The following is a 72,089-nucleotide window of genomic DNA, read 5'->3' as shown; positions in this document are numbered from 1 at the left end:
GAGAGGATGTAAAATGTAGACTGGCAATGGCAAGGAAAGCGTTTCTGAAGAAGAGAAATTTGTTAACATCGAGTATTGATTTAAGTGTTAGGGTGTCGTTTCTGAAAGTATTTGTATGGAGTGTCGCCATGTATGGAATTGAAACGTGGACGATAAATAGTTTAGACAAGAAGAGAGTAGAAGCTTTCGAAATGTGGTGCTACAGAAGTATGCTGAAGATTAGATGGGTAGATCACATAACTAACGAGGAGGTATTGAATGGAATTGGGGAGAAGAGGGGTTTGCGGCACAACTTGACTAGAAGAAGGGATCGGTTTGTAGGACATGTTCTGAGGCATCAAGGGATCACCAATTTAGTACTGTAGGGTAGCATGGAGGGTAAAAATCGTAGAGGGAGACCAAGAGATGAGTACACTAAGCAGATTCAGAAGGATGTAGGCTGCAGTAAGTACTGGGAGATGAAGCAGCTTGCACAGGATAGAGTAGCATGGAGAGCTGCATCAAACCAGTCTCAGGAATGATGACCACAACAACAATAATTCATTACTAAAAGTAAAGCTGGTCCCGGCGGAGGTTAGAGTCCTCCGTCGGGCATGGGTGTGTGTGTTGGTCCTTAGGATAATATAGGTTACGTAGTGTGTAAGCTTAGGGACTGATGACCTTAGCAGTTAAGTCCCATAAAATTAACAAAAAATACTAAAAGTAAACAAGACATTTAGACTTAGATGACGCTGTAATGCGCTTTCTCAAAAAATTGTTACTTCCATGCGTCATTTTTAACAGACCGCAAAGTTTACACTTGAGCGATGCATTTCAAGTCTGTACGATAACAGACTAAGTGAGATACGAAAGCGAACCCCAACACCGTCTGAACCAAAATTAATGCAGCATAGAAAAATCGGATGGTCGTGGTATTAATGGGTTTTGGTGCGCGATTTGTACGGAAGTGCTTCCCATTGTGTTAGCGAACCGGAAGAGAATTATATATTCTGGTGCATAAAATGGAGTCGACATAAATGCATATTTTTTGCCAAAAAGGCTATTAATATCAAGCTGTAAATAGAGGCCATATTAATCGAGATAACTCTGAGCTGTTTTGTACTGCAGGCTGTTGACCGCAACCACAGTGAAGCTGACGTAAACGGTATTTATCAGCATCTGTCAAGTGGAAATTCTGAGGTGCCCGGGTATATTACAGGAAGACACTGGTATGACGAGTGAAGGTGACAGTGGTGCTCTGTCTCTCCACGCCTTTCCTCAGCATTCATAAAACTATTTTGCTCTTTATATCGCTCCTTGCGCTTCCTTCGACGAAACTCCCAGGAAAACTTCTACAAGCTACACACTTAATGTCTACTGCATTATGATCACTAGTGCTGCCGACCTCAGTGATGTAGCAGCTGTTGCACTACAGCAGAGTGATGGCCCTATTGTTTTGTACTGAGTGTCAGCTCAACTGAGGAAAAGAAAATTATGAGCGATGAAGCCACACCTTGTCTCTTCAATGCGCTTTCACTAAACCTTGTTATTCCCGTGTGCAGTTTATACCCTTTCTGCTGCACTTCATGAGCACGCATGCACACCTAAGGTAGCAGCATTGTATGGCAGACCAATAAACATTTCCCCTCTCGCATACCTATTCCTCGTGGTGACATTTCTTTTTCCTCCTCTTCCTGTTTTCCTGTGTTTCTAAGACGGTGAAGCTCAACTTCGCTTCAACAAGTTATATATTGGCACGAGTTTTGATAACAAGTCATAGGAAAAAAGAAATTTTTTAATGATATTCTGCAAAATTTCGGACGTATTGCCAGTTGATCTTAACATTCCTTTTTTTTAAGGTCATCACTCAAATATTATTGGGTTGTAATATTCCTGTTAAGGCAACAGTAGTGATGACAGCCAACACTACAGTTATGAAAAAGAAATGCCGAAGTCTTAAAGATTCGACATTCACCCTGTTTTGCCCGCTTTGCATCAACAGCACAAGACTGTTTCAAAGTGGGATCATTTTCCAAAATTTTATTGAAAACAAAGGCTATTGTGAGTTTCTTTCACAACTCTACACTAGCCAGTGAGAAACTGCGCAGTGCTCAAAAAAGAGCAAACAACAAAGAACTGAAACTGATACAAGAGGTGCCGACTCATGGACAGTTCTAAAGAATTTTGGGAAATAGGAAGTGAACAATGAAAGTTCAAAAGCACCGCCTTCCCTAACAAAAGAAATTTTTTTAGCTATACAAGAGGTAATAGGTGATCATGAACCTTCTGAAGTAGCAAGGGGAGTCATACGTCACTTCTTACTCAATCATACCTCTTATACAATGTATTTCTACAATGTTATCAGACTTGGAAAGCACCTTAACAACTAATGAAACAAGAAGAGTTCTGGATTCCGTTATTAAATCAGTCAAGGGGAGGCTTCAAATCATTTGATACATGGACTGTTAATCTGCTTGCGACATTATTATATCCCACACTTAAAAAATTGCTTTCAGGATGTAGTGGTTCTTTATTTACGTGACCATTACGGCACTCCAACCCCAGTTCTCGATACCAGTAATATCTAAATACTTTTCTCTGAAGTATCAGATATATTCTTGTGATAATATTCACATTTGGTTTTATTAATGTATAGTTACTCCGATGTATCGACATATTACAGTGATATGGTTGTTGTGTGTATTCATTTCTGTGAGACTGTCATAATCTTTGACTTACTTGTAACCGTTTTGGCGTTAATGCGCGCAGAGCAGTCTTTGTTTCACTTCGCAGAAGTTATGTTGTTATTTAGCTTTGTAAAACAACAGTCAAGTCTTGTGTTTGGTTAAAGTTGAAATTAAATATGTGAAGATTGATACAAAACTGTTGATGCTGTGACAATTAAGAAGAAGTATATGTGAATTTACAAGAAGTTTATCAAAAATGTGGATCGTGAACACCAAGTCAAAAATTATTTCTACCATGCCATTGTTCTGATCTGGGATTGTTTGATCATTAAGAATTTCCTGAAAAACACACTTGTTAGGTCTTCAAATATTCCAGAATGAGATTTCCACTCTGCAGCGGAGTGTGCGCTGATATGAAACTTCCTGGCAGATTAAAACTGTGTGCCCGACCGAGACTCGAACTCGGGACCTTTGCCTTTCGCGGGCAAGTGCTCTACCAGGAAGTTTCATATCAGCGCACACTCCGCTGCAGAGTGAAAATCTCATTCTGGAAACATCCCCCAGGCTGTGGCTAAGCCATGTCACCGCAGTATCCTTTCTTTCAGAAGTGCTAGTTCTGCATGGTTTGCAGGAGAGCTTCTGTAAAGTTTGGAAGGTAGAAGACGAGATACTGGCAGAAGTAAAGCTGTGAGACCGGGCGTGAGTCGTGCTTCGGTAGCTCAATTGGTAGATCACTTGCCCGCGAAAGGCAAAGGTCCCGAGTTCGAGTCTCGGTCGGGCACACAGTTTTGACTGCCAGGAAGTCTTCAAGTATTGCTAAAATACAGATCCGGACCTTCTAGCAACCAAAGTGGAATCACCCTAGAATCATCAAGATGACCCATAACGACTTCGACGAAATCTACGTGGGAATCCATTCAAGATAAGTGCCAAATTAATGACTTTTTAACAGTTACCTCATTATTTCTATTCTGACGATACCATTCACAGTCAACAGTTGTTGCCCGATAAAGCGAACATGTACTGCGTGAGCAACATTATTTATCTGATTTCTAATCTACTTTGCAAGTGATGGTATTGTTAGAAGGATATTTTAAGAAGGAGACAACGCTGTTCAATTCCTACGAAAGAGTATGCCTCTGTTATCGCATCAACACCAAGAATAGTACCTGAAACAGAAACAGAAGCATATCTGAGCAGTGCTAATACATCTACTGATATTTGTACCAGTTTCAAATCGGACGATCTACTTTCTTTCCTCAATCAGCAACAACGTACTGTCAACGTCGCTACATCAGTCAGCTAATCCATAACTGACCTACCTCAATATTCTGATAAAAACCCTAACGGACAAGCACGCTTGTGTATTACAATATCCGAAAAATCTAACAGCATGTTGCGTGTCATGGCCACTACATGTTTGTGCTGTCCATCTACTTCAATTCCTGCAGAGAGGGGTTTCTCCAAGGCAAGAGAAATAATTTATGAATAAATCAACACACTAAAAGGAAAACATGTTTACTTTTTATAAAATAAGTTTTGCATATCTTGTAACGTTATATTTTAAACAATAAAAAATCTTAGAAATTTTTTATTTCATTTGAAACGCGTACCCAAATCAATCGATAGTTAATCGATATATCGTTAATTTTAAATAGGAGTACCGATAATATCGTATGTGTCAACTATCGATGTTTAAGTAACACAATACCACTGGTTTAGCTGAGTTCAGCATTTCGGAGTAATTGTTGCCCCAGGACAATGAGTTGTGAGGTAGTGATTGTTGTTATTTGGTGTAGCAGTTTGCCAGTTGAGTTCAGTACTGTGTGTGTGTGTGTGTGTGTGTGTGTGTGTGTGTGTGTGCTGGCGTTGGACCGCCGTCCGCTTTAGCCAGTTCTCGGGGCAATTTCACGCGCCACGTTATGAGGTCGTAACGTTTCAGTGTGAAACGGTTAATGGCATGCGGGACGTTGCTAGAGCTGAATGCGTTTAAAAGTATTTGAAATTAGTAATGATTTTGCTAATAAACTTTACAGTCTGTGATTCGCTAATAACTGTACTCTATAGCACCCGTCATCATACGCTTCCGAAAAAGTACCAGGAAAAAAGATCATTAGCACCTTTGAGTAGAGAAAGGCAGCAGCGGAATTTAATACACCTCACGAGCAGGTCAAGTTACGTGTGTCAGCACTGGATGTAGCAAAGTCATAAAATGTAAAAGCCTATATTGAGTAAAAAAAAAGAAAAGAAAAAAAGTTGGACATTGCCACTACTTTGTAGAAGATAATTGTATAGTTTCCATCACGATCTAGGCTAAAAAAAGAGAATATTTGCAATAACGTACGTAATAGCTGTAGAAGTATTCCATTCCTTTACCATCTTCTTCTTTGATCGAGCCAATCAAATCACTAGCTGATACGACGTCAGATGTAAACACATGTGTCCACCATCTTTTCCTTAGCGCAGTTCATGTTCAGCACATCGTCTCAAGTGTATAAAGTAAACCCATTTCTCAGCTGAGTAAAATGTAAATTCATTGTATATGACGCAAAAGCTTTTGTAAATAAGAAAAGTATGGGCATTCTGTTAATTATGGGAGAAAAATGTGCAATTTGTACGTGAAATTCCCACTGCTGTCTGACGCTGGGCGTGGGGCGGAAACTAGCTACCGCGAAATAAACATTCCACTCCAAAAATGTGGCTGATTGCAGATTTTTTTTCAGCGATGGTTTCAAATTTTGCCGCAGTAATATGATACCTTTCCTTCCTCTCCTGAATGCATGGTGAACCAAATGATCCACAGTGCCGCATAAAATGGAGAACATACGGAGAAAAAATGTAACTCTCGTGCTTGTAAAACGTGTCTGCTGAAAGATTCAAAGATGGCAGTTGAAAATGCTGGTAAGTACACTTTTTCTATTATTGTATGCTCAGTTCACGTAGTTTACGTTCTGCAAATTACAGTACGCATTTAACATATGGAAGAAAAAAAATTAACCACGGAAACACTGGTTTTTACAACATATACGTACAGGAGGGGAAAGTAGGCAAGTACAGCGCCCATTGGGGAGAAAGCACACTGCACAACTAAAAGTCGCATTGAATCACACTAATAGTGGAAAAGTGTTCCATCTGAGTTGACGAAAATACCACTCAGTTAAATAGGCACATATTTTACTCGACTCTTCTGTGTGAGACGTTATCAAGTTCACTATAAACTATTATCAAATTGCATGACTACCTATGCGCATATCTCAATAGTATAAAATATATGAATGATAAGAATAATAAGCAGAAAAAGGTATGCTTGCAAGGCTTAAGAACCGACATTGCTATTTCACTGTGCGCTTCAGAATTTGTATTTTTTTAAGATTCCTGCCAATACCTCGAGGTATGTACGAATAATTAAAGTATTCTGCTCCTCCAAAGCAAAAGGCTACAGTTCTTCGCTCCAATGATTAATATTTTTTCTCCTATAGGAGAGCTATACAAGGGTAATTACTTCCGAATGTTAGTTAACATTAAACAATTTATAATAATAAAGAAAAATTCAGAGTAGGTATTAAAATCCATGGAGAAGAAATATAAATTTCAGGTTCGCCGATAACATCGTAATTCTGTCAGAGACAGCAAAGGACTTGGAAGAGCAGTTAAACGGAATGGACAGTGTCTTGAAAGGAGGATATAAGATGAACATCAACAAAAGCAAAATGAGGGTAATGGGATGTAGTCGAATTAAGTCGGGTGATGCTGAGGGAATTAGATTAGGAAATGAGACAAAGTAGTAAAGGAGTTTTGCTTTTTGGGGAACAAAATAACTGATGATGGTCGACGTAGAGAGGATATAAAGTGTAGACTGACGATGGCAAGGAAAGCACTTCTGAAGAAGAGAAATTTGTTAACATCGAGTATAGATTTAAGTGTCAGGAAGTCGTTTCTGAAAGTATTTGTATGGAGTGTAGCCACGTATGGAAGTGAAACATGGACAATAAGTAGTTTGGACAAGAAGAGAATAGAAGCTTTCGAAATGTGGTGCTACAGAAGAATTCTGAAGATTAGATAGGTAGATCACGTAATTACTGAGGAGGTATTCAATAGAATTGGGGAGAAGAGAAATTTGTGGCACAACTTGACTAGAAGAAGGGATCAGTTGGTAGGACATGTCATGAGGCATCATGGAGCGCTGCATCAAACCAGTCTCAGGACTGAAGGCCAAAACAACAACAACAACAACAAATAACAAAAAAATTGAGTTTTATTAGAATTTTGTAAAAGTTTAAATTTTCAGAATAACTAAACATGCTTTTACTAACATAATTTTCTGTTGCATCATCTGCCTGTGAGTAGGTTCATGTTGCACGTTTCCATTGCGCTTTTGGTTCAATATAAATGACATCTAAAAGGTGTAGAGTTACTCCCACACGTAAACATTAATTAAAAATAAAGATTTCCAACGAAGAATTCTGATGTTTCAAATAATGAGTTTGATGTTCTTAAACATGTTCCACTGTGATATTTGTTCTTATGAGCTTACCCTCTTTTCCGTTTTGTTCTTCAGTTGCATATACAGAATTTTAAACTCTGTTTTTGCTATTTACTTGATGAAAGCTTACTACAATAGCTGTCGCCTTTATATTGGTATTTACGTACAAATTTCGCCAATTTTAGAGCTACAGGATATCGCCGAATCGCTGAAATCGATCCTTCGTTTCAGCTATAAACGAGAAAAATTGTAACAGTCGGATCCATTTTCCTGAATGCATAGTATAAGAGGCTTCACCTGACTCTACTTATCACGTGTCTTTGACCTTAATTTCACAGCTTGGTGTAGCAGAGAGAGCGATACGTGCGGTCTGTATGTATCTAAGGTCTAAAGTCATGCCAATAACACACGGTAACCATAAAACAATGATCCAGTTTCGACAGCATATTATCATAATTACCTTTATGTTATTTTCAACAAATCATACACCAAACTGAAGATAAACTAACCTTTAGTTATATGGCACACATCCAACCTAAAATCGAACTCTTCCCAAACTTTGGTTGACAAGTCAGGAGTAATGGAAGCAATAGCCTTTTCAGTTCTGTGTCTCAACTGTGGCAAATCATTAAGTAGTGGCGCAACGTAGTCACAACCTTTTGTTACAAAATACAGAGTTTACTTATATTTGTTATTTTACCGTACACCATTCGTCTTAAGATGTATCTTTGATAACTTCGCTTATGCCAACAGAATAATTAAGAACGTCTCACGAAGAACCGGACGATCTGGGTGTAGTGGGCTTCATGCTGGGGGTTGCGCTGGTGCGGGCTCAATTGAACGATAAATTTATTGAACATGAAATCACATGGCATTAGGTCAGGTGAATGAGGAAGCCAGCGGAAAAAGTGCTTATTGACCATTACGACCAATACAACAGTATTTGGATTTCGACGTTCAAACACTCCCGTACATAGAGATGCCAATGGGTACGGTCATGATCTTGTTGACAAATAAAGTTTTCAGGTTCACCTTGGGAAAAGAGCCGTTCTTGCAACATATCATTATAAGCCACCCCTTTTACGGTAGCTTCAATGAAGAAACGGGTCTCTACACATGACGTTGGAATACAGCGCAGAAAACATTTCATTTTCGGAAACGTCTTTGGTATTTTACAATTTCAGCGACTGTTTTAATCCCCAGGTACGAGATTATGGGTATTTACCTCCCACCTAGATCAAGAATTGCTTCATTACTGAACACCACACTCTCAAAAAAGGCATCTTCCCGCTAAACCACTTCACATGCAAAGTAATAATGGGTAGCATAGTCACCTGGTGTTGAAGCATATCCCATCTGCAGCCTACATGGAAAAGTTATGGTTCTCTTCTTTTTGTCTGTATCAGTTACAATACTCTTGGTTTTGTTGCTGCTGATTCTCATCCAATCCTCTTGACATTCTTCACTCATATTTTCTACCATTTTACACATTGTCAGCTGAAGGGTACATATGGAATAAGTTGTAAGTTACAAATCTGTCATTTTAGTTGCTGGCTGTTTTCTATTCAATAATTGATGTAAACAATAATAAACATAGTATAACACGAATAGCCTGCAATCCTTATACTTCTATCTGCCTATATCAAACCATTATGTGAGATTATGTGAAACTTTCGTATCTGGATTTCCAATGTGTATAGTTGTGTACACTTTATGCAATTCCTTTGATGCCTACGAATCTAACTTCTAGATATGATTTTTGTATATATTTTATATGTAATCTTCATATATGAACTGCTAACACAGAGCATTTATATAGACTTTTAATTGAACAAACTCACTTTGCATGTTAAACAACCCAATGGTTACATACGCAGCTATGCAAGATTTTTTCATAATGACTGAACTAATGACTAAATATAATGTGTTCTTAGGCACTGCTGTGAATATATAATAACACAATTCTGAATACGATAGTACGTTTGACCTAACAACTGTAGTTGACAGATATGCAGGACAAATATACACTGTAACTGAAGGTGTCCTACCTTACGTAAAACGAATGAACACTCACTGTTTCCTTATTGCAGTACACAGTGTCCGGACCCGGATCTAAAATGGTATGGCTTATCTTAACGGAAACGTGGCTCTACTCTGCAGTGCCTTCCTGAGCTGGAAGAAATCACGCCCATTTTGATATTGCATAAATAAAGGTGACTAAGCGCAAAGCGAGTAAGCCAAGCGCCATGAAACCTTTACATAATAATAATCTCTTCAAGAAACCTGCAAAGCGTGTCCAGATAATCGTACATAAAAACATTTTAATAGGCAAATGAGGTGTGAAGAACGAGGAGCAACTAGAAAATATTGTGATTTAGTTATTAAACATGAACCAATAACATGGACATAATTAGAAAATTTGAACTTGTCTATGTCGATGACCATTATTATTAACGATTACTGTAATTTTGGTGTGAAAAAGAGAGCTCACAAAGTGAACATTTTCAACACAACTTCCTATTACAATCAATACTTAAAAAGAAAGGGGTAAAGAGATCATGCATATTATGAAGTGTTTTAACTGACAATAATGTAATAGTCAAACCTAGGTCACACTACTGAAAAAGATTAAACTGGTAACAGTCCCTAAGTACGACATCAAGTTTCCTACAATAGTAGTGTTAAAAAAGAAAACTGCCAACTCTCATACTACAAAGATCGTACAAGTTGTCTGAAGATGAACCAGTCGGTTCGAAATCGGGAACGAGTCTGTTTCTGTCAATAATCAATACTGTTCGCAGCAGTTGGCTCCTATTTTCTTCTTTCCAGTAATCAGCTTGCTTTTGTACATAACTAATATCTGTAATATGTCTTTCTTTGACAAAAGACAATGAAGAAAGGTTTTGTTCCAAGGGCCATTACGGGTCGTTCTTGTCAGTCTGCCTCTAATAAAAGCGGTATTTACGATTCTCTTTTGGAAAAACTAATGAAGTAATCAACGTAAACCCTTTTTTTCACATTACTTACTGATTCTTGGAAAACATTTTCTGATTTTTTAAAATAAACTGGTTGATCATTAAGCCACCATCTGCGCAGCTACAGTTGCTCTACCTAGACTGAGTTGTCTTGTAGTCTACAAACTTTGTATGAAACGAAAAATAAATCTTTTATCTATAGGATATTATGCACGGGGTAACAGTACATTGTTTTGAAATTTGATAAAATAATAAAATGGCAGAGGTTTGAAACAAGATGCAGTTTTGTCAAGTGTTTTTGGTCGTATTTTTTTGCAATAACTAATTAGTAAATTAAACTAAAAGTAGCCTATTACTCATTACTCAAATACCCGAGGAGTAATTCAGCCTAATTTTAAAAAGACATCTTTATTAGTGTGACCACAACCCATTCCGTCAGCTTGAGACCATAAATACTGAAGCACAGGTAGATCACATAACTAATGAGGAGGTATTGAATAGAATTGGGGAGAAGAGGAGCTTGTGGCACAACTTGACTAGAAGAAGGGATCGGTTGGTAGGACATGTTCTGAGACATCGAGGGATCAATTTAGTATTGGAGGGCAGCGTGGAGGGTAAAAATCGTAGAGGGAGACCAAGAGAAGAATACACTAAGCAGATTCAGAAGGATGTAGGCTGCAGTAGGTACTGGGAGATGAAGAAGCTTGCACAGGATAGAGTAGCATGGAGAGCTGCAGCAAACCAGTCTCAGGACTGAAGACCACAATAACAACAACAAGTTTTATCAAAACAAGTATAGAAGTACAGCATTAGGTTTTTAACTAGCATAACTGTAGAACAACAAAATTACTACTTCTCATAACTTTTAATTTTGGGACTTCAGAGGGGATCCATCATCGAAACAAAGCTCATGCACCATCTAGTAATTCAAGTTTAAAACTCTTTTCTCGTGGTTTGGCAACTAGATTAAGCCTATGGGAATGTCAGATACAGAAAAACCTCAAGAAGAGGGCGATAAAGATATCTTGAGCTACCTTAACTTTTACCATAAGAAAAAATAATCAGGTCACATTCAAAGTTTAAGAAAGTTTCATTTAAACTTATTACGAGTATAAACATATACAAGACAATGCCATCTTCTTATATAGAAAAGTTACAGTTGTGGTTCTCTTCGTTAAATGATGAATTTTATGCGCCTATTCTTCTGGAAAATTGGTTAATTACATCGTCAATAGGACAATCAATGTCAGGGTGGGTGTTCAACAGAGGTAAGCCATTAAGTCGATACTCCTTCATTGTCGACCTCAGCCATGTCTTTGTACGCCGCAATTTCTTTCTACTGTAGCAACAGATGCACGTAGCCAAGCAAATATTTTGTAGGAAAGTACAACTACTCGATAACTCGATTCAGTCGAGCCGACTGACGAAAGAAACGATGGAACAGCGTGCGGGCTGACTGGCCGGGGGCGGCGCGCGGGTGGCAATGCGGACGGCCCAGCAAGGGTGCGGCAGGTGGAGCGCGCGCCCCCATATGTATCCGCCACTTGCCTAGGGAAACGCAAAAACGTGTCGAGAACACAAAAGAACAGGAAACACTTTCTTTGAAAAAAGGCACTTAGAATGTTTCCTATTTACACTTTTCAATTCATCTTCAGACAAAAGCACCATCTCTTCATCGAATTTTGTATATTATACCCGTTGCCCTCCGGCAGCTGTATCCATATTTCTTTCAAAATATTTCATTACAACCTCCTCAAAATATACAGTAGACTCTCGATAGTTCCAGGTGAACGGGACTGGACAACCTCGAACTACTGAACTACTGTGAACTTGTTCCGTCGAAATGTATGAATGAAAAAAACTAAAAAAAAAGACGTTGAAAAGAATACAGTTGTTAAGGCATAAACTTTATTAAAACGAAGTGTTTACATAGGCAATTTATACTGGAAAAACAAAAGTTTTAACTACGTTTGGTTACAATTTGCTTCGCAAAATAATGGCGAAGTGTGTCTTTTCTTTGGTGAAGTTGCAACGTTTCCGCGCGACGATGTCACCCCACCGCCCACTGTTCAGTGCTTCTAACAGAACGTTGAAAGGCACAGATTTCCTTGTCTTTGTAGTAGCACTTATTTTTAGAAGGCGTAAGGACAGAAATAGTGAACGAAGGAAGCGAAACACAACACTGAACTGTACCGACAAACCTGCTAGTCATTTGTTTGTTGTTTTTTCTCCAACCTATCCAACTTATACCTTGGCTTTCACCCCCATGTTTATGTTCTTAATTAGCCTCCTTTCTATCCAGTACGTTCCCACTCCTGTTAACAGCTCTATGGAGCACCGCTTATTGCTCCACGGAGAGGATTCTGCAAAGTGTGGTGCTTGTGTGCAAATCCCAGTGCGCCACGATTTAAATGGCGCAAATGGCTCTGTGCACTATGGGACTTAACTACTGAGGTCATCAGTCCCCTAGAACGTAGAACTACTTAAACCTAACTAACCTAAAGACATCACACACATCCATGCCCGAGGCAGGATTCGAACCTGCGACCGTAGCGGTCACGCGGTTCCAGACTGTAGCGCCTAGAACCGCTCGGCCACACCGGCCGGCGCCACGACTTAATTGACTTGGTTTTACAGTCGTACGAGAAGGCAGCAGATAGCTGAGCTGTCCTGTAATTTAACTGACAATGATACGAATACGGCATGACATTTGAAGTTTCTGTGAAATGTCCGATTCGCTCCCTTAAAAGTTAGGAAGAAGTGTTTAATATGATTGTTGGCTGGGCAGTTCATGTATCTTTTCAGTAAGAGGCAGGACTGCCACATACCTCTGTGGCGTTCTGTTATCCTTCTCCTGCTATTACTCGTGATCTAACAGAAACTCTAGAACGTTTTACTAATACAGTATCTGTGTAATAGTTTCACTGAGTGGGTGAGCTTGAGTGAGAGTGGGATGTGATTGGAAGTGTGAAAATCTAGGATGGCGTGGGAAAATCTATGGTGGGACAACGTCAATATTATGAAAAATAGAGATTGCTAATCACTATAAAGAGCAGTGATTCTGAACATGGGGGTATTGGGTCTGTGGGGAGGGGGAGGGAGCGGGTGAAACGAAATATTCTGAGGGGTAAAGACAAAACTGTTCAACTGTGTTTAGGTCACGAAGTTAAATTATTTTTGGAAGATCACTGTATAATTAGACTGTAATGCGCATTATATACATTTCCAATAATTATATTTTTAATTTAAAATACTAGCATTAACGAGTGAGACAATATGGTGAAGGTTCAAGTATTTTAAAACACATGTATGAGCATCTCCCACACATAGTCCACCAACTACATACACACTTTGTATTTGTACCGTGTACCTACAACAGAAAATCTGAGGCACATGTATCACAGATGTTGAAATATCACATGTGCTTCAGTATATCAGAGTTATAAGTAGTACCCACAACAGAACACGAACTGCTACATTATTGATTTTGCAGCTATAAACCAACTAACCGGCAGCACAACACAACAGCGGCTATATAACGACTGACAAACTGGCTGTTGGCTTCTGTCTCGGGTTCTTTGGCCGATGTTCATTAGATGAACGTCGTCCGAAGAACCCGAGACAGAAGCCAATAGACAGTTTGTCAACAAGTGGCCACGAAAACCTTAACAATGTTGTATATAACGACTACTACAATGCGGTTGTGTCTACACATTATTATTATTGTTATTAGTGGAAATGGTTACACACAAGACACTTGCAGCATGAGGTCTTCCAATCTCTACCATTTCAGGAGTAAGGAGATCAGCAACTCATTAATTCTTTAGTTTGTGGTTTAATAAATCACCTATAGAAACTAAATATGAATTATGTTTCATTGTTTTAAAAATAAAGTGTTCAAAGAAAATTCTTTTTGATTCCTAGTTTAATTAACCGCTAATGTTTATAATGGTGAAGGGAAAGGGGTGAAGGGAGGGTATTCACTGATTTCACAAGGCTGGGAACCACTCGTATTGAGGACATGGTGAGATGTACACCTTCACAAAACTCACGTACAAATGATCGTAGTCTCTGGCAGCAGAGGACACAGACAGTGGTCTTTTGTGTATGAGTAGTGTTTAGAAGAAGGCCTTTTGGTCGAAAGTCCTTTTGTTGGACCTGTCTAAGACTCACTGTGTCCTCAAGGTAAGGAGCAAACTATCATTTTCATAATACTGTCGTTATTCCAGTATATATTTTCCTTTGATTATATCTAGTTTTAATATTTTAGACATATTTACCACATTGGTTTTGACAGTATGGGACGATGAGTGGGGTGTGAGTAGAACGGAAGGTGTTGTTTGTAAAAGACAATGGAAGTTCATAAATTCCAAGAAAATATCTTCGTTTATTGCAGTTAACTTTGTAGTTTGCTTTGGGACTCTCCCCGAAGGATGTATTGGCACCATTCCAGTCTCATAGACAACAGGGGTGGCTGGCCAAAAATTAAGATATTAGAAAGAATGAGTAATAGTTCAGGGTTTACAGTCGAAACGTAGAGAGAGAGTGAGAGAGGGAGGGAGAGAGAGAGAGAGAGAGAGAGAGAGAGAGAGAGAGAGAGAGAGAGAGAGAGGCAGACGCAAGCATAAGCCATCTTCCCTGGAGTACAGCTTAAACATAAGAGGACCAGGGGCAAGAGCAATGCACAAGAGAGAGATTCATGTGTGCCTCTCTGCAGGAGGAAGCGAGAGGCAGTCGCATGGCAGCTCTCCCACGGTTCCTGATTGGTTTACTGAATGAATGTTGGGCAGTTCTGCGTCTTAGTATAGCCTGCGTACGAAACTACGTCTTCGTCTTCGGCCCATCATCCAAGAAGCCATTTAGTGCCACGTGTAGCTGCCTAGAACAACTTGGTTCTGAACATAATCTCTTAAGATAAAACGAAAAAGTCTTCTTCTTTTTCTACACATCATGTCCGTTCTTCACAAACTGCATGTCGGTTTAAAAGCAAAGTTTCGTTTGAAAGTCGTTTACTGGTCATTCTTTGTACGTGTCGCAACAGGTGCTTCGGTGTCTGGTTATTCTGCCATCAGCTCTACTTTTAGTTCTTGTCGACGCCTTTCGTTTTTATTGTGTTGTCCGTTCTTAAGAAACCTTTTGTTCTTCTTTGATATTTCATTTCTACACTTTGTATTTTAATCAGTCTTCTTTCCGCACACAGCATCCGCTGTAATGTAGAAGTGCTGGAAGAACCATAGTTTTATAAAATTTTACTCTGGTTTCCTGTTTAGTCTTTTTTTTAAACGCTTTATGAATGTTCCCACCTATATTTCCAAACCTAACCACTTTTGTGTATAGAGCATTACTGCTGCCCAGGCCATTTTCACATCCCAAATAAATGAACGCCAACACTCATTCTAAAATCACATTATGCACAATCATTTTGGGGCAGATCGCATCTTTCCCCCAGAAAGCCATCACTTTAGCCTTGGCTTTGCGAATCTCAATACCATATTGGTTACAAAGATAACTCAGGTGATTCATTCTATGCGGTAATCCGCCTTCTTTTTCTTGCGTTTCTAAAATGTCATGTGCATAAAGCAAAATATTTGATAGCTATCTTTCCATATTTCAATAACTTTTTTTACGTGTTGTCTCCAATTTTTGAAACTGCCACCAATATAGATATTAAAAAGAGTAGGTGACATTGGGCGCCCTTACTGTACTCATTTGTTTATTAAAATTTCTTCTGTTCTTGCTGCACCTATATTTTCTATATTTTTTGATTCTTTGCGTGGGCTTCTTATGCCCTTTGGTAATTTACTGGGGCATCGATTATTTTGCATTACAATTACTAATTTCTCTTTCTTCGTAATGTCAAATATTTTAACTAAATCCATAACGTGCATTCAAAAAGACACCAGCCGGAGACTGTAAAAAGAAAATCTCTCAATGTATCGTAATACCATTGCTTACGGAAGATAGTATGGACATATAAGAGCGTTGAGGCCTCAAACTCGCTGCTAACAAGGGAACCTCCCCATCGCACCCCCCTCAGATTTAGTTATAAGTTGGCACAGTGGACAGATCTTGAAAAACTGAACAGAGATCAATCGAGAAAACAGGAAGAAGTTGTGTGGAACTATGAAAAAAATAAGCAAAATACACAAACTGAGTAGTCCATGTACAAGATAGGCAACATCAAGGATGATGTGAGCACAGGCGGGCCTTGGTCCTGTGGTTAGCATGAGCAGCTGCGGACTGAGAGGTCCTTGGTTCAAGTCTTCCCTCGAGTGAAAATCTTACTTTTTTATTTTCGCAAAGTTATGATATGTCCGTTCGTTCATTGACGTCTCTGTTCACTGTAATAAGTTTAGTGTCTGTGTTTTGCGACCGCACCGCAAAACCGTGCGATTAGTAGACGAAAGGACGTGCCTCTCCAATGGTAACCGAATATATTTCATCGCAAGGTCATAGGTCAACCGATTCCTCCACAGGAAAACGCGTCTAATGTATTCTATTCGACACTGGTGACGGCATGTGCGTCACATTACATGAATATTTTGTCGACCCACCTAACTTGTACACTTGGCGAATGGGTAAAAAGATTCTTCTACCTTGCCCGATTTAGGTTTTCTTGTGGATTTGATAACCATTCCCAAAAAAAGTGATCGCGTCAGACGGACAGATAATAATTGTCTGAAAATAAAAAATTAAACTTTTTTCTTGCGGGTAGACTTGAACCAAGAACCTCTCGCTCGGCAGCTGCACACGCTAACCGCGGGACCACGGCACTCCTGAGCTGGCGTTAGCCTTATGTTACCTGTCCTGTGCATGGACAACTCAGTTTGTATATTTTGCATTTTTTTTCATAGTTGCACACAACTTCTTCCTGTTTTCTCGATTGATCTGTGTTTAGTTTTTCAAGGCCTGTCCACTGTGCCAACTTATAACTAAATCTGAGGGGGGTGCGATGGGGATGTTCCCTTGTAAGAGGGACATGGGCTTACACACCTACGTGACGACAGAGGGAGCTCGTGCAGCGTCGACCGTCCAATGCACTGACCCATGCTGAAAACAGTGAAAGGGAGGCTTCTGGAGAAGAGCGAAGGGGCACAGTGCATTTCCTGAGAAAGAGAGTACGGGGAATGGAAATTCATCGAAGAATGAGAGTAGGAAGAGCGCTGTAGAAAAGTAAAGGCGTGGCGCAAGCGACACAAAAGAAGGATGGGTATCACTGGGCCTGCCGTTGTGGCCGAGAGGTTCTAGGCGCTTCAGTCCGGATACGCGCAACCGCTGCGGTCTTAGATTCGAATGCTGCCTCGGGCATGGATGTGTGTGATGTCCTTAGGTTAGTAAGGTTTAAGTAGTTCTAAGTTCTAGGGGACTGATGACGTCAGATGTTAAGTTCCATAGCGCTCAGAGCCATTTGAACCATTTTTAGGTACCATTGGGCTGTGACGCACGGTCTGGAACGCCTCACCGCTTTACCGATACATAGTCCAGCAGGTGGACGCTCTTCGGAGGTGGCGAGCTACAGTGGGGCAGTCAGTGTTCCAGAGGTCGGATTGAGCGCCGGAATTGCAACGGACACGCAGTGCTCTCCATAAACTTGTCCCACCCTTGCATTTGGTCTTTCTATGAAGACACTATTTCTACTTTTTAGCACTATGGAATGCAGTGGTCCGTCGACTGGCGCACTTGCTCGCTCTGTCGTCATGAGGGTTGAGTTTGTGTCCCTCTAGCAGCAAGTTTGGGGCCTCAACGCTCTTGAAGAAACCACGCCATCTTCCATAGACAATGGCATTACGATACGACACCTTCAGTGTTTTTCACAGTCTGCGGCTCGTTTGTTTCTCAATTATTTATTTATTTTTAATGCGCCTTATATAAACGCTCTGTGTGTATGCTTGTAGGTTATATTCTGGCCTTTCCTCTATCACCTGTCAGAGAGTGACTGAACTCCCTTTTCTAAATGCAGCCAGTAATTCACAAACTACATTTCTGTAAATTTTCAAGACTGCTATTCACTCTTGTGTAAAGTAGAAAAAGACAAGGCATTAAACGGAAAGATAGTAAAATATATTTCTTTGTGCTGTGACTGACAACTGACAAATAGGCTCGTCATCTGTGTGCTGCTTTACCACGCGACAACTAAGTCACTGCAGTGATTGGTACTTTGTGGACAATGACTTCTATCAGGATGAAGACACTAATCGCAGCATATGAAGTGTCAATGTGTATAAAAACTTTTTGGCGGCTAAACTGATCGTGACTTAATTGTTGTGCATACAAACAACACAAATATTCGATGATACTCTTGGGTGTATGTATCTGTGCATGGTGTATCTGTTGGATACACTTTTGCGACATATCATGTGTTGGAGGATGTTGTAACGGCTCCATGTGAGCCGCTACATGGCTTGACACAATTGTTTTATACTCTGAACACACATGGGTGCCCTTCCGACACTCAGCGAATAGCAGTATAAGATTTATTATTCGAAATTATGTTAGATTATCACTCTGCAAGTGTGAATGCGGGTCGTCTGCTGACGTATGCGTGGGCTGTCTGCTGTGGCGTCTGCGAATGTGGAGATGCAGTTTAGCCAACCATTGTGTTAAGTAGAGCGCGACTGCACTGGAGCAGAGAGACATAAGTTCATCGCTCGTTAGCAGGCCCCGTCAGGTTGGCAAACAGCCGCTGTGCGGACTCTCTGAGCCCTTCCGGCCACCGTTTGTGGACCCCGGACGATGGGAGACGGTTAGGCATTCCGTGCTGAGACTAGGGAGTAAAGACGCCCTGCGTGATGGCTCCTGTAATCATCTTAGTTAAGAGAGATAACCAGGTTGGATAAAATTGCTGCTTCTATTTTTTATTACTGATGATGGGCCAGCATTCCACATAATCGTACTATTAAGTAAAGTAAGTGATCAAGTACTTTTCTTTACTTGGTTTCTCACTGCAACGCCATATTTCCATTACCATTCCAGTTAAGTTATTCAAACTTCCAACTTAAAGTTAACCAATAAGCAGAAATGTTGTGTAGTGATGTTTGCTCTTGTAAACGGTCGTACGCGTCTTTCATTAAATTTCCACAGGTGCCATTTTCAAATTGAGGATGCCTGCCAAGGATTTGCGGAAAGCGGGTATCATGCAATGTCTGAGTGGATAATGTCCAAAAGCCACAAATAAATGACCCCGCCCCCCAGCAATTAAGCCACCCGCACGCCCACCCACTCACCTACTTCCCCCCCCCACCCACCCACCCACCCACACACCCACACACACCCACACACACACATCTTATTTGTTGCGTAGTGCCGGTAGCCTAATATATGGGACTCGTGTACACACGCAGGGCTATTCCGCGCGACGCCTGTGTTACGCTCGACCAGCTGTGCTGGTGGCGGGTAACGCGTGATCGATCGCATAGCTGCTGGTGTGGGGTGCAGGGAGTGGTGGAAGGGGGGGGGGGGGGTGGAGTAATGCAGATCCGCTCCCCGGGAGCGAGGGCCCGAGGCGAACCAGACGCTGGGGCGGTCGGACTGCGGCCCGTCGCGCCGGGGGCGAACACTGGCGCGCTTTGATGGGCGGCGGTGGTGGCTAACAGCCGAAAAGAGGCAGTATGGTCACCGGCTGGCCCAGGGCTGAGTGGGGGAACATCAAGGGCGACCTTCTTTTTAAATTACTCTCCTTTGTTAGTGTACCCATCGTTCGGTAGTAATTTAATACGGTATAGTATTGGAATATAGTGAAATATATTTTTATGTGTCGCTGTAATTTTACCATTTTTTCCAATTTCGTTTTATCTGGACTTTCCTGTTTCGATGTCTATCGAATTCTAGTTTGTAAATGAGAGAATTACGACAGGATTTAAAGGCTATTTTATTACACCGTCTGACAAAAGAGGTGAAGCACCCAGAGGGGAAGGGGGAAACGGAAAGGAACTTCACAGGTTGAGAGGGCATGTGATGTTATTTCCGGATTACAAAACCGAATCAACTTTACAAAGATGTGATACTACTTCAGGATTACAAAATCGAGTCAAATTTACAAACAAATTGGCAAAAGAGGCCCATTTTCCAGCATGAAACTGCACCCCTCCGGCTTGAATGGATGCGATGTTTCGGTTGGGAAGTGTGTCTTGAAGATGTTATACCACCTCCTGAGACAAGGTAACCCAAAGTTGTTGTAATTAGACTTTGATAATCTGTTACGTAGTGCCAGTAGCCTAGTATATGTGGCTGGTGTACACACGCAGGGCTGTCCCGCGTCACTCCTCTATCACGCTCGATCAGCTGTGGAGGATAACGTGTGATCGATCTCATAGATGCTGGTGTGGGATAGAGGGAATCCCACATTGACACTAGGATGGAATTGACGTCAGAGTCGATCCCTTCTGTCGGTGACATGTCTGGGGATCTTCCTGACAACGATTGTAGCTCAGTATCGCTCGAAGATTTCATAGAGACACTTGCCATTTGTGGAGGAGTATTGTCTTGTTGAAAAATGACACTGTCCAGTCAGAGGTAACATATGAAGACATAGCATGTCCGTGATGTTCGTTGTACTGTCACAGTTCCCTCAATTATTACCAAACGTGACCTGATGCCATACGCGATGGCTCTCCAGACCATGAGGGCAGCAGTAACAACACTGTGCCTCTCCAAAATATTGGAAGACTTGGACACATCTTGAGATTGTCGCAATACTCGCCCACAATGGCCTTCGGGAGTAGTACAGAACCGCGATTCATCGCAGATCACAATGCGACTCCGTTCATTAGCAGTCCGCGCTTCGCGGTCGTGGCACCACACCAAACACAGCCGTTTTGTTGTGGTGTTAAGAGCAACCAACACATAGGACGGTAATTCGCTAGTCCGCCTGTTGGTCACCGAGCAATAATAAATGCCGTGTGGCTAGGGCCTGCCGTCGGGTAGACCGTTCGCCTGATGCAAGTCTTTCGAGTTGACGCCACTTCGGCAACTTGCGTGTCGATGGGAATGAAATGATGATGATGAGGACTACACAACACCCAGCCCCTGAGCGGAGAAAATCTCCGACCCAACCTGGAATCGAACCCGGGCAGTTAGGTATGACAATCCATCGCGCTGATCACTCAGCTACTGGGGGCAGACACCGAGCAATTGTACGGGATGAACAAAATGTTGCAGGAAGTCCAGTATTCGTTTTCGCATATCAGGCGCAAATGTGAAGGGCTTACGCCGCGCTCGGTGCACAGTATGGCTATCCTCCCATTTGGGGGTTAGACGTGGTCCAACGGAATCTTGGCGATGAATATGCGTACACTGACTTTCCCATACAGTCTAACATTGGGTCCCTGTAACATCCTATACAGACCTGTACATTCCACGATTCGATCAGTTGATCGAATGAAATCCAACAGAAAGGCCCCATTCAGGCTCTTTCAGATGCTTACAAGCCTGTTTCGCACGAGTAAGCTACATCTCTGTGTCCTTCATCCCCATCAATCAACATATGACACTGTTCACGCATCTTATGTACCCCACGGGGCCTTGTAACAATATTAAACACCAACAACAGTAATGCGCACAATGATATCAGAGCATGTCTTCTGGGTGCTTCACTTTTCTTCTCAGGTAGTGGATTTGTAAATAAGTTTCACAAACAAAAATTATTTACCTCTAGCAGACATCAGGTTAATACCGTCTAACAGCGCCTCTTCACTTGATAACGGCCTCAGTTAGGCGAGGAAGAGAGTCCACAAACTTCTCTGTGCACGCCGTATCCAGCGGAGACCCGTTTTGGTGATTGCATGTAGCAGAACTAACAAAATGCGGCGAGGTTGACTAATATGTTTCACGCGCAGTCCCAGACATTTTCTGTAGTATAAAGAGAATATGATGTATCGGATCAGTAGAAGTGCGATAGGCTGTCTGAGTGTTCGTAAAACCAGGATCGCGTTACGGATGGGAGAAACCGACCAGCTAAAGACGACACCGGTATTTTATTTCCAAAACCCTTTATTTTCCGGTATTCATCTTGTCTTAGGTGCGCACAGGTTTTTAGTGATAATCTGGTAAAGAGAACGATGCATCGATATACCATAGCAGCTGTGCTAAAATTTGTGCTTTTCAAATAAAACTTTTTCTATTAGTGAAATTTCCATTCTTTTGAAATACAGCGTTATTATAGTAAGGGGGAAGAGTGATGAGTGATATTTTAATAATAACTTCGACAGGGAGAAACGACCAACAAACGAATAACATAAGAATGGGTACAACATAGCTCAGACACTAATGCGCCTGTTACCGCGCAGAGTGGTGCATTAGACGGTAACGTGTAGTTGCAGTGGGCAAGACCTGTACCCACGTTGTCTGACTGGTGATTTCACATTGTCGTCGCCGGACATTGGTTTGTAGTAATGGAATGGCGCCATGCCTAGTCTAGTAATATTTTACGAAGTGTGGAAGCAATGATGCATAATGCTCCATTTACTGTTCAAGATTAAAACCGGGGGGAAGCTATAACTAGCGGCATCATATAAGGACAAAACATCCAGAATGTTTCTTGGAAGGCCGACCGATGTGGCCGAACGGTTCTAGGCGCTTCAGTCTGGAACCGCGCGACCGCTACGGTCGCAGGTTCGAATCCAGCCTCGGGCATGGATGTGTGTGCTGTACTTAGGTTAGTTAGATTTAAGTAGTTCTAAGTTGTAGGGGACTTATGACCTCAGATGTTAAGTCCCATAGTGCTCAGAGCCATTTGTTTCTTGGAAGAGAAGGTAAATTTGATTGATATACCTATAATTTTATCGACATACTATAAACGTTGAATGATAACTGAACCCTTAAGTTTTTTCATTACTTCAGGGTAAAAATTTGTACCATCCAAAAGCGGCAATGCAGGAAACATATCAACATGTGAAATATCGCACTCGCCTTCACCTTTCGCGTTTTTACACGCAATCTTACTATTTGTCTCCAATTTCTGCGAAAGAATGAAAATGTAGGAAATTATCGCAACAGTAATAAATTAAAAACTTAAAAATTCATTTATAGTTAATAATAAAAATAGATAGTATCTGATCTGCTGCCTGTATCTACGTAATATGCGTTTATTGTAATCCTTGGAAATGGCTAAATACAGAAAAGAGATTATCCAATCTCAGTTTTCACCCTTTAGCAAAGACTGTTCGTAACGTTAAAATAATTCTTGAGTAGAGTTTCTAAAACTTAGAATCAGTAGGGGAATACTGGTGACTTTTTATAATATTCAACCGCTCATTGATTTCCAGTAAGATCTATGAACAGTGGACGGACTAGGTTTTCTTTTAGTTACCCACGAGTATTTTGTTTATTTTGTTTGATGTTTTGATTCGACGTATCTCGAAACATAAAATGGAAAACTCTGGGGGAATTTTTCAATCTTTGTCCACGTTTATTACTCCAAACAACAGGAATAAAAGTCCGAAAATCGGTTACTTCAGAAACGAGTTATTTTGAACGGTTTTAATACTCAGATTAAACTCGCGGCGAAAAAATCCGGTATCACCAAAAACGAGCTAACAATAACCGACTTCGATAGATCGTATTAATACAGGACTGTGCACATGACTGTTGTAGTCTTGGGGAAGGGCAAGATTTGATCACCGACAGCATTCAAATGACAGTACTGGTAAATGTTCACAATGACCTGAATGGCAGGCTTCAAATCATGGTACGCAAAAATCTAAAAAAAAAAAAAATCACACAACTGCCTCCAACAACCTGAACTACACCCTCCACATACCACTCATTAAACGCGCCCTTGGGAAGCCTTGCATTCTGTGATGAAAAGAAAAACCGTGACTCCTCGGAGCACGCTACACGTCTCTAGTCCTTTAATATCCAGATGAAACTGCATGGTTGCAGAGACGTCGCCAAGTCTCGAACATCTTTGATGTATATATGCAGACTGAAGCGACGAATGAAAATGGGGGAATACCAAGACGGCTGAGGAGTGAATAGGAGTTTGGATTGAGCAGGGAGGCGTGGTACGGTACTCAGTGCAGTGTTGCAAAGCAACTGTGCTAGGGTAGCGTAAAGACCTAGGTTCGAATCCTGGCCTTGGTACAAATTTTCATTCGTCTCCTCAGTCTGCATATACACATTTTAATACCCAGTTTCTGTGTTGTATGTTGCACTGAAGATGTGCAGATTTACATTTGTATGTACCCTTAGCAATGGCATTGCATATAGTTCTATTTAGTTTGTTCATTCAATTCTAACATATATGCATTCACTGAAAGCAGCAAATTATGTCTTTTTGAAATCTGCTGTCACTGTCTAGTCGTAATAATCGCGTCAGGTCTCTGTCGGTTACGATTCATTCACGGCATCTGTTCTTAAGCTGTGTTAGTTGTCTGAAGGTAGTACACAAATCATTGTAGACATGCTGAACAGTCCGTGATGATACACCAACATTCACAGTTCTGCGATTGGCATGTCCAAACACTATACATCGTTTCTGCCATTCTGTCTTGTTACGGTATCGCCCCATGTTACTGCGCTGATTCCTTACAACCGACTGATCCGTATACGTGACTTCATGGCCTTGTCTCACGTCAGTAATGGTGCGTCACTTGACACCCTGGTTCCAGCTGTACACCATTTGCAACGCTCTAAAGCCCGGACTATGCTGTTTTGTGGAATAACATTTTGTCCCGTGACCTTGTTATGTAGTGTGACGAGGCATTCGGTAATAGGCATGAGGTGGACTGCGTGGACTCCCATACTTTTAAATATACACTGATGGAAACATAAATCGCAACATCAACAAGGAGTTGTGAGACAGAAATGAAAGTTGGCAGGCGTGTTTCTACATCTGAAAGACGGCGTGCATTCATATTTCGTGCCACTCGCATAAGAGTGGCGTTAGCAGCGCCACTACGAGGATGCAAATTAAATCTGCTATAAATACGCGTTGTAACGGTCGTGGGCATTAGTTATCTTTGAGATTGGACGTAGTGAGTTTACGTGAGTCAAGAATGTCTTCAAAGCTGCAAAGAAGACATTATCAGCACCTCACTGAGTTTGAACGAGGTCGTGTAATAGGGCTATGAGGAATTGAATGTCCCTTCTACAATACTGAAGAAAGACTCGGCAGGATTGTAGTCACTGTACATGATTGCAGGCGGCGGTGATCAAGAGAATGAACGGTCGCATGAAGACCGTCCTCTGGAGGGTCACGTGGTACTATCGACAGGAAATACCATCGTGTTCAGCGTGTGGCTGTAGCACATCGTGTTGCATCTGCGGCAGCAATCTGAGAGGCAGTTGGTAGCACCGTGACACAATGAACTGTTGTAGATCGGTTACTCCAAGGACGGCTCCGAGCCAGACGGCCTGTAGTGAATGTTACATTGACCCCAAACCACCGCCATTTGCGACTTCAGTGTGTGAGGTAACGGGCGAGTTGTGGCGTACTGAAAATTTCTAACTTCGGAACTGGGGCCTCTTGGCGCACAATGGCAGGTCCAGCCACGTGGCTGGGAATTCCAATGGTGACGCTGTGTTGATGGAGGAGACTCGCCGGAAGTGACAAAGGTGGTGGACTTTGTGAAACCTTAATACAAGACATTACACAGTTCGTATAGAAATTAACAGTAGCCAGATGAATCATGATACCTCAAAGAGAAAAATGTACATTACCATTATTTGCACGACGATTCTGATGGTGTAATCAGATTTTCAATATTTTTATTAGTCTAATGTTTAGTATGTAACAGTAAATTATACAAGTAACATCCAGCAACGAGTTTCTAAAATTTAAACGCTTCATCCGATTTCGTCGATCGACATGTCTTTAGAAAGCTATTAGTGTAAACCTAAATTGGTATAAATTACAGGCATACAACTTGAATAGTACATGAGTTACTGGAGGTCAAAGTGGCCGATTACTTCCGATCACGTCAGGCCATAAGTACTCCACAGTTACAAGAAAAAACGGTAGCTGCATGCTTATATTTATTCATCTATGTCTTTCTTGATATCCGATATATACTACTCATGAAGAAATTGGTCAAATATTTACTGTGTTTTAGAAAGCACGGAGACATTAGGCTACTGGCATACCTTTTGTTCTATTCTTTGGATATATATTTATTTAATTTTTTATGTATCTAATAATGTGTGTTAGAGCGCGTTTAAGGTCCAGCCATAGGAATATTTATTTAATTTCAAGTTATGTAAATCCGGTATTTCGAATCTGTTTCATTATGTTTGTGTGGGTGCGTTGGCTTGAAGACATGGCGCGAGCGCTCAAGCCAACCACAGTGCTCGTGGATGGGGAGACTGGATGGAAGCGAGTTCGGGAGAAAGGACAGGAAGTATGGCTCAGGACACGGGAAGTGTTGGTCGCGGCAGTCGGCGGAAAGATTTGGACAGTGGAGCAGTTTGCGAGTGCTCGGGGAGAATAGATATATTTCGGAGTGCCGACCGGAGCTCTTGTGTGATTTCCGTGGCTTCTGCAGTGAAACCGTAGTACGCGTTCGGATGTGAATATGTCACGAACTGTGTTGTTGTTCATAACTAATTACGTGAAGAATGAATGTATTGTTTCCCTATAATTCAACTGATATTTTATTTAATTGCTGGATCATTCACACCAATAAGCGTTTTGAAGAAATACACCGCATTCGAAAAAGTACTTCTACTATCGTACTCATCATTTAAAGTCGTTAAGATAGTACCTGCAGATTTTATTTATTTGCAATCTTTCATTTATAAAGGCATATGTTACATTCATAATTCACAATTGCAGAGTGATAGAAATCTTCGACCATTCGATTCATGGGTATATTCTTATCGTATACTGTAGACTCATCAGTATTTTGCCTGTAATGCAGCACCTACGTATCCCAGTCCCTAGACAACGTAACCAGACAAAACTTATAATATTGCTAATGTGAGACGGAGGGTACGTAACTGCGAGCCACCACACCAACCTCTTTTCATTTCATTTATTATTTTGAAAGCCCGCAAGGAGTATCAACAGCGTGCTAATTGGGAATGGGAGGGACGTGGGCAGGATGGAGGTTTGATATGTTTCCTGATGAAAGCTGACTCCGCGTCAGCAGTGGCCGTGCGGTTAAAGGCGCTGCAGTCTGGAACCGCAAGACCGCTACGGTCGCAGGTTCGAATCCTGCCTCGGGCATGGATGTTTGTGATGTCCTTAGGTTAGTTAGGTTTAACTAGTTCTAAGTTCTAGGGGACTAATGACCTCAGCAGTTGAGTCCCATAGTGCTCAGAGCCATTTGAGCCACTCCGCGTCAGCGCCAGTGACAGCCATGTGTTGAGAGCCTACAACCAACCTGTCTGCATGGTAGATGCACTGGATCTGCACCTGGAGTTATTTTGTGTGACAGCAGGAGCACTCTCGCGGTTTTTCCCGAGCACCCTGACTTCAATTCAGTACGTCAATCCGATGACTCGACCTGTTATGCTGTCATTCATGAACAGCGTCCCAGGAAGTGTTTATCAACCAGATATCGCTGGATTACATACCACTGTTGTAACCGAACATGCTGTACAGAGTGCCTTTGCGTGCTCGGTGACCGGATCAACCTCCAATCAAGCACTTATGAGACGTCAAGCGACAACTACTCCAGCGTTATCAAAAATCACCATTAGCCGTCCCTGTATTGTCCGACAAAGTGCAACAGGCATGGAACTCCAACGCATAAACTAATATCCGGCACCTGCACAACACAATGAATACACGTTGCATTCAACATTCTGGCGGTTACACCAGTTATTAATGTACCATGATATCACATTTCAAATGGCGTAACCCGCTCTCCCGTTAACCTGTGATCTTGCAGCGTCAATCACTTAACTATGCTACTTAGAAAAATGTATTCCCAAAATTTCATTAATCTACATTAATTATTTTTAGTGCCGGGAATTTTTTCTGTTAGTTTATATAAAAACTTACCACTGAAAGACCTGAGTCGAAACAAGGCCCCGGGAGTAGACAACATTCCATTAGAACTACTGACGGCCTTGGGAGAGCCAGTCCTGACAAAACTCTACCATCTGGTGAGCAAGATGTATGAGACAGGCGAAATACCCTCAGACTTCAAGAAGAATATAATAATTCCAATCCCAAAGAAAGCAGGTGTTGACAGATGTGAAAATTACCGAACTATCAGTTCACAGGTGCAAAATACTAACGCGAATTCTTTACAAACGAATGGAAACACTGGTAGAAGCGGACCTCGGCGAAGATCAGTTTGGATTCCGCAGAAATGTTGGAACACGTGAGGCGATACTGACCCTATGACTTATCGTAGAAGAAAGATTAAGGAAAGGCAAACCTACATTTCTCGCATTTGTAGACTTAGAGAAAGCTTTTGACAATGTTGTCTGGAATACTGTCTTTCAAATTCTAAAGGTGGCAGGGGCAAAATACAGGGAGCGAAAGGCTATTTACAATTTGTACAGAAATCAGACGGCAGTTATAAGAGTCGAGGGGCATGAAAGGGAAGCAGCGGTCGGGAAGGGAGTGGGACAGGGTTGTAACCTGTCCCCGATGTTATTCAATCTGTATATTGAGCAAGCAGTAAAGGAAACAAAAGAAAAATTCGGAGTAGGTATTAAAGTCCATGGAGAAGAAATAAAAACTTCGAGGTTTGCCGATGACATTGTAAACGACTTGGAAGAGCTGTTGAACGGAATGGACAGTGTCTTGAAAGGAGGATATAAGATGAACATAAACAAAAGCAAAACGAGGATAATGGCATGTAGTCGAATTAAGTCGGGTGATGCTGAGGGAATTAGATTACGAAATGAGACACTCAAAGTAGTAAAGGAGTTTTGCTATTTGGGGAGCAAAATAACTGATGATGGTCGAAGTAGAAAGAATATAAAATGTAGACTGGCAACGGCAAGGAAAGCGTTTCTGAAGAAGAGAGATTTGTTAACATCCAGTATTTGTATGGAGTGTAGCCATGTATGGAAGTGAAACCTGGACGATAAATAGTTTGGACAAGAAGAGAATAGAAGCTTTCGAAATGTGGTGCTACAGAAGAATGTTGATGATTAGATGGGTAGCTCGCATAAATAATGAGGAGGTATTGAATAGAATTGGGGAGAAGAGGACTTTGTGGCACAACTTGACAAGAAGAAGGGACCGGTTGGTAGGACATGTTCTGAGGCATCAAGGGACCACAAATTTAGCATTGGAGGGCGGCGTGGAGGGTAAAAATCGTAGAGGGAGACCAAGAGATGAATACACTAAGCAGATTCAGAAGGTTAGGTTAGGTTAGTGTTTAACGCCCCGTCGACAACGAGGTCACTAGAGACGGAGCGCAAGCTCGGGTTAGGGAAGGATTGGGAAGGAAATCTGCCGTGCCCTTTCAAAGGAACCATCCCGGCATTTGCCTGAAACGATTTAGGGAAATCACGGAAAACCTAAATCAGGATGGCTGGAGACGGGATTGAACCGTCGTCCTCCCGAATGAGATTCAGAAGCATGTAGGTTGCAGTAAGTACTGGGAGATGAAGAAGCTTGCACAGGATAGAGTAGCATGGAGAGCTGCATCAAACCAGTCTCAGGACTGAAGACCACAACAACAACGACACATAAAAACTTGAATTTGTATTGTGCAAGTCGCATTACCGCATGTGTTGTGGGTTACGTCTTGAGTCATTATTACGTCTTTTTCTGGTGGTCACATAGTTATTGAACTACTATGATGTCTGAATTTAAATTAATTATCGATCGAAATGTATGGGATAATGTTGCATGTCCAGGATCGTTCGTGTAAATTACATGTGCTCTACGCTTTTCCATGGCGCTCAGCAAAACTGTTGTAGTGTCTGGGAACGGGGTTGGACAGTAAACTTTACTATGGACATATGCTAAGGCAGACGGTACTATAATGAGACGTGATGCGCATTATGGAATCTTTGCTATCCTCTACGAATATCGCAGAAGATGAACAAATACTGGTGCGAAATATCTAACAACAGTAATTTTAGTTTGTGTAAAATGTGATATAAAATATTGTACTGTAGATTTATTTCATTAAAAGGTCCAGCCATTCATCTGTGTTAGATGAGAGAGCAAATTAATCTGCTGTTGTGCATGAAATGTTAATAAATTAAATTCCATCAAATTACCTTCCAGTAGGAGAGTGGAACGCGCTCCACTGCTGTGACATACCTTTCAAAATGAAAATGAGCAGCAATCAGTCGTCGTTTCTGTTCTGGATTTACTATAGCAAATCGACATTTCGGCTAGTGACTAGCCATTATCAATGCTAATAATACAAGAACTACACAGTCAGAGCATATCGTACAAAAATTATAACTCATGACTTAGCTTACATCGCTTGTACAATTGTACATTAAATTACATACCAGTATTCCGGAGTTCTTACACATGCTCTAATAAGTCTACACCTGTTGTTCTGGCTCTTGACACAGCTCTTTAAGGAGTACTGTGTAATGAAGATAGGCTTTGCAGAGAAGTGTGTGGTGCCTTCTATATCAACTACGTAATACATAACCTTCATAATAAAGCAATCATGGTGTCTGATAAAATTTAAATGTTGCACAGGAATAAAAAAAATGGAAGTAAGGTTATTAACATTGCTGTACTGCTGTATTGCCACATACAGCGCTTAACATTAGAAGATACAAAAATGCCAGATTCACTTCTAGCGAGCCAATTATTTCGTTAATCATACCAAAGGTAAAATCAAATACATAAAATTTACAAACAGCTACGACGCACTTGATATATACTGTGACATTTGGAATTGAATAGAATACTTTTTATTTTTTTTATTTTAATCGTTGTGGCATGGTATGTGGCTTATATTACTTCCTGAATATTTCACAGATGGCACCAAGTATCATCAAGATAGATCGTTGTTGCGATTTGCCAGTCCGTCGAGGATGCAGAGAGTACTGAACCATGCGCCACTTCATACAGATTTTTAGGTATAAGCACATTAAAAATAAGACACTGAATTGATGTTATTAACAGTTTACATGTATCTAATTCAATATAACGTAAAGGAAGCTATGTAGGCGCAATGTTATAATCACAGTATTCGTACCGCAGTACATCAATGGCTGCTACATGTTGGCAAGAAGCCAGGACCGTATTCACTACTTCCAAACAAGCAGCTTTCAAGTAATTCCCCAAATCTGGTATTTTCCATAATGAGATGATCATAAATCATGATGCAGGTAACATTTCTCTGAGGACAAAAGATTTACAGCTCTTCTAGGAGGTCGTGGAACCTGTACTTCTGATCCCCAAAGCAGACGTCAGAATCCACAACCTACGTTTTGTTGTAAGTAAATGAGTAGCCCCACTCCATCTCTCCGTGGCATCCTTTCTTTCCAGCACTTTCTGTTCTCTAAACCTAATTTCCAGCCTTGTTCCCGTCTGGCCAACGTAAAAGGTCCCACTGTGTGGGCAATCGGTTTTATAAACTCCAGACGCACGCAATAAATTCTTTGTATCTACAGTACGTTGCAAAATACAAATTAGATTATTTAATAGAATAAAGCTAGATCGGAAACGGCTACTTATTGCTGCTCTTTGCCGTTTTTCAATATTAAATTACTTCGTGGGAATGGGTTAAAGCGGTAGGCTACTCATAACAAAATGATTAACGATTACCGTTTGTATGCGTACACATGTTTTGGAGGTGTATGAATGCTTGCTGTGCTTTATTGGATACATGCTCCTTCTGTTCCGCCGCCAAATATTCACATAAGTTACAGTTCCGAAATTTTGAGAAAACCTACTGGGATTAAGATGTATTTTTGTAATGGCCAATTATCTTTCAAGATGACCATTATTTATGACACCTTCGTTTCCAGTGGCTTGCTTCTTATTTTAATCGAAACAAAACGTAACTTCACACGCGTATTAAAGAAAAAAAATCAATGCATGGCGCATTTGATAGACAATAGACTTCTTTCAGACATTACACCTAACCTGAATTTTATATTCAGCGAAGAAATTGTTTCAACACACTGCCAGGAATCCTTGGGAAGTTCTCTTTCTCCACTGGTGGCCAAAGTTAATGCAGAGGAATTTTTGAAAGATTCTTGTTTTATAAGTCCTTACACAAACGGTTTTTTGGCGATGTGTTGACAATAATATCATAGTGTGCCCCACAGAGAGGACGAATTAATGCACTTTTAGGACCAGCTCATTTTAATATATAGGAACATTTATATTACCACAGAAACAGAAGAATATGGTTGCCTGATGTTCCTAAATATGCTTAAGACACTTGCAGTCAGGGCACACACAGTTTCAAATTCTGAGACTCTGTCTAAGTATCCAACCATCTGACAGCGATCTTCATGAAAAAAATACATACATTACTTTCGTAATCGTAATTGGAAATACCAATGGTCTTCAAACAATATTCAATAAAAATAAAATGGTAGTCTCGATCAAACATACACATTTATTAAAAAATGGTGACCGGTTTCAATCTTGTTTAGATCATCGTCAGACCCTCCTCCGCGGTGGCAGACGGAGACACGGAACAGTTGACACGTGTCTCGCACATACGATCCCTGCTTCGTGCCATTGTCTCCACCTGCCACCCTGGATTTCGGTCTGATGATGATACACTATGTGATCAAAAGCATCCGCACACCTGGCTGAAAATGACTTAAGCTCGTCGTGCCCTCCATCGGTAATGCTGAAATTCAGTATGGTGTTGGCCAACCCTTAGCCTTGATGACAGCTTCCACGCTCGCAGGCATATGTTCAATCAGGTGCTGGAAGGGTTCTTGGGGAATGGCAGCTCATTCTCCACCGAGTGCTGCACTGAGGAGTGATATCGATGTCGGTCGGTGAGGCCTGGCACGAAGCCGGCGTTCCAAAACGTCTCAGAAGTGTTCTATAGGATTCAGGTCAGGACTCTGTGCAGGCCAGACCATTACAGTGATGTTATTGTTCTGTCGAGGGACATGAAAGGGAAGCAGTGGTTGGGAAGGGAGTGAGACATGGTTGTAGCCTATCCCCGATGTTATTCAATCTGTATATTGAGCAAGCAGTAAAGGAAACAAAAGAAAAATTCGGAGTAGGAATTAAAATCCATGGAGAAGAAATAAAAACTTAGAGGTTCGCCGATGACATTGTAATTCTGTCAGAGACAGCAAAGGACTTGGCAGAGCAGTTGAACGGAATGGATAGTGTCTTGAAAGGAGGATATAAGATGAACATCAACAAAAGCAAAACGAGGATAATGGAATGTAGAGGAATTAAATCGGGTGATGCTGAGGGAATTAGATTAGGAAATGAGACACTCCAAGTAGTAAAGGAGTTTTGCTATTTGGGGAGCAAAATAACTGATGATGGTCGAATTAGAGAGGATATAAAATGTAGACTGGCAATGGCAAGGAAAGCGTTTCTCAAGAAGAGAAATTTGTTAACATCAAGTATAGATTTAAGTGACAGGAAGTCATTTCTGAAAGTATTTGTATGCAGTGTAGCCATGTATGGAAGTGAAACAAGGACGATAAATAATTTGGACAAGCTTTTGAAATGTGGTGCGACAGAAGAATGCTGAAGATTAGGTGGGTAGATCACATAACAAATGAGGAAGTATTGAATAGGATTGGGGAGAAGAGTAGTGTTTGGTACAACTTGACTAGAAGAAGCGATCGGTTGGTAGGACATGTTCTGAGGCATCAAGGGATCACCAATTTAGTATTGTAGGGCAGCGTGGAGGGTAAAAATCGTAGAGGGACACCAAGAGATGAATACACAAAAGGAGATTCAGAAGGATGTAGGTTGCGGTAGGTACTGGGAGATGAAGAAGCTTGCACAGGACAGAGTAGCATGGAGAGCTGCATCAAACCAGTCTCAGGACTGAAGACCACCACAATAACATTGCTCTGTAACCACTTCGCCACATGCCGTGCATTATGAAGAGGTGCTCGATTGAGTTGAAAAATATAATCGTCATCCCCAAATTGCTCTACCACAGTGGGAAGCAAGAAAGTGCTTAAACATTAATGTAGACTTGTGCTTTGATAGCGCCACGCAAAACAACAAGGGGTCCAAGCCCCCTTCATGAAAACACGACCATAGTATAACGACAACTGCCTCCGAATTTCACTGTTGGCACTACACACACTGGCATATGAAGTTCACCGGACATTCACTATACCCACACCATGCCATCAGATCGCCACATTTTGTACTGTAATTCGCCACTCCACACAACATTTTTCCACTGCTCAATCGTCCGCCCTCGGTTATTGAGTGGTCAGCGTGACAGACTATCAATCCTAAGGGTCCGGGTTCCATTCCCGGCTGGGTCGGAGATTTTCTCTGCTCAGGGACTGGGTGTTGTGTTGTCCTAATCATCATCATTTCATCCCCATCGACGCGCAGGTCGCCGAAGTGGCGTCAAATCGAAAGACTTGCACCAGGCGAACGGTCTACCCGACGGGAGGCCCTAGCCACACGACATTTCATTTACTGCTCAATCGTCCAATGTTTACTATTCCTACACCAAGCAAGGTGCCGTTTGGAATTCCTGTATGATGGTCTGAATATATGTCTGCCTATTTCACATTACGACCCTCTTCAAGTGTCGGCGGTGTCTGTCAGTCAGCAGACGAGGTCAGCCTGTATGCTTTTGTGCTGTACGTGTCTCTTCACGTTTCCACTTCACTGTCACATCGGAAACAGTGGACCTAGAGATGTGTAGGAGTTTGGAAATCTCGCGTACATACGTATGACTCAAGTGGCAGCCAGTCACCTGACCACTTTCGAAGTCCGTGAGTTCCGCAGAGCACCCCATTCTGCTCTCTCACGATATCTAATAACTACTGAGGTCGCTTATATGGAGTACCTGCCAGTAGGTGGCAGCACAATGCACCTAATACGAAAAACGTATGTTTTTGGGGTTGTCCGGATACTTTTGATCACACAATGTATAAAAAAGACTGAAACCGGTCACCAATTTTAAATAAATGTTGATCTGCGATCAAGGCTGTCATTTGATTTTTATTAAACTTTGGTATGAAGAACTAATACTCCGCGAGGCAGGTAAACACCGACAAAACGAATAATCGCACACGTCGGCAAATCCATAGTTTATCTTCCGTTTTTTGGCAACTTCTCAGTCAAGCTGAGCAAGGTCCTCCGGAAATTTCATGTTAAAGTGGATTTTCGTGCCCACCCAAGGTCTTCCTGGTTCGGTGTAGGACGTTTTTTGTTGCTTAAGGCTGGAGTACATAAAATATGTTTTCAAGAGTGTATGTAGATCAGACCGCAAATACGGAAGAAGGCTTCCAAGGGCATCAGTTTTGCAACCCGTGAAGACTGCAATTCCTGAGGCTTGTAGGAGCGACATTCAATAATTAAAGAGACAAATAGATATACGAGTGTCGTTCAGAAACTAATGCGTCTTATCTTTTTGATGGTGACTTTATGTCCGCGCTATATGTCGCTGGTATAGTGCTAATACTTGAACCTTCCTCTTTCATTAGCAGGTGGTTACGTTGTTCCGCGGTAGTTGCACCAGCAGGGGAGTGTTCCAGAGTGGAGTTTGATATGGACGCGCGTGTAAAACAGTGATGTGTGATTGAATTTCTCACTGCTGAAGAAATTGCGCCGATTTAAATTCATCGACACCTGCTAAAGGTGTATGGACACGAAAAAATAGGCGATGAGTGCGGCATTTTCAATGTGTGAAAAGAGTGTGCATGACAGGCCACGTCCCGGTCGACCCTGCACAGATGTCATCCCTCACAATGAAGAGCGTCTTGACCAACTCATCCGTGCTGATCGGCGGATAACGACCAGATAATTGTGTGCAGAGTTGAATGTCGGCTGTAATGTCTTGGAAACAATGCTCGAATATCTTAATTATCGCAAAGTCTGCATGAGATGGGTTCCCCGGATGCTTCCAGAACAAAAAAGTCATCGAATGTAAATTTGTCGGGAATTGCTGGACCTATATGAAGCTGAAGGTGACAATTTTCTTAATAGCATCGTCACCGGAGATGAGACGTGGTGTCACCGCTAGGAGCTGGATTCCAAAATACAGTCCATGGAATGGCGACGTGCGAATTCTCCGTCAAAGCAAAAAATTCAAGACACAGTCGTCGGCAGGCAAAGTGACGTGCGCAGGCTTCTAGGATAAGGAGGGTGTTGCTCTTTTGAATGTCCTGGAGCCTGGAGAAACTGTTAATTGAGCATGCTAAAAGGCGTCACTGACTATGCCGAATGCCCGAATTTCCGGGGTAAAGCCAGAGAAGAAGAACAACTTCCAACCGCAACATGATAACTCCAGGCCCCACTACAGTTTGGCGACTACGCAACTCATGGAGAAATTCGGCAGGACAGTCTTACCACCGTACAGTCCCGATTTAGCGGTTTCTGACTTCCATCTCTTTGGGCCTCTGAGAGACAGACTGTGCCTCGAACATTTTCAAGACCCTGATGCTGCTGTCAAAACTGTAAGGAAAGTCGTTGGCCTCAGCTGGTTCCGCTATTTACAAGCGCGGCATGCAGGCTCTGGTTCTACGTTGGCAAAAGTGCATAACGAATGGTGGTGACTATGTGGAAAAATTACACTTTTTATCTGAAATAGTGCTGTGTTTAGCTGTGCTGTTGTGATTTGTGTAACTCCTATAGTTTACATGAATGAAATTACGAGACAGTCTCAGGGAGCCAAATTTGGACCCTAGGGATGACGATGTAGTATTTCCCAAACCATTTTGCCAATGGTTTCATGAATCAGCTGGGCTGTGTGAGGACGAGCATTATCGTGTAGCAGTGACACGCCTGTTCCTTGAGATCAGTGACGTTCTTCTCTCATTGCTGGTTTTACTTCGTTCGTAAACATGTCCGAGTAGTAGGCGCTGTTTATTGTACGCTGATATTCTAAATAATCACAAAAGATTAAGTCTTGGGTTTCCTGAAAGACGCAAACTGACTTTTCCCGCTAATAGTTGCATTCTGAATTTCTTTCGGACAGGATGGATGATGTGCTTCTATTTCATGCTTTGTCATTTGGACTGTGGTTCAAAATGGTGAGCCCAATTGTCACCACACGTTAACATCTTTTTTAGAAAATGCTCACCTCTCCTTTCATAGCGTCGTTAACTCTATCGGGATCTAATTTGCGCTTATTTTGCAGTACTTGAATTTGTTGTTGATAATATAATGACCTGTGTCGACATTTACTGCAACTATTTTTGCTGTAAGTACAACTGTAATACGTCGGTCTTCACGAATAATGTTGTGAATGCGGGATTTAAGCGAAGTGGTCGACACTTCATCTGGTAAGCCAGGACGTTGCCCATCAGTCATAGAGGTTCGACCGTTTTCAACTGTTCTACTCCCAAAAAAAAAAAAAAAAATAATTCGGTTAAATATTTTAGCCAGTTTTTCACCTTCAGAAAGAAAGAATAGGTTCACTGAACGTTGTTCAATTACTGTGGAAACTTCAAGTGGACACGCCGTAGTTAGATGCAATATTTAGGTTGTAAACAAAAGTGTTTTTATCGGTCACCTGTTCTCCATTCACCCCAGGAACGGCAACCTAAATTCATGAAACAACAAAACCCTTCCTACAAACTGATTCATATCAATATGTGTCTTTAATTATTGAACGTCTCTCTTTCACTGAAGACCTAAAGAAATTCGTACACCTGCCTAATATCGTGTAGGGCCCCCGTGAGTACGCAGAAGTGCCGTAGCACGACGTGGCATGGACTCAACTGATGTCACAAGTGGAGCTAGAGGGAATTGACACCATAAATCGTGCAGGGCTGTCCATAAATCCGTAAGAATACGAGGGTGTGGAGATCTCTTCTGAACAACACGTTGCAAAGCATCCCAGATGTACTCAATAATGTTAATGTCTTAGGAGTTTGGTGGACAGCGGAAGTGTTTAAAGCCAGATGAGTACTGGAACTACTGTGTAGCAATTCCGGACATGAGGAGTGCCGCATTGTCCTGCTGGAATTGCCCAAGTCAGTAGGAATGCACAATGGACATGAATGGATCAGGCAGGATGCTTACGTCCGTGTCACCTGTCAGAACCGTATCTAGACTTATCAGGAGGCCCATATCACTCCAACTGCACACGTGTCACACCATTACAGAGCCTGTACCAGCTTGAACAGTCCCCTGCTGACATGTGTAGTCCAAGAATTCATGAGGAAAATGTCCATCCGCTCGATGCAATTTGGAACGAGGCTCGTCCGACCAGACAACAGGTTTCCAGCCATCACCAGTCCAATGTCGGTGTTGACGGGCACAGGCGAGGCGTAAAGTTTTGTGCCGTGCAGTCATCGAGGGTACACAAGTGGGTCTTTGGCTCCGAAAGCTTATATCGATGATGTTTCGTTGAATGGTTCACAAGCTGACTCTTGTTGATGGCCCAGCATTGAAATCTGCAGCACTTTGGGGAAGCGTTGCACTTCTGTCACATTGAACGGCTCTCTTCAGTCGTCGTTAGTCCCGTTCTTGGAAGATCTTTTTCCGGCCGCAGCGGTGTCAGAGAGCCGGCCAGGGTGGCCGAACGGTTCTAGGTGCTACAGTCTGGAACCGCACGACCGCTACTGTCGCGGGTTCGAATCCTGCCTTTGGCATGGATGTGTGTGATGTCCTTAGGTTAGTTAGGTTTAAGTAGTTCTAAGTTCTAGGGGACTGATGACCTCAGAAGTTAAGTCCCACAGTGCTCAGAACCATTTGAACCATTTTTGATGTCGGAGATTTGATGCTTTGCTGGATTCCTGATATTCACGGCACACTCGTGAAAAGGTCGTACGGGAAAATCCACATTTTATGGCTACCTCGACTATGCTGTCTCCCATCGCTCGTGCGCCGACTGCAAGACCACGTTCAAACTCACTTAAATTTTGATAACCTGTCATTGTACCAGCGGCCGTCTAACAACTGCGCAAGACATTGTCGTACAGAGGCGTTGCTGACCGCATTGCCGTATTCTGCCTGTTTACATATGTCTGTATTTGAGTACGGATGCCTATACCAGTGGCGCTTCAGTGTATATCAACATGGCTTGCAGTAGAATACTTTAAAGCAATTTGCGCCTCTGCAGATCCTTTCTGGGAGTCCTTTATTAAAGGGTCCGTCGCGGTACACATGGGAGAAAGCACTATTAACCATCAGAGCGTCTGACAGTTGGATAACTCGTAGAATAGCAGTAATTTCACTATTTGCTCGCAGCGGAGACGACAGGGTGCGCTGAAAGCCTTACCGTGCGGCAACCCACAGGACAACTGAGTTGCGCGCGTTCGCTATCGAAGGCGCTGTCGTCTGGCATTGAGACCAGTCTCGGTGTCGGGAGCATTACACGTGTGCGATACAAATCTTTCGCCTTAAGAAATTCTGCGACGCAGCTACTAGATATCAGTCGGCTCACCTGAAGTTGCCTCGCATACTTTTTTTCCTTTTTTTTATTTATTTTTGTAGCGTGATTACAGGAAGCGTGGAGGTTACCAGTCGCCCATCGGCTTGGCTACTATGATCTGAACTTCCATATGACTCTTCCCGCACTTAATGCTTTCCATATCAAACAGCAACGAAGCCTATTCCTCAGTAGGTACTCTATATTACGACCATTTAGTAAAAGGGGGAAAACGGGGTGTTTGCAGTAGGAAGCAGAGCTCGGCGATGAAGTACGGAGCCAGAAGAGTGACCCTCGCTTGGCCGCTGTAGCTGGGACTGTAATGGCGGGGATTATGTTCGCCGCCTCCTGGTGTCGTTAGGACTGAATTCTGCGATAATACCTGGCCTCGCCCAGACCGGCCTGCCCTGGGCGGGATTAGGGGATTAGGCACGTGATCCTGCCGCAAATGGTCCATACATTCACAGGAACGCGCCGCGCGCGCAGCTGCCGACCGCAAACGAGAAGACGCATGCATTATTAATGAGACGGCACTGCAATTGCTCTCCCAAGGAGGCCAACTGTTCTTACGGCTGCTATTATTTTCACATTCAGGGAAGGATGTATTTTGCTGAGAGTAATTTGTAATACAGCTGTCCGCCTCTCCTGCACAGTTCGCCAACACTATCGCGACTGTAAAGTCACCACATCTGAGTACTGCAACGCATCATAAGTAACTGTAGTGATATGCGTATTTACTGAAGTAGATTCGCCTATGATGCTCCGGTACTCAGAGAAAAAAAACTAAATAAACGCTAAGAATATTAAATCAAGAAGTAACGAAGTTAAAACTAGATTCCAATAAGAGAAAGGATGCTGAAGTAAAACTCACATAAGAATACTCTATGAAAGAGCCGAGTTTTTCTTTCTCGGTGTTGTGTTGGCAGAAGAGCCAACACCGTGTTACGAAGGGAGGCCGAAATGCACGCGTTTTAGCACACGCAGGCTGGCGTGACGGGGGAAGGACTATACTGACGTGAGGTCTGGAACATGACATGGAATTATAATTCAGAAAGCGGACGTAATTAGTTTGATACATAACTTTAATCCATTAATGATGAACGTCGCTCTTGACGGTACATGATTCACAATATTATTTCTTCAGATTATGGTAACTGAATATGGCGTCTTGCTAGGTCGTAGCAAATGACGTAGCTGAAGGCTATGCTAAACTGTCGTCTCTGCAAATGAGAACGTATGTAGACAGTGAACCATCGCTAACAAAGTCGGCTCTACAGCTGGGGCGAGTGCTAGGGAGTCTCTCTAGACTAGACCTGCCGTATGGCGGCGCTCGGTCTGCAATCACTGATAGTGGCGACACGCGGGTCCGACGTATACTAACGGACTAAAGGCTACCACCTAGCAAGTGTGGTGTCTGGCGGTGACACCACACTCGGTAGCAATGTAAAGGAAGTAAAGAGTCCCAAGAAAATCAAGGGAAGAATATCTGAATAATCCTTTCAGTTTCCACACTAAGAAAATGTTGATGAAGACGTTTGCTTGTAGTGTTATGACACGGATGTCAACCTTGGAAGTTACCATAGTAGAAGAAAGCTCACCCCCAATCTGCGGAAGTGTGATTTGGGGCAGACTTACATGAACTACCTAGACTGTCAGAAAAATGAATGAAATAGTTCTACAAGAAGTAGGAGAGAAGAAATAGCCACTGAAAGTTTAGAACAACGTAAATCAAATGTCACTGAACAGTTAATTAGGTACGATATTCGTTTACAAAACTTTTCAAAGGCTAGCTCGTGGGAAAGTGAAAGAGGGACGATCGAGAACATTCCATTTAAATTTTATGATCAGGGAGATGGGTTAGCTCTCATACATGGAGAAAAACATGGCTGTAGTGACAAGGCTTATAATTTGGAAACAAGGAAAAGAAGTACAGGGTGTTTGGAAGATAGGAGAAACCTAGTGTTAAGGTCTGAAATTAACAGAATTTTGGGAGTGTGTCGATGGAATTAAGCATAAGGCATATACAGGGTGTTTCACTAAATGTATTCGACTCTGTCAGTTTCGAAGTAATAGGCGACGGAAATATTTATTGCGGTAGGTCACTATAAGAAACGTTACACTGTCTGCGGTGCTATGAACATAGTTTATTATGTTATTATCCAAAGAGTTACATCAAGAAGACACAATTTCTTAAATGGAACAATAGTTGTTTCTATCATGCACCGGAATCAGTAACACCAGCTGTGTATACATCAATTCAAATTACATTCCCATCACTTTTAGTTTGGGAGCTACAGCCCTTCAAAGTTTCAGGGGCAGCTGCCATACGCTGTACATAATACATGGCTGTGTGGTGTGTGATGGATGTTCTGGCGGTGGGAAGTTGATTTAAATGAGATGTTAAAATGTGTGTCCAAGTTCCTGAATGCACAATGCAATGCTCCTTCTAAAGGATCTGCGGACGAGATGTAACATCGCCGGTGAAACGGAGCAACATGAGTCCTCGATGCGCCATTTTAGTTCATCTGGGGATGTGGGGTCAGTGAGATAAACACGATCCTTTGGATAGCCTCACAAAAGGAAATCTAATGGTGTTAAATCGGACGACCTTGCGGGCCATGAATGAGGACCATGGCGCCCCGACCACCTTCCTGCAAACCTGTTGTTTAGTCCTCCCACAACAGCACGCGCAGTTTGGGCTGGGTGACCATCGTCCTGCTTCCACATATGGACTCTCGTGGGTAGACACACATGTTCAAGGAGACCACCCAAACTGTTGACTATGAACGCGCGATATAACTCACCTGTCAGTGTATCTTGGAAGTAGTGTGGACCGATGATTTCATCCCCAGAGATTCCACACCATACATTAATAGACCACTTACGTTCACGGTCGACGGGTCGTACTCTGCGAGGACTGTCTGCGACCCAGTAGTGCACGTTATGGCGATTCACTGCATCATAATTTGTGGACGTGGACTCATCAGAGTACATAACACCTTGTAAAGACTCCAGCGCGATATTACGCGTGGCCCATTCACAGAATGTAACTCTCTCACGGAAATCGTTCCCATGCAGCTCCTGGGTCAGTGACAGGCGGTACGGATGAAACCTGTGGTCGTGTACATAAGCCACACAGATGTAAGACTGACAACAGCAAGGGCTCGTAAGCTGACATGAGGATCGTGGTGTACTGCAGCTAAAACAAACCCCTCCGTCTCCTCACTTCTTGCAGATCTTCGTCTGTTCCTGCAGTACATTACCAAGCTGCCTGTTTCCCGAAGTCGTTGTTCGGCACATAAGAACGTAATGGCTGCCGGAGTTCTTCGCCTAGGATATTTCACGGCGTGCTCCATGGCTGCTTCAGTGGCATCGTGTCGGCACTCGCCGAGCGTCAGCTACACGTCAACGTACTCGCTGTTCGCGTATGCGATCTTCAACCGATGTCAGTAACTGTGTTATATTGAGCCCCGTTTGTTTGCGTGGCTCGAACTGTCGGGTATACGGCCGTGTGCGGAGACAGTTGGCAGTCTAACAGCGCATCGAGGAAGGTTCTCGCTCCGTGACACCGGCGACGTTACAACTCGGCCTTACCACATTTAGAAGGCGCATTACTTTACGCGCAACGTGTGTGGTATCTGCCCCTGAAACTTTGATGGGTTGTAGCTCCCAAACTAAAAGTGATAGGAATGTAATTTAAATTGATGTATGCACAGCTGGTTTTGCTGATTCCAGTGCAAGATAGAAACAACTACTGTTCCATTCAAAAAATTGTATCTTTTTGTTGTAAGTCTTTGGATAATAACACAATAAACTATGTTCATAGCTCCGCAGACAGTGTAACGTTTCTTATGGTGACCTACCGCAATAAATATTTCAGTCGCCTATTACTTCGTAACTTACAATGGTAAACACATTTAGTGAAACACCCTGTATATATTTCGTTTTGAATTTCTAAAATCAATGTTCAAAATTGCAACCAAACGAAAAGAAGCTGGTGTCTCGACTCTACGAGACTAGAGACATACATTAAGAGTTTCGGAAAATATCATCCATACGATCACGAAGACATCAAATGGATGTAAGTGTGAGAACTATCTCACAGTCAGTTTAGACGTTTTTGACAAGAAAAGAGCATTTGATAATGTAAGCAATGTTAGGAAATGTTTATAGAATTCATCGACCTAGAAAACACTTCCAACAATTCAGAATGGTTCAAGATTTTCGAAATTCTAGGGAAAATTGACCTCTGCTTCAGGGAAAGATGGGTAAATTGCGGTATGTACCAAGAACCAAGAGAGTAACGTAGGAATAGAACACCAAGAACGGAGCGTTCGGATAAGAAAGGATATAAGACAGGGATGCAGACTGTCGCCCCTACTGATCAATTTGTACATCACAGGACCAACGAGGAAAGTAACAGAAATGTTCAGGGAAGGAATTAAAGATTTGGGTGAAGTAACGTCGATTATAATATTCGCTGATGCAGGAAGATTTTCAGGACTCTAAATGGAATGAAGAACCTAATGAGCACACACTATAGATTGAGGGTACACTGAAGATAGACAAAAGTAAGGAGAAATAGCACAAAAGAGATTCGCGGTGAATTCAACATCAAATTGCGGGACCATAGAGTAGAACTGGTGTTGGAATAGAATTCCAACACCATCTACCTTGGAAGAAAACCAACAACGGGACGAAGCAAGGAGCACATTAAACGCACACCAGTACAGGCAAAGAGAGCATTATTGGCCACGAAGTCTATTAATTTGAGGAAGAAATTTCTGAGAATGTGCTTTTGAAGCGCAGCAGTATATGCAAGTGAATCGTTGTGGTGGTCATCAGTCCGAAGACTGATTTTATGCAGCTGTTTATGCTACTCTATCCTGTGTAAACCCTACATTTCCGTGTAACTACTGAAACCTATATCCTTCTGAATCTACTTGCTGTATACATATTTTGGTCTCCCTCTACGATTTTTACTCCACGCTCCCTCCAGTACCAAATTCGTGATGCCTAGATGTCTCTGAATGCGTTCTACCAACCGATCCTTCCTTCTAGTGAGGATGTGCCACCACTTCCTTTTCTCTCCAGTTCTACTCAGTACCTCCTCATTAGTTATGTGATCTACCACTCAAATCATTAGCATTCTTCTGTAGCACGACATTTCAAAAGCGTCTGTTCTCGTTTAGTCTAAATTGTTTGTCGTCCGTGTTTCACTTTCATATATAGCTACATTCCATAAAAGTACTTCCAGAAAAGACTTCCTGAGACTTAAATCTATATTCGTTACTAACAAATTTCCCTTCCCATTGCCAGTCGACATTTTATATACTCTCTACTTCGTCCATTTTCATTTATTTTGCTGCCGAAATAGCACAACTCAACTACTACTTTCAGTGTCTCACTTCCTAATCTAATTCCCTCACCGTCATCTGATTTAATATGACTACATTCCTTTATCCTCGTATAGCTTTCGTTGATGCTCATCTTATTTCCTCCTTTCAGGACACTGTCCGTTTCAACTGCTCTTCTAAGTCCTTTGCTGTCTCTGATAGAATTACAATGTCATCGGCAAACCTGAAAGCTTCTATTTCTTCTCCCTGGACTTTATTTCCTACTCCATACTTTTCTTTCTTTCCTTTACTGTTTGCTCAATGTATAAATTGAATAACATCGGGGATAGGCAAAAGCCCTGTCTCACTCCCTTATCAACCACAGCTTCCCTTTCATGCCCCTCGACTATTCATCTGGGTTCTGTAAAAGTTGTAAATAGCGTTTCGCTACCTGTATCTTACCCCTCTACCTTCAGAAGAGTATTCCAGTCAACATTGTCAAAAGCTTTCTCTAAGCCTATCAATGATATAGACATGTGCTCCCTGCCGCCGTTGGATAAGCAGCTGCAGCAGCAAGTCGTATACTCCTAGCTCACTCATTTGTTACATAGTTTAATTCTTAATTTCTTTGCGTGTTTTTGGTACTTGCATTGTGTAATTCATAAATTTCGGACGTATTATAGTATTTGAGAGTTGTAGCATCGCGTTTTAGTACCTGAATAGTGAAATTCGCGTAGTCGTTTGTCTACTGTTTTGTTTTGAACGGCCAGTGTCGGTTGGTCGCAGTCAGTGTGCTCCCTGCCGCCGTTGGATAAGCAGCTGCAGCAGCAAGTCGTATACTCCTAGCTCACTCATTTGTTACATAGTTTAATTCTTAATTTCTTTGCGTGTTTTTGGTACTTGCATTGTGTAATTCATAAATTTCGGGCGTATTATAGTATTTGAGAGTGTAGCATCGTGTTTTAGTACCTGAATAGTGTAAATTCGCTTAGTCTCCTTCCGCCGCCGAGCAGTGTCAGCAGTGCGCAAGTAGCAGCATTACTGCATTTACTAGGCAATCTTGTATTTTAATAACCGTTTAAATTTTGTCGATTTGTTTGCGCTCTCTGTAGATTAGTTCAGACGTTCTTAGCAAAACAGTTTTTAGCATGAATAGGGACTGCAACTGCTGTGTTCGGATGCAGGCTGAGTTGGCATCCCTTCGCTCCCAGCTTCAGGCAGTGTTGGCTTCGGTCACACAGCTTGAGGCTGTTGCCAATGGGCATCACTGTGGGGGTCGGGATGGGGGTTTGTCGGGGACGGCCAGCTCGTCCCACGCATCCCCTGATCGGACTACGACTGTGGTTGCCCGGGATACTGCCCGCATTGAGGCTGATCCCTCACCTGTGGTAGAGTGGGAGGTCGTTTCAAGGTGTGGCAGGGGGCGAAAGACATTCCGGAGGGCTGAACGGAAAGCCTCTCCAGTTTGTCTGACGAACCGGTTTCAGGCTCTGTCTCAGGCTGATACTGATCTTCGGCCTGACATGGCTGCTTGTCCTGTTCCAGAGGTTGCCCCTCAGTCTGCAAGATCCGGGCAGTCGCAGAGGGTGGGCTTACTGGTAGTTGGGAGCTCCAACGTCAGGCGCGTAATGGGCCCCTTAGGGAAATGGCAGCAAGAGAGGGGAAGAAAACCAATGTGCACTCCGTGTGCATGCCGGGGGGAGTCATTCCAGATGTGGAAAGGGTCCTTCCGGATGCCATGAAGGGTACAGGGTGCACCCATCTGCAGGTGGTCGCTCATGTCGGCACCAATGATGTGTGTCGCTATGGATCGGAGGAAATCCTCTCTGGCTTCCGGCGGCTATCTGATTTGGTGAAGACTGCCAGTCTCGCTAACGGGATGAAAGCAGAGCTCACCATCTGCAGCATCGTCGACAGGAGTGACTGTGGACCTTTGGTACAGAGCCGAGTGGAGGGTCTGAATCAGAGGCTGAGACGGTTCTGCGACCGTGTGGGCTGCAGATTCCTCGACTTGCGCCATAGGGTGGTGGGGTTTCGGGTTCCGCTGGATAGGTCAGGAGTCCACTACACCCAACAAGCGGCTACACGGGTAGCAGGGGTTGTGTGGCGTGGGCTGGGCGATTTTTTAGGTTAAATGGCCTTGGGCAAGTACAGAAAGGGCAACAGCCTCAACGGGTGCGGGGCAAAGTCAGGACATGCGGGGACCAAGCAGCAATCGGTATTGTAATTGTCAACTGTCGAAGCTGCGTTGGTAAAGTACCGGAACTTCAAGCGCTGATAGAAAGCACCGAAGCTGAAATCGTTATAGGTACAGAAAGCTGGCTTAAGCCAGAGATAAATTCTGCCGAAATTTTTACAAAGGTACAGACGGTGTTTAGAAAGGATAGATTGCATGCAACCGGTGGTGGAGTGTTCATCGCTGTTAGTAGTAGTTTATCCTGTAGTGAAGTAGAAGTGGATAGTTCCTGTGAATTATTATGGGTGGAGGTTACACTAAACAACCGAACTAGGTTAATAATTGGCTCCTTTTACCGACCTCCCGACTCAGCGGCATTAGTGGCAGAACAACTGAGAGAAAATTTGGAATACATTTCACATAAATTTTCTCAGCATGTTATAGTCTTAGGTGGAGATTTCAATTTACCAGATATAGACTGGGACACTCAGATGTTTAGGACGGGTGGTAGGGACAGAGCATCGAGTGACATTATACTGAGTGCACTATCCGAAAATTACCTCGAGCAATTAAACAGAGAACCGACTCGTGGAGATAACATATTGGACCTACTGATAACAAACAGACCCGAACTTTTCGAATCTGTATGTACAGAACAGGGAATCAGTGATCATAAGGCCGTTGCAGCATCCCTGAATATGGAAGTTAATAGGAATATAAAAAAAGGGAGGAAGGTTTATCTGTTTAGCAAGAGTAATAGAAGGCAGATTTCAGACTACCTAACAGATCAAAACGAAAATTTCTGTTCCGACACTGACAATGTTGAGTGTTTATGGAAAAAGTTCAAGGCAATCGTAAAATGCGTTTTAGACAGGTACGTGCCGAGTAAAACTGTGAGGGACGGGAAAAACCCACCGTGGTACAACAACAAAGTTAGGAAACTACTGCGAAAGCAAAGAGAGCTCCACTCCAAGTTTAAACGCAGCCAAAACCTCTCAGACAAACAGAAGCTAAACGATGTCAAAGTTAGCGTAAGGAGGGCTATGCGTGAAGCGTTCATTGAATTCGAAAGTAAAATTCTATGTACCGACTTGACAGAAAATCCTAGGAAGTTCTGGTCTTACGTTAAATCAGTAAGTGGCTCGAAACAGCATATCCAGACACTACGGGATGATGATGGCATTGAAACAGAGGATGACACGCGTAAAGCTGAAATACTAAACACCTTTTTCCAAAGCTGTTTCACAGAGGAAGACCGCACTGCAGTTCCTTCTCTAAATCCTCGCACAAACGAAAAAATGGCTGACATCGAAATAAGTGTCCAAGGAATAGAAAAGCAACTGGAATCACTCAATAGAGGAAAGTCCACTGGACCTGACGGGATACCAATTCGATTCTACACAGAGTACGCGAAAGAACTTGCCCCCCTTCTAACAGCCGTGTACCGCAAGTCTCTAGAGGAACGGAGGGTTCCAAATGATTGGAAAAGAGCACAGATAGTCCCAGTCTTCAAGAAGGGTCGTCGAGCAGATGCGCAAAACTATAGACCTATATCTCTTACGTCGATCTCTTGTAGAATTTTAGAACATGTTTTTTGCTCGCGTATCATGTCATTTCTGGAAACCCAGAATCTACTATGTAGGAATCAACATAGATTCCGGAAACAGCAATCGTGTGAGACCCAACTCGCCTTATTTGTTCATGAGACCCAGAAAATATTAGATACAGGCTCCCAGGTAGATGCTATTTTTCTTGACTTCCGGAAGGCGTTCGATACAGTTCCGCACTGTCGCCTGATAAACAAAGTAAGAGCCTACGGAATATCAGACCAGCTGTGTGGCTGGATTGAAGAGTTTTTAGCAAACAGAACACAGCATGTTGTTATCAATGGAGAGACGTCTATAGACGTTAAAGTAACCTCTGGCGTGCCACAGGGGAGTGTTATGGGACCATTGCTTTTCACAATATATATAAATGACTTAGTAGATAGTGTCGGAAGTTCCATGCGGCTTTTCGCGGATGATGCTGTAGTATACAGAGAAGTTGCTGCATTAGAAAATTGTAGCGAAATACAGGAAGATCTGCAGCGGATAGGCACTTGGTGCAGGGAGTGGCAACTGACCCTTAACATAGACAAATGTAATGTATTGCGAATACATAGAAAGAAGGATCCTTTATTGTATGATTATATGATAGCGGAACAAACACTGGTAGCAGTTACTTCTGTGAAATATCTGGGAGTATGCGTACGGAACGATTTGAAGTGGAATGATCATATAAAACTAATTGTTGGTAAGGCGGGTACCAGGTTGAGATTCATTGGGAGAGTGCTTAGAAAATGTAGTCCATCAACAAAGGAGGTGGCTTACAAAACACTCGTTCGACCTATACTTGAGTATTGCTCATCAGTGTGGGATCCGTACCAGGTCGGGTTGACGGAGGAGATAGAGAAGATCCAAAGAAGAGCGGCGCGTTTCGTCACTGGGTTATTTGGTAACCGTGATAGCGTTACGGAGATGTTTAATAAACTCAAGTGGCAGACTCTGCAAGAGAGGCGCTCTGCATCGCGGTGTAGCTTGCTCGCCAGGTTTCGAGAGGGTGCGTTTCTGGATGAGGTATCGAATATATTGCTTCCCCCTACTTATACTTCCCGAGGAGATGACGAATGTAAAATTAGAGAGATTAGAGCGCGCACGGAGGCTTTCAGACAGTCGTTCTTCCCGCGAACCATACGCGACTGGAACAGGAAAGGGAGGTAATGACAGTGGCACGTAAAGTGCCCTCCGCCACACACCGTTGGGTGGCTTGCGGAGTATCAATGTAGATGTAGATGTAGATGTAGATCTTCTATGAGAAGTCGTAAGGTCCATATTGCCTCGCGTTTTTCTACATTTCTCCGACATCCAAACTGATCTTCCCGAGGTCGGCTTCTACTACTTTCTCTATCCTTCTTTAAAGAATTCGAGTTGCCACAATGAATAGTTAACCGGTAGTTCGGTAATTTTCACACCTGTCAACACCTGCGTTCTTCAGAATTGCAATTATCATATACTCCTCAAAGTCTGAGGGTATTTCGCCTGTCCCACACATCTTGTTCACCAGATGGAAGAGTTCTGTCATAGATGGTTCTCCCAAGGCTATCAGTAGGTCTAACAGAATGTTACTTAGTTCCGGGGCCTTGTTTCGACTTAGGTCTTTCAGTGCCCTGTCACATTCTTGACGTAGTATCCTATCTCCTATCTCATCTTCATCTACGTCCTCTTCCATTTTCATAATATTGTTCTCAAGTACATCTGCCTTGTACAGACACGATCTTATATATACTCCTTCCACCTTTCAGCTTTCCCTTCTTTGGTAGGACTGGTTTTTCATGTGAGCTCTTGATATTCATACAGCTGCTTATCTTTTCTCAAAATGCCTCTTTAATTTTCCTATAGGCGTTATTTATCTTTCCCCTAGTGAAATATGCTTCTAAATCCTTACATTTCTCCTCCATCCATTCCTGCTTAACCATTTTGTTCTTTCTGTTAATTGCAATTGTTAGACGTTTGTATTCCCTTGTAAATGTATTATGGACTGAAAAATACAGAACAGAATAGGATCGAGGGTTTTGGGATCTTGTGCTACAACCGTATATGACCGTGGGGGGGGGGGGGGGGGGGAGCAACATGTGTAAGGCATTGACAAGAAGGGACAACATGAGAGGACATGTGTTGCAATATCAGGGGATAACCCTCCTGGTGTTGTAGGGACCTATAGAGGGTAAAAACTATAGTAGGGAAACGACCGTAAGATTACTATTAATACAGTTACGATATTATTGATTCGTTTTTACTCTTTGTGATGAAATGCTTACTTTGCTGTTTTTCAGACAGTTGTTAAATACTTCTCGTAAATAATTTCATTTTCCGGTGGACTCAATTGTGATTTCGGCTACTCTTAACTCTGAGCTCACAGAACAATCGAACCTGCCGTCGACCTATAGAACTTTCTTAATGCCCTTCCAGTAAGATAAATAAAGATAATTACAATGTACAGCGTGAACCAAAACGCAGCGGACACATATGTTCATTGTTGTATTCGGAGGTTTTTTTTTTTTTTTTTTTTTTTTTGTAAATAAGCGGCTTATGGCGTCTGGTGGCTCGTTGTACTGTGCTGCAAACTAATGTAATGCATAGGTAATATTTTGCATTTACAAAAATAACATATGTTCCTGCTTAAGAGGTTGAGCAGTCCTCACATCACCATGTGTGGTATTTGTGGCACACTATCCAGTCTTCTAACGGACGATGGGCCAAAATGTCACTACACCTAGCACATTTCACTTTGAAAGATTTTCTTTCCCGCTTTAAACTTCTTAGATGCACGTTGTGTTCTTCCTTATCAACCAATATGTGTTTCATAATGATTTTTCCTTGGTCGGGTACAATAGTCATAATACAGTTTCTCAGCAAAATTATTCTTGTCATTTGGCTTTAACGTTTGATTATTCAACTATTCACTATCGCGTTTTCGGCTGTAAAAGCATTTTCCGGGGCAAAGATGAAAACTGAAACCAATTAAACGTACGGACAATGAAGCATAATGTGGTATCATTAAATAAACACAATTTTAAGCTGCTTCACTTACAAAGTCAGTAAATATCCAAAGTGTCTGAACGACATGTCGTCGGGGCATTACTTTCTTTCTCTGTTGTTATTCCAGTTCCACACTGAGAGACGAGCTGGCAGCGGATAAAACCGATCTTCTGCTACAAGTTGCTCAATGTAAATAGATGTTTTAAAATGTATAAAAACAGATGACAAAATATGACCTCTTTAAAAACACGTTGATGATTATAATGGTGACGCTGGTGAGGCATGAGAATGATCATGGTCATGACGAAGGTGGTATGGTAAGTATGGCTAAGAGGCCCTGTGGAACCGCAGGTAGTGACTGAAATTCAGCAAGGTGGGGGAAGAGGGAGTGATAAAAATGGGGGGATGGTGTGAGGTGGAACGTTGTAACCAGCATTTGGAAAGGTGGTTCACCTCGGGACATATTTACATACGTCGACTTCCATATGCTAGTCGATTCACCATATAATTTGCGTGCGAATTAAAGACAGAGGTTACTGCTATCTTTGGCTCAAAAATGGCTCTGAGCACTATGCGACTTAACTTCTGAGGTCATCAGTCGCCTAGAACTTAGAACTAATTAAGCGTAACTAACCTAAGGACATCACACACATCAATGCCCGAGGCAGGATTCGAACCTGCGACCGTAGCGGTCGCTCGGCTCCAGACTGTAGAGCCCAGAACCGCACGGTCACTCCGGCCGGCTTACTGCTATCTTTCCGTATGGCAGACACCCTTTTAAACTACTGTGCTGCGGTAACTATGATCAACACCTAGCTGTGGGAAGAACTAATCACGCACAAATATGAAATAACATTGAAATTCGTCTGTACTACTACATAAATTATTATTCAGGTAACTACAACTATGTGAGCTGCACAACCATTGTACGGGAGCACGCTGTTTATTCCAACTGACGTTCGATATACTCTAATAAATTCATCATCATACCTGCATCTCACTGAAACTCAACCCATAAAAGGTGTCATTAATGTTTGAATATAACCGTCCTGAAATAAATAACTGTTCCGAAACAACATTCATACATTTGAGGATATAAAATATTAATCAGTTCCGCTCCGGTTAACATGAGTAAGGCAGAGGGGTGCATACATGTGGTAAAAACAACATAGACAGTGGTGCCACAATCATCTTCGCATGACATAAACGCTGACACCAGCAAGCACCATGCATGCCCAAGTGCAGCCAATATGCAAACTATGAGGAACCAGCAAACATTACACAAAATTTTGCTATATAACCATACAATTCCGTAACGTTAAGATCTGAATACAATTACATAATAAATAAAAAGTGTTTCATACACAATGTTTAAAAAATGTCGAAACATATTAATTTATAGTATATAATTAATTGAGAGTGCTATACTACATGTACTAATAGTAGCGGGATGGGGGTTAATACGTACAAAACAGACAGAAATTGCGGTATCTCATGGAAATTTACAAAACCATGAAGATGTATAATGTTACTGATAAGTCCATATAAATCACTTCATACATATACACTTAAGAGCCACAGGAACTGGTACACGTGCGTAACATCGTGTAGGGCCCCAGCGAGCACGCAGAAGTGCCGCAACAAAACATGGAATGGACTCGACTAATGTCTGAAGTAGTGCTGGAAGGAATTGACATCATGAATCCTGCAGGGCTGTCCATAAATTAGCAAGAGCATGATAGGGTAGAGATCTCTTCTGAACAGGCCGTTGCAAGGCATACCAGATTCGCTCAATAATGTTCATATCAGCAGAGTTTGGTGGCCAGCGGAAGTGTTTAAACTCAGAAGTGTGCTCCTGGAGGCACTCTGTAGCAATTCTGGACGTGTGGGGTGTCGCATTTTTCTGCTGGAATCGCCCAAGTCAGTCGGAACGCACAATGGACGTGAATCGATGCAGGTGGTCATGCAGGATGCTTAGGTATGTATCACTTGCCAGAGTTGTATCTAGACGTATGAGGGGCGGCATAACACTCCTACTTCACACACGGCTTTCCGGATTGGGAAGGAGTGCCTGGTCCCCAGCACGAATCCGCCCGGGGGACTTGTGTCGAGGACCGGTGAGCCGGCCAATCTGTGGATGGTTTTTAGGCGGTTTTCCATCTGCCTCTGAGAATGCGGGCTGGTTCTCCTTCTTCCGCCTCAGCTACAATACGTCGCCAACTGCTGCGCAAACAAATTCTCCACGTATGCGTACACCACCATTACTGTACCACGCAAACATAGGGGTTACACTCGTCTGGTGAGAGTCGTTCCCTGAGCGTCCACCAGGGGTCAGCACGGCCAACCGGGCGGGCTACTCGTTGGTTAATCAAAATTGGAAAAAGAACTGCAATCTAATATAGAACAACATTGCGTTCTTGTTCCTTGGCTGTCAGGGAATAGAAGTAAGGTACGTGTAAAACGCTTTGATTAAAGAACTTAATTGTTTGAAATTCATAATACTTAGTCATTAATTCTCGTAGATCCTGTCATTAAAGGGTTATCACTCAGATCATAAATGTTGTATCAGAATTCTAAATGAGAAAGAAGATATATGTTAATATTTATAATGTGTAGCATATCCATGTCCCTACTTTGAGTGGCTGTTAATTGTGACCGCATATATTCTTACTTCTTTTGGCGATAAATGGAGGCAGCAATTTCAAGATCTTTCCAAAGAATACCTGACGTAATAAATTATTGTGAAAATTATATTAGTTTTGCAAAGCCACCATATAGGACAAGCAGAGATAATATCGTTTACGTCTTTAAAAATGCACGACACATTAGAATGTCCAATAAAAGATACTATTAAAGAGTCCTAGTGTATGGCTGAGCCGTCTTTGTGTTTTTATGGATGAGTACTGAATGAAATGAAGGCAAATGTTCAGCGCTGTGAAGGCTCATAGACAATTCTCACCGACGTAGCTTCTAAACAACCGTTTAACGTGACAGCCCCATCCATCGAATGCGTTTGTAACAATACTGTCTATGCCCTCACTCCAAGTGACATTTACTAAAGCATCGGAGTTGAACGCAAGACAGTGCAAAAGAAACTTTTGGTCTTTAATTTTTCGATAACTTCTATACATTTTTTGCAGAACAAGAACTGCAGACGAAAGTACCTCACACCAATCGGATTCGAATGAGTTACCCACAGGCTGAGCGACGGCTTCTCAAGGCCACTATAAACTCAAGAAAATCTAACTAAGAAAAATGAAGTTTATGTACATAAATACGTAAACCACCAAGCAGGTGTTTCTAAAGGCAGACATCAACAATTATTTCTCCGGAATGGATAAAGGGTCTATCGGACGAAACAGAATATGGAATTAAGTGCAGTGCCCTCAAATGTGTTATTTAACTGGAAGAATAGCACTAATTAATTGTTCTGTGGACATTCGAAGTTATTGTCCTGGAGGTGATAAATATTCTTTGAAAAACGGTCTTGACGATACTCATCGTTCATTTGCCCCCTGTATTTTCCATTCATCGCCATTGAATCAGGAGCAAAATACTCTTCATTTATTCTTCAGTGCTTTCTCCTATAAGCGCATTGGACTTCGCTAATGACCGTGCCTCCCACAGAAATTTTCCAACTCTGAATTTGGGGGTAGACGCTAAGCCTGAGATTAAGACGGCCATTAGGAATGACGAGCTTTATTTATTGCCGACTAACACAAAGGAAATTGATGTCCCCTCATTCCCTCCGGCGGATTTTTTTCCTGAGCCAGGAGAAAAAAGCTTTCTTCCGGTATTCGGTCGGACAATCCGGTGGGGATCCGTCAGGGAGGCATTTTAATTTGCATCTTACCATTTAAGCGGGATTTTAAATCACGCCAAGAATTTTCGCCTTGCTCAGCAGAATATTTTAGTCCGCATTTTTCAGACACTGCTTGTCGGCACTTTGTCCGTTGTATAACTGCATACTTATCGTTTTTCTATTGTTCCCAAAATAAATTATTCGCTTTTGTTAGGCTTATTGACAGTGAGAAGGGAGGGATTAATTGCTTGTAAAACTACAATGGTATCGTAGAGGAACGCTGCAAAAAATACTCATGGACCTTATGGAATGCAGTGATACTGAATCAGCAGTATACTTTGCTGAATAGTATATACGCATTGAGTTTTGAGCATCTTTAAGCGTTACCGTCTGGTTGCGTTGATGCTAACCGTACAGGCCACTCGTCATCACACACTGTTAACACCACAGCATTACGGAAACAGTGCGAGAAAACACTCAAGTTTTCAGCAACAATAAAACAACGTCAGGGATGCGGTGGCAGCCATGCACATGACGTGAAGACCCTGAAAACGTGAGATGGCTGGCAGCCAACCATATCAAGTGGAGAGAAAGAAACACAGAGCCTGTGAATTTGACATCTTGTCATTTAGATGAATGACAGAAAACTTACCTCAGAGTGACTCGAACGTGAATTTAAAGTCGTTATCCCCGAATACGATACAAGACCCTTAACCAAGTGGACAGAATAGTTATATTTAGCCAGGTATTTCGATACTCAAATCAATGGCTACCGATATACACTACTGGCCATTAAAATTGCTACACCACGAAGATGACGTGCTACTGGCGAGAAATTGAACCGACGGGAAGAAGATGCTGTGAAATGCAAATGATTAGCTTTTTAGAGCATTCACAAAAGGTTGGCGTCGGTGGCGACACCTACAACGTGCTGACATGAGGAAAGTTTCCATCCGATTTCTCATACACAAATAGCACTTGACCGGCGTTACCTGGTGAAACGTTGTTGTGATGCCTCGTGAAAAGAGGAGAAATGCGTACCATCACGTTTCCGACTTTGATAAAGGTCGGATTGTAACCTACCGCGATTGCGGTTTATCGTATCGCTACATTGCTGCTCGCATTGATCGAGATCCAATGACTGTTAGCATAAAATGGAGTCGGTGGGTTCAGGAGGGTAATACGGAATGCCATGCTGGATCTCAACGGCCTCGTATCACTAGAAGTCGAGATGACTGGCATCTTATCCGCGAGGCTGTAACGGATCGTGCAGCCACGTCTCAATCACTGAGTCAACAGGTGGGGACGTTTGCAAGACAGCAACCATCTGCAAGAACAGTTCGACGACGTTTGTAGCAGCATGGACTATAAGCTCGGAGACCATGGCTGCGGTTACCCTTGATGCTGCATCACAGACAGGAGCGCCTGCGATGGTGTACTCAACGACGAACGTGGGTGCACGAATGGCAAAACGTCATTTTTCTGGATGAATCCAGGTTCTGTTTACATCATCATGATAGTCGCATCCGTATTTGGCGACATCGCGGTGAACGCACATTGGGAGGGTGTATTCGTCATCGCCATACTGGCGTATCAAGAATGTTCAAATGTGTGTGAAATCGTATGGGACTTAACTGCTAAGGTCATCAGTCCCTAAACTTACACATTACTTAACCTAATTTACCCTAAGGACAAACACAGACACCCACGCCCGAGGGAGGACTCGAACCTCCGCCGGGATCAGCCTGCACAGTCCATGACTGCAGCGACTGGCGTATCACCCGGCATGATGGTATGGGGTGCCATTGGTTAAACGTCTCGGTCACCTCTTGTTCGCATTGACGGCACTTTGAACAGTGGACGTTACATTTCAGATGTGTTACGACCCGTGGCTCTACCCTTCATTCGATCCCTGCGAAACCCTACATTTCAGCAGGATAGTGTACGACCGCATGTTGCAATTCCTGTACGGGCCTTTCTGGATACAGAAAATGTTCGACTGCTGCACTGGCCAGCACATTCTCTAGATCTCTCACCAATTGAAAACGTCTGGTCAATGGTGGCCGAGCAACTGGCTCGTCACAATACGCCAGTCACTACTCTTGATGAACTGTGATATCTTGTTGAAGCTGCATGGGCTACTGCACCTGTACACACCATCCAATCCCTGTTTGACTAAATGCCTAGGCGTATCAAGCCCGTTAGTACGGCCAGAGGTGGTTGTTCTGGGTACTGATATCTCAGAACCTATGCACGCAAACCGAGTGAAAATGTAATCACATGTCAGTTCTAGTATAATATATTCGTCCAATGAATACTCATTTATGATCTGCTCTTCTTCTTGGTGTAGCAATTTTAATGGCCAGTAGTGTGCATAATTCTGGTGCTCAAGACATACGACTGGTAACGAAGAACTGTAATGGACCATAACTTCTACATCTACATTTATACGCGGGAGGTATGTCACTCTCACTTTGTCTCGCCCCCCCCCCCCCCTGCCCCACTCCCCGTCCTCCCACTCTCCGCCTATCCTGTTTTAGACGACATTGATGATAGGGGAGGAAGACTCATGGTAAGCTTCAGAATGAATTCAGATTTCTCCACCTCCCGGAGGAGGCTGGGTAGACGTATAGTTTTCTGAGGATGTAACGCTATCGGAATGTTGACAGTGATGCACCACGCCTCTTGTTGAGTGTACCACCAACGAGTTGCTTTATCGCTTATTGCACGATACTGTAAGGTATTGTGCTGCCCTGCTTTGAATCTCCTCTAATTGATCAATTAATTCTGTCTGATAAGGCTCCCAGTTCGAAGAGCAATGCTAAAGTAACGGTCGAACGAAACTTTTCTAAGGTATATCACTCGTGGATGGAATACACTCCTCGAGGATTCTTCTAATGAATGAGTCTACCATCTTAAGGTGAATTTTAGGTTCTCTTATTACATTTAATCGTACTGTAAGCATACTCTCAGATATATAATGAACGTGACAGCTTTCAGAGATGGTTTGTCAATCATACAATCTTACAGTAACAGTCCGTCTATTTATGTGTATACGTTACATTTATGTTGAGGGTCAGCTGCCGGGAGCCGCACAAAAGTCAATTCTCTGCTGGCATTCCTGATTTAGCTATAATTTTCTAGCGCTGCGGCCTCTCTCTCTATACAATAGAAACATCTGCTAACAGCGTCATGCAGCTCCTGATGTTGTGAACAGTTGTGGTCCATGCCACAACCTCGAGAACGCCTAAAGATTTATTTGCGTCAACCTTTTGAAGCCCCAAGAATATTGAAAAAAATATTATTTTCAATTTTTTTATTAGCTTTTATTACCATAGTAAGCAAGGAATACAAGGCGAAATTGGCAAAAAGTAAAGAATCAGGTAGTTTCACTTTGGAACTTAAAATAATTTATAGTCCTAACCGTCAAGGAGAACTCGGCCTAAAATTTAATTAATTTATGTCGAAAGCACATACTGCTCCAGTGGTTTTGTTTCGAAAGCTCTCACAAAAGCAATAGTCACAATAAATTTAAATATACTTACTTTCACTATTAACAATCTCAAACTTCCTGGCAGATTAAAACTGAAGGAATAGTCACGATAAATTTAAATATACTTACTTTCACTATCAACGATCTCAAACGTCCCGGCAGATTAAAACTGTGTGCCGGACAGAAACTCGAACTCAAGACCTTTGCCTTTCATGGGTAAGAGCTCTACCAACTTTTTTTATTGTTATTGTTCGATATAGTTCGTTGCCTTTGGCCTGGACCGACGTCACAAGGCATCCGTTCAAGTTGATCGTTGATTCCTTTAGTCAGTTTTTTATTACAGTGTGCGAGCAGTCTTCTGACCGAACAAGCTGAGCTACCCGAGCTCGATTGGCGACCCGTCCCCACAACTTCAATTCTGTCAGTACCTCGTCTCCTACCTTCCAAACTTCACAGAAGCTCTTCTACGAACCTGATCAATGATCTGCTTAATATGATTACTACAAATAAAAACCGTACGTCACAATCGCCTACAGTCACATAGTACAATATCCACTCCGAATATTGCTTACGCAGCTTTAACTGACTGCTACAATGCACTACATTCGTAAAAGTACTTCCGTGTACTACTAGGTGTCTCTGTCTTGCAATAACATCGGTTGTTTCAACCGAAAAAGAAATAGTTGCCTGAGACAGAAGTAACTGTACTCAGTGGTTTAAGAATGACGTGCTACGTTTCATTCGCTAGGAACTCTTCAGCCCAGTCAAAGAGATGGTTTGATACTGTATACAGTATTTATTTTTGCTAGACGGAAGTTCAAATGGTTCAAATGGCTCTGAGAACTATGGGACTCAACTGCTGAGGTCATTAGTCCCCTTGAACTTAGAACTAGTTAAACCTAACTAACCTAAGGGCATCACAAACATCCATGCCCGAGGCAGGATTCGAACCTGCGACCGTAGCGGTCTTGCGGTTCCAGGCGGAAGTACGAGACCGTATCGAACTCCTACCGGAAGTCAAGGAAAAAGGCATCAGCCAGGCGGCCGGTTTCTATGTGTGTGTGTTTTTGAGGTTTACGGGCGCTAAACAGCGTGGTCATCAGCGCCCAGCCGGTTTCTATTATTCTACGTAACGCAGTTGAAATGCGCAGTTGAGGTGGGTGGATTCATTTGAAAATACATACATTAAGCATGTCAAAAACATTAAAGAATCACGCACATTAAATTCACAAACAATATATTGAAAAGATTCGTCAATAACATAATGGCTCGGTAAACCTTCTAAAATCTGGAAATGTAATTCAACCCTGTTTGCCTTATTTCATGTTCGATGTTAGCTTTCGCGCAAAATTTACTAATTATAGTGGCCTTCGACAACTCAGATTTGCGGAAATAGGGCGTTGCGAAGGGAATTATTGTTCACTAGCGTTCACCTCTCATGTTCCTTTTCTTACTGATATAAAAGAATAGTGAACTTTGGTGTTGCTAGCTTTTGCGTTCATTATAGTGGTACAAGGCAACTCAGTAAGATGTTATTCATATAGACGAGTATGTTCAGAAGGAGATTTGGTTCTAAATTTCCCTTGAACCATGTAATTCCTGCTTGAAGCATCGGACTGGCTGTGATATATGATCTTAGGGAAAATATTTTATATTGCAAGAAATATCAAAGTCATAGGAAATTACAAGCTGCTGCAAGAAGGAGGAAACTTCCTTCTGTATTCTTCTTGCCAGTAGTTCTGATTTTTTTCTCAAAAAAAAAAATGGCTCTGAGCACTATGGGACTTAACTACTGAGGCCATCAGTCCCCTAGAACTTAGAACTACTTAAACCTAACTAACCTAAGGACATCACACACATCCATGCCCGAGGCAGGATTCGAACCTGCTACCGTAGCGGTCACGCGGTTCCAAACTGACGTGCTTAGAACCGCACGGCCACACCGGCCGGCCTTTTTTTTCTCAAAACCGTTATCTTCTAGCCTAGTTATACAATTACAATGAACGTGCTGCGCCCTTAAAAAGATAAAATAAAAATAAAAATAAAATAAAAACACCTGCAGTAACTGCATGAATTTTTATAAGGTTTACCATACTCACCACTATTTGTAAGAGTGATGTGAGTCTTCTGTAAATAGTGCAAAGGATCCACAATGAACATGGAGCTTTATTTCGAATAAGGGCTTGCAATCCGCCATAACACACAGACAGTGAATGACCACCAAGGAGTGCAGATCAGCACAAACTAATTTCGAACATCAAAATGTTCGCTGTTCAGTATCTCAAGCATGCCTTTGAACTTCCAGTGATATTTTTATAAAAGAATATATCCTTGGTATCGGAAATGTCATATAAATATCACACGTAATAAACAAGGTACTCAATTGTATTATTGCCTCATCTAGCCACAATCCAGTTAATATTATTCTAATTTTTCAGTTACTTATTTGAGGCAAGTGCTGAATTCTAATACTGATCTTATTAGACCAAGACACATTAAAAAAAAAATTTGTCCGCCGACTCGCGGATAATAATATTCACTAAATCAAAAGTAGCTAGTAGAATTAACTTGCTGCGGTGGTATGGGACTGATAAATCTGCGCTGCTTTTTATCGAAAGTTGTATGGTGCTAGCAAAGCATTGTTTGCTGTTGAGAAACGCTTAGAAAAAGATTACTATTTACTGCTTTAATTGATTTTCTGGTAAAGCAGTTGCGAGGTTTTGGAACAAAGTTTCAATGATTAGCTTCTAAGTGACGTTTTATCTTACTGGGAAGTGTACACTCTATTGTCCAAATTAAGCCATAATCCAAATAACTTCCGCCTTATTTGAGATATTTTCGCTTCTTACTTTCTGTATCTAGACTATGGAGTGTCCTCTTCATATTCAATTCCGTCTAGCTTATTCAATTTAAATAAAAATTGTGCATTTTTAGTATTACTAAAATATTTTTATGGAAACTTAATCGTCGCCTTATTGCTCTTTTCTGCCGATCAAGAGGAACGTCAAATCTCGAGCGTTATCTTCATTTGTAATTGCTAATGAGGTGCCTTTCCCTTCGCCCGAGTATCTGAACAGACGCTGTTGTCGCAGTGAGATTTCCATTACGGCAGACCGACAAGTAACATCATAGCGAAGCAACGATTACCAAACAAACGCTTATCGCTGACGGTGGTTCATGAGGCGCTTTGTGTACACAGCTGCCTTCAGCAAAGCTCACTCACATTGAACAATGGGAGTGTGTTTGCTGCCTCGATACGGTATTGTTGGAGCGCAAAAGCATGGCGGATGCGGCCCGAAGGCTTCGCACAGGCGCCGCGGTTACAGAACGGCGGCGGTGTTTTCACTTTCCGATACAATTATTATTTTGGGATCGTTCTTGTGGCTGGTTATATGCGGCACTCACGATTTCGTCTGCTGTACCAGGATCCTTACCTCAGTGCGGCACTTGATGGTGCTTGCATCCTACGTCCTCAAATATTTGTTTGATGTATTCTAATCTCTGTCTTCCCCTACAGTTCCCTGTACTACGATGGAGGTTGTACACTGATTTATTAACACGTTTTCTATCACCCTGTCCATTTTTCTGGTCAGTGTTGTCTCCAGAGAACCTCCTCATTCCTTATCAGATCAGGCAGCTGATTTTCAACATTCTTCCGTAGCACCACATCTCAAACACTTCGGTTCTCTTCCTTCCTGTAAATGGTAGAGGTGTCGAAATGCAAATTTACAAAAGCGAATTACGTTATTGAAAGTAATCCCAAGTTAGTGAAACTTGAAATTTCAGGAACAACAAAGAAATGAATGCACACGCGCCTCCTGCAAAGATAACGCACTATTAGGTGAACACTGTTGTAGATTACAAGGTGTGTTAAAAGCGAAGACCATAGCATTCAGTACAGGCATAATATATTCACAGTAAATTTTGGCTCACTCTACCAAGCACAATAGGCATCGCATGAATTTCTCCAGACGCTTTAAGAACCCTGGCGAGGAATGTTGGTTCGTCTGGAACTGGTACCATGTAGACGACCATTCTGATGTGCCCAAAAATTATTATGGGACGTCAGATAAGAGTAGCGAGGCGGCCATTAATCTGACCTCCCCTTCCAATTCGGCGCCTGGCATACCCGTACGGCACAGAAAAGTGTGCGGTTGCTCCGTCTAGTTGGGTCCACGGCTGACGACGCATGTTATGTCGTACATCTTCTAAAGAACATTAACGCTTCGTGTCTAATTTCAACCAAACGTCATGTGAGGAAACATGGTATGATTACGTGATCGCAGATAACATTGGTCTATACATGTACCTCGAAACGGAGTTGGTGGTGGTGCTCGATTGGGACGAGAAGATTGTGCCTCGCCAAGACGTGACAATTGGCGAACTCGTCTCTAGAGAAGTGTGCCTCATCTGTGAATAACACGTTACTTAGAAAATTAGGTTCATTCTCATAACAGTCAACAATTCACCCAAGAACCCGAACTCTATTGGAAATAAACCATAACCAAACCCTGAATCAGTTGGTGGTGATTGGGGTGAAACTAGTTGGCATGCAGGACACGATACACAATATTGAGACAAATCTATGGGGTAAGCGATAGCACGTGTTCGTATTGATAGCTGTTCTTGCACATGTGCAAGTACCTCCCGTTCCATATCGTCTGTTAGAGTACTCCGAGGGCGACACGCATGTACACTCGACCTTAGGCACTTGTACTCCTGGGTCCGTGATGAACGGTTTGAAAGTTTCAGGGCTGTGAGACACTCAGCGTGGTACACGAGTTGAGCTTCTTATGAGTCATCAGTAGCTTTGCTGTACTTGGAATGCTTGTCGCACAGCTTCTCCCCTGTTGTTCCTGTCATCCCAAATCTTTCACTAGTTCAAGATATCTTCCAAGACCACAGGCTCGCTGCTAAAAATCGTTGTATTTCCACTCCTCTATCGTCTCCTTCAGTGTGTGCACAGCATTTTTTGAACAGCCCTGTGCTCCGTTCGGCACACCTTTCTGTGAACAAACCACCGATCAGGTAAAGTTAAACGCAAGAATGAGACTGACGCTTACGTTACGAGCAACCGCCGTTTGATCAAAAGCATCCGGAAGCCAATTAGTTCACATTAATGTGAGGTGCGTCCATCTTTGTTTTTAGGACGGTTTGCACTCAGCTGGGCACACTTCCGAAGAAGTGTCTGTTGACGAATGGAAGCCCATTCTTCCTCAACAGCCGGAATCAGCGAAGATAATGATGTTGGACGCTGGCGTCTACAGCTCAATCAACGTTCTATCTCATCCTAACGACGTTCCAGCTGGTTCAGATTGATACTGTGGACAGACGAGTCTGTTTCAGGAATGTTAGTGCCCGCAAACCCTTGTCTCACAGATTATAGTCTATGACGGGGTGCAGCTGATTCTGTTGCTTCTTCATGAATCGTATTTCCATGAGACGGTTCGAAATTGTCATTTGCGTAACATTCGTCCATGACTGATCATCCATGTATACCGACGTAAAAACTGTTAGGTCGGGCCTCTGACTATCTTCAGTATAATTCGAGGCAGAAAACAAGTACAATAATTACCATCACAAACAAATGGAAGAAAAATGACCAAGCTACGCTACTCTTGACAAATATTTTGCGGTTTCACTGCATCCGACGTTGCAAACAGACGATTTTCTTCTATGCAAGATGCGAGACATGTTAACAACCCTGTATGTGCTGCACAGTCTGCGGTTCTCTGCCGTCGCAGTGGGGGGGGGGGGGGGGGGGGTATCCATGGAGAAGTGCCGTTTCTGGAGGTTACCCTTAGATCTTCCAACTCTCGAACAAAAACCGTTGAGTGACAGCCACACGATTCAGTTCTGTTCACACAAAGATAGGTTGGTTTCCCAGGGATGAGGCTCGGCACAATTATTTTCACGTCGTGGGATCCACTATTGTTTTCTTCCTCTAGCTGACCGAAGTTGTCTTGAGGAAACTTCATCGGGACCTTAATCTTTGGTTTGCTGGAACGTATCAATGTAGTGGACGATTTTCGTGATCAGATCTCTCCACGTTGGCAGCTACTCAACGACAAATATCTGGTGGCGCTATGTCAGCGAGTTAGTTGCATTTTACGAATAGTGTAGGTTTAAGGCAGCCTGTAGTAAACCTACACGTTTCGTTTAGCGTCTTGCCCGCTATGTTTGATGTATGTTTTTGTCGCAGACGGGACACGCATACTCTGCAGCACTGTAAAGCGATGCTAGTGCAATCGTTCTCATGTCTTGTAGTTCAGAGCCCCACGGGCTACCAAGGGTCTTGCAAACGATGTTATTCATGGCTTCCTCCTTCATTCTCGTAATCTCGCAATGCTACTTTTACGTCAGATTACGATCCAGAGTGACTCTCAGACAGTCTGGACGTGTCGGATTTGCTAGCACCAACCACTGCCGTGTGACGTCAAGACTGTGACGTGACTATTGTACTAAAGATTCGCGCAGCTGTGTTTTAGCTGGGTGTAGAAGTAACAGGCACACCTTAAATGTGTCAGTGAAGAGGGCTTCAACATCAGCAAAATATTTCCCTTGACTCAAGAATGCCAAATCATCGGCATAAAGGAAACTCCTCGTGTTTTCCGGAAGTGTTTCGTCATTGGTACAGATGTTAAATGTTATTGGTGAAAGAACACTTCCTTCTGGTAAGCCATTTCTTCGACATCACCATCGACTACGCTAGTCCTGAAAGTCCACATAAAAGTCCCTGTTTTGGAGGAAACTTTGAATAACCTTTCATTATCTCCTAGATCTTTTGTAGTAATGGACGATAGTTGGCAGTGTCATAAGCTGCTGTCGGGTAGATGAAAGCTACTCCTGTCTTTTACGGGTTTCATAGTCATCCTGAATAAATTGTATGAGACTGAGGACCGAGATGTAGATCTTTTTCCAGGTCTGAAACATGACTGAGTTCTTATATTAGAGCCGGCTCTGCAATATGAATCAAACGATTAAGCAACATTCGCTTGAAGATTTTGAGTAGATGTGATGGCAACAATGCTGGCCTGTAATTTTCTGGTTCAGCTGTCGTTTTTCCTGGGTTTAAGATCGGAATCACATGCGTTTTCTTCCAGGTTTTGGGAAAATTGCAGGGCCCTATATGTCAAGCATATTATATAGAGTTGTTGGAAAGCGCCAAAATCGATTCACTCGCTTGATCACCGAAGTGTTTGATTTGCTCCATTCTTATGTCACCTATCCCCGCTGCTTTGCTTTGCCGACTTTCCAACTGTTTACGCCTGCATTCAGTTCTTCCACGCGAGAGGATTATAAAAGTTCATTGGTATCCCCTTCCTCTGCCAGTACAATTTAGTAATCTGACATACGTATAAAATACTCCTGCTTTCCATTATCTGCAAGCTGACGACCAGTCTGCTCAGTTGTTATATAGGCATTTCCGTTTCTATTTGCTGGATCACAGCTCAGACACTTAAGAAGCCTCCGGGCTTTGCGACTATTCTTGCTCAGATCTACCTCCTCCATCAATTTGTCCCAAGCATATTCTTTGTTCTTGGATATCGCTGTCAATAGATTTTCTGCGGTTTTCAACGTCTCTTCACTGAAAGGATTATTATGGATTAGGTGAAGACAGTTTCTTATAGTTCCTGACTTTCTGAAGACAAACTTTTTGTGTACAGTGATCTGCTACCTCGTGCGATGGAGTTTCGGGAACAGTGCTCTACTACACGCGAGGTCGCGATATGATCCTGGAACTGGATGAATACTAGGGACGCTCTTATCCAGCGCATATGTGAATTTCTCCCAGTCAGCTTTCTTAGAATTATACCTTCTTGGAAAAGCAACTGTCTGTGGTCGAACTGCTGAGCATGTCTGGCATAGGACGGTGTAGCGTGGAGGGATTAGTTATCCGATTCATTTCATCGGTTATTGAAATATTTGTTTGCATCCAAATGTGAGATCTGTATCAGAACCGCCCTTCCAGCTTGCACTGTTGAAAGATGCTGGAACTTTGTTAGTATATAGGCGGCTGAAGTAACTTGAATCTGACTATTCTGATACATACAGGTTCTTCATTTTTGTCGGTATATGTGTAGCTACATATAAAATTACAGCTACTGAAGTCGCCAACCACGACCTTGATAAATCTATTCTGGAAAATACTGGTTTTCAGAAATATAAATTCCGTAGCGGTGGCTTACAAACAGATTTTATGGAAAAATTACTCAGCTCAACTGTGAGAATTTCTATATTGTGTTCCACTGATACTCACGTGTAGAGAATCTGAATCTGAGGTTGATGGAGATGGGACTGCCATATTGTCGGTGAGGATATTCAGTCACTAGATTTATCACTTTGATTTAGGAACGACGAAGACTCAAGTCCCTGTGAGTTTCCGCAATGCATACTAAACCGCAAGTCTGATAAAGACACATCTGGCTTGGTAGATCTTTTTTGTTAGGTTTAAGACCTTGAATGTTGATTGAGATGATGGTCAGTTCCGGCTTTGAAAAGGTCTGACTTTATTACCGTCTCCATCATTGAATTGCTTCCGGAGTGCTGATGTTCAGTTGAGAACCTGAATTTCTAAACCTGGTACCTACGCAGGGAGAGCACGTGCAGGAATCAGCTGTCAAACACCAACGTTTATTCTTTGTGGTACAAAATTTGAAATTTTTTATTTATTCGCTGCTTAAGCGGTATAAATTCGAAATGGTGTCCAGGGAAAAAAATAAGTGTTAGCTATTGCGAGCTCCGCGAATGTCCCGAAAGTGCAGAATTCTTAGCTCCTGTCCTTCAAGTGTCTGTACAGACTTGACAGCCACTAATTGAACACTTCTGTTGATATCTTAGCCCTTTAGTTGGAAGGGTAAGGCACAGGAAGCGAGCCGATACCCCTGAAAACTAAGTTTAGCAGTTTTCGCTACCAAAAGTACCTCTAGTTTCTCAGAGTTGTCCATGTTCACTGCGACAAGAGTATTACTCTTTCCTTGCGATATTTTCCTCCGTGACATTTCTCGTCCTTGCAATTCACTGTGTGGAACTTGAAAGACAGTCGCGTTTTGACATTTCTGAAAATGCCTTGTCGATCGCATTTTCCTAGCACGCTTCTTAGTTCAGCGGTATTGCGTGTAGTCAACGTGCGCACATTCTCCACATATCTTCCTAATAACGCTGTTGTGTCTTCTTTTTAACAAAGTTAGTCATCCATTCTCTAGAGGCGAACCGTTCAATGTGTAATAACACCTGACGAAACATTTTTTCACATTACGAAAATGTAGATAAAGATGAAATGGGAGATATGATTCTGCGTGAAGAGTTTGACAGAGCACTGAAAGACCTGAGTCGAAACAAGGCCCCGGGAGTAGACAACATTCCCTTAGAACTACTGAAGGCCTTGGGAGAGCCAGTGCTGACAAAACTCTACCATCTGGTGAGCAAGATGTATGAGGCAGGCGAAATACCCTCAGACTTCAAGAAGAATATAATAATTCCAATCCCAAAGAAAGCAGGTGCTGACAGATGTGAAAATTACCGAACTAACAGTTTAAAAATCACTGCTGCAAAATACTAACGCGAATTCTTTACAAACGACTGGAAAAACTAGTAGAAGCCGACCTCGGGGAAGATCAGTTTGGATTCCGTAAAAATATTGGAACACGTGAGGCAATACTGACCCTACCACTTATCTTAGAAGCTAGACTAAGGAAAGGCAAACCTACGTTCCTAGCATTTGTAGACTTAGAGAAAGCTTTTGACAATGTTGACTGGAATACTCTCTTTCAAATTCTGAAGGTGGCAGGGGTAAAATACAGGGAGCGAAAGGCTATTTACAATTTGTACAGAAACCAGATGGCAGTTATAAGAGTCGAGAGACATGAAAGGGAAGCAGTGGTTGGGAAGGGAGTGAGACAGGGTTGTAGCCTATCCCCGATGTTATTCAATCTGCTTAAGACATTATTACTACTCAGGGCACATATTGGTTGAAAGCACCAAAGATGGCTGTTAATCAGTTGAAATCGATTTGCAAAAGTGAATAAATAAAACATGACTTTGCGACTGGTTGCTGCATATTTGGTAATTTTATGGTTTACGGTCGCTGCACGACTTGGCAACCACATGGAGCCCATCATTCATATGCTTTATTTTGTTCTACAGAATGCAATCCTGCGCTTTCAGACACTTCTGGGCAGTGATGGGCGCCACATGGAGCCCCATTTGTAGCAGTACGGGTACCGGTATGTATGGTATGATGTACCGCAGCAGCACATGAAAAACGGGGTTAATTGTATTGATCGTGCATTATTTCTATTTCTCATGTCCTTTACATTAATGTCACCAATCTTGGTACTCGTACGGTGATTAGTTTCCGTGTTATAACTTGTTAAATAGGGAGTGTCTCATTATAACCATCTGGTAGAGTGTTTGCGGGCTGTTTGTTATTTACTCAGATTGTTTCAAAGTACTGAAAAACTATTTAGATTCATTTGTAAATCCGGTTTTTTGAGGTTCTAATTATGAGGCGCCTGTATTCGTTATCAAGACGATCATGTGCATAGCTCGTACCTTGCAATGGGTGATGTACGCAACTCAGTGGACTCTTATCCGTCTCCCCTGCACCTATTCCTGTTTCACACTTTGTATAATACTGGAAATTTTTGCAGCACCTCGGTAGCTCAACCAAAGTCAGGGCCGCTGAGGTACACGGATTGAGAATAACACATAATCCATTCCGCGACGTCTTAACGCGAGTCTTGTCTTCCTGCTCCCCTTCTAGTTAGCATTTTTCAGACACTGATTTTCTCAAGGGCCCTGAGGAGAAACTCCTAATGTTTTACCATCTCAGCATAATTTTTCGTTCTGTAACACCTCGTCTTAAAAAGTTCAGGTCTCTTCTTTCTCGGAATACCAACAGTGCGTGAGTCACTTCCATAGAAGACCAACTTCCATACATCCTCAGAAATTGATTCCTCAAATAAAGCGCCATGTTTAATATTACTAACCTTATTTTGGCAAGTAATGCCACCTGGTCCTACGCCGCTCTACTTCCAATGTAATTTGTTTCGTGGATCAAGAACTTTTTTCGTACAACATAGAACTGTTCTTTTTGAGTCGTCTTCTGCCTGGTTTGATGCGGTCCGTCACGAGTTCGTCTTCTGCACCAATCTCTTCATCTCAGAGTAGCACTTGCAACATAGTGCTCAAGTTTTTGCTGGTTGTTTTCCAATCTTTGTCTTTTGTCGCCGTTTTTTCCCTCTACAGTTCCCTTTAGTACCATGGAAGTTAATCCCAGATGCCTTGACTTATGTCCTACCGTCCTGTCCCTTCTTCTTGTCAGCATTTTCTATGCGTCCCCTCCTCCTCCAATTCTGGAGGGAACGTTCTCATTCCTATGTTATCAGTCCATCAGGTTTTCAATATCATTCTGCAACACCGGCGTGAACAGAGTCTGTTTAGCTTTCATCTCATAGCTCCACTTAAACGGGTTTAGCCGGCCGTTGTGGCCGAGCAGTTCTAGGCGCTTTAGTCCGGAACGGCGCTGCTGCCACGTTCGCAGGTTCGAATCCTGCCTCGGGCATGGATGTGTGTGATGTCCTTAGGTTAGTTAGGTTTAAGTAGTTTCTAAGTCTAGGGGACTGATGACCTCAGATGTTAAGTCACATAGTGCTTAGAGCCATTTGAATCATTTTTGAAACGGGTTTAACAGCATAAACAGCGCAATGAGAGAGCTGCCGTGCGTCTTCAGCGCTTCACTCCAGGAAAACGCTACCCTTGGGCACAACTTAACGCTATGTTATTGCCCACTAAACACCTACCAGAGTAGGCTTACAGCTATTTATTAGAGTAGCATAGGCAATAGCCTGCCGATTAACTACTGCCTACGAATCACTTACAAGAGTTGCCTACGGACCACCAACCAGAGTGGTGCAGTCAAAAGTCCACCACGCAGCCATCACTTCCCATAGACATCTCTCTTCAAATTGTCCAGTGACCTCCTAGAGTTGTGACTTGGGTGCCATCGGATAACCGAAACAGACAGTAGCTATGGTGGTCAGAAACTGTCTGAGAAGTTTGTAATGCTGTTGCAGGGAAGATTGTGCTGAGAAACAGTTATTAAGGAAAAAAATTCGATAAGCTGCGTAGTTTTCGAGCTACTTAGCATTGAAGTCAGCCAATCAGACCGTCGCGAGCTCAAACTAAAGCGCCCAACCAGATACAATTGTGTCAGTTGTTCTCATAGCGTGGATGATAGCACACGAGACTGCTCAGCCTTTGGCCCAGGTTTAATTCTTACCACCGTTACACGTCGAAAATTTGTTTCGGTCTGCTGTTCGATTTCTGGAAACGAAACGATGAAGAATTTCTGAAACACAGTCTCTGGTGGGCTACTTGAATTTGGGGTGCAACGGTCTGAATGCTAATTAACTCGTAATCGACGCAACGTATCGAATATTTTTCTTAACAATTATTTTTCAACATAACCTACCATGCAACATGCTTAAAAGCTTTTCCAATTGTTTCCGACCACCATATACAGCGAAAGACAGGTCATAAGTATTCAGAAATTATCTAACCTGAAGAACATCACTGCAAATTCGGTCGCACGTTTTGTGACTTCGCGGCCTAATACCAAAAATTATTTTATTCAAAATGAGACTTTCCGTTGAAGCATAACTTAAATCAAGTAGTTATGTCTATAATTATTACTCTAGAGGTATATAATAGCAACTGAACAAAACGAGTTTTGGGTGCCAGACGCATTTCGCCTTGATTATTTGAAGGGAAACGTCAGTTGCCTGAAATATATACATATACAATATATGTGTTGACACAGTTTTATTTTACATACTGGACTGTGTATGCTGAGATTATAAATAGTTCGGTAACTTCCTGATTTTTCATGAGTTAACGCCATCCCAAATTTCATCTGAACATGGCTAAGCTATGGACGTTCATTCACGTCATATAATATTTTGGATGTTGATGTCAACAGTCTCTCTCTCTCTCTCTCTCTCTCTCTCTCTCTCTCTCTGTATCCTTCTCTCCGTCCCTCGCTTTCTCTTTCTCTCTTTGTGTGTGTGTGTGTGTGTGTGTGTGTGTGTGTGTATTGTGGATTTATATTGGTTTTAGTTCGGTTAGATGTATGTATGTATACCTTTCTGTTACCTTATCATTTATTTTATTGTGTACGTTCCTCAATGATTT

This window comes from Schistocerca piceifrons, chromosome 8 (genome assembly GCF_021461385.2).
Source record: "Schistocerca piceifrons isolate TAMUIC-IGC-003096 chromosome 8, iqSchPice1.1, whole genome shotgun sequence".
Classification (NCBI taxonomy): domain Eukaryota; kingdom Metazoa; phylum Arthropoda; class Insecta; order Orthoptera; family Acrididae; genus Schistocerca; species Schistocerca piceifrons.
Note: the sequence above shows the minus strand (reverse complement) of the source record.